The sequence below is a fragment of the Epinephelus lanceolatus genome, chromosome 11 (assembly GCF_041903045.1).
Source record: "Epinephelus lanceolatus isolate andai-2023 chromosome 11, ASM4190304v1, whole genome shotgun sequence".
NCBI lineage: Eukaryota > Metazoa > Chordata > Actinopteri > Perciformes > Serranidae > Epinephelus > Epinephelus lanceolatus.
In genome coordinates this window covers 44867080-44939168 of record NC_135744.1, presented here as the reverse complement: position 1 = coordinate 44939168, position 72089 = coordinate 44867080, and the positions used below count along the sequence as shown (strand labels likewise).

The 72089-nt window shown below is 42.6% G+C and overlaps 2 protein-coding genes across 2 annotated transcripts; both read left to right on the top strand.

The window, feature by feature from the left end:
• Window positions 1-31131: 31131 nt before the first annotated feature.
• LOC144464784 (uncharacterized) lies at window positions 31132-46138 on the top strand. The gene is made up of 4 exons (XM_078172694.1): window positions 31132-31239; window positions 43402-43469; window positions 43606-44108; window positions 44218-46138. The coding sequence occupies exons 1-4, from the start codon at window positions 31153-31155 to the stop codon at window positions 44727-44729; spliced, it is 1170 nt and encodes a 389-aa protein (XP_078028820.1). The 5' UTR covers window positions 31132-31152; the 3' UTR covers window positions 44730-46138.
• Window positions 46139-61341: 15203 nt separating this feature from the next.
• On the top strand, window positions 61342-69262 carry LOC144464783 (uncharacterized). The gene is made up of 2 exons (XM_078172693.1): window positions 61342-61424; window positions 66532-69262. Exon 2 carries the CDS (start codon window positions 66540-66542, stop codon window positions 68589-68591), a length of 2052 nt encoding a protein of 683 aa, XP_078028819.1. The 5' UTR covers window positions 61342-61424; window positions 66532-66539; the 3' UTR covers window positions 68592-69262.
• Window positions 69263-72089: the final 2827 nt, after the last annotated feature.

Below are 72089 nucleotides of genomic sequence, written 5' to 3'. Positions count from 1 at the left end.
CATCAGTTGTGTTGTGCAGAAGTCAGGTTAATACACAGCCGACAGCCCTATTGGACAACTGTTAAAATTCATATTATGGCAAGAACCAATCAGCTAACTAAAGAAAAACCAGTGGCCATCATTACTTTAAGAAATGAAGGTCAGTCAGTCCGGAAAATTGCAAAAACTTTAAATGTGTCCCCAAGTGGAGTCGCAAAAACCATCAAGCGCTACAACGAAACTGGCACACATGAGGACCGACCCAGGAAAGGAAGACCAAGAGTCACCTCTGCTTCTGAGGATAAGTTCATCCGAGTCACCAGCCTCAGAAATGGCAAGTTAACAGCAGCTCAGATCAGAGACCAGATGAATGCCACACAGAGTTCTAGCAGCAGACCCATCTCTAGAACAACTGTTAAGAGGAGACTGCGCCAATCAGGCCTTCATGGTCAAATAGCTGCTAGGAAACCACTGCTAAGGAGAGGCAACAAGCAGAAGAGATTTGTTTGGGCCAAGAAACACAAGGAATGGACATTAGACCAGTGGAAATCTGTGCTTTGGTCTGATGAGTCCAAATTTGAGATCTTTGGTTCCAACCGCCGTGTCTTTGTGAGACGCAGAAAAGGTGAACGGATGGATTCCACATGCCTGGTTCCCACTGTGAAGCATGGAGGAGGAGGTGTGATGGTGTGGGGGTGTTTTGCTGGTGACACTGTTGGGGATTTATTCAAAATTGAAGGCACACTGAACCAGCATGGCTACCACAGCATCCTGCAGCGACATGCCATCCCATCCGGTTTGCGTTTAGTTGGACGATCATTTATTTTTCAACAGGACAATGACCCCAAACACACCTCCAGGCTGTGTAAGGGCTATTTGACCAAGAAGGAGAGTGATGGAGTGCTGCGGCAGATGACCTGGCCTCCACAGTCACCGGACCTGAACCCAATCCAGATGGTTTGGGGTGAGCTGGACCGCAGAGTGAAGGCAAAGGGGCCAACAAGTGCTAAACACCTCTGGGAACTCCTTCAAGACTGTTGGAAAACCATTTCAGGTGACTACCTCTTGAAGCTCATGGAGAGAATGCCAAGAGTGTGCAAAGCAGTAATCAGAGCAAAGGGTGGCTATTTTGAAGAAACTAGAATATAAAACATGTTTTCAGTTATTTCACCTTTTTTTGTTAAGTACATAACTCCACATGTGTTCATTCATAGTTTTGATGCCTTCAGTGAGAATCTACAATGTAAATAGTCATGAAAATAAAGAAAACGCATTGAATGAGAAGGTGTGTCCAAACTTTTGGCCTGTACTGTATGTACTGACAGAGAAACTAAATGCTTTTAAATTAAAGCTCACATGCAAAATTCTGTCTCTGCCATTTTAATAAGTAATGACATACCACTGCTTGCATGTGAGGGGCACTGGCTGGATTCTGGCAGCACTGTATTAACAAATAAGTGGAATTATACATGAGAAATATGTACACAGGTGTAGCAGTTAGTGCCATAACTGACAGTGTCATCGCTGTACCTGGAAAACGAACATCAGGTGGCTTGGCAAATTTTTTCTTAACACTGCTCGTTTCTGGCTCCCCATCTGACTCCAGATACACGGGATTTGGCCTTGAAAATAAAAATTAAACATTTAACATTTCCAGCAATTGAAATAATTTTAAGGATAATTAAATTAAGTGAGCAAGCCTTGAGAGAGACAATGTTCACAGGACAGGAGCCTATTGCTTGTTTCTGTAGAATGAGTTAGCTTGATGTACAAGTACACATAGACATGACACTAGCCTATCACAGGACGAACATCCAATCCAACCCTTGAGCGCTGTTACAGTCAGTAACCATACACACAGGCGCGGTACGGACGCGTTACGAAATTTCGCGTTGTTGTGTTCCAAGTCAGCGCTGCGCGAACAGGTGCGGATGAACATGGACGAGAGTAGCAGCAGCAGCGGCGGCAGCGAGCCAGCAAACTAACGTTTAACAAGCGTCAACATCAACTTTGTTTAGCACTTACACTCTCACCGCAGCCACCAAGCTGGACAATGGACTGCCAGACCTTGTTCTTTAATTCACTGTTCATAAAATCATCCTGTCTATTATCAAAAAGGAGGAGCTGCTGTGAAATTATCAACCTTTCCCCCATACTGTCCTGCCTGACTGGATTTCGGACTCTCCCGATCTGCGTGACTATAAACAAACAATATTATTGGCCCAGCTGTGTTGTTCTGCCGGCGAATTCCGCGGGGGGTCAAAGTCTGGGCGGAAACTTTTTTTCACCACACGAAAGTTCCGCCTCGGTGTGCAAACTTCCATAAGAACCCAAGAAATCAGCTTTTATATTTTTCCAACGAGAATAATCCGCGCGGATATTCCCGTCTTAGTGAGAATGGACTTTTATAAGGTAGCTATGGGGATAATCTGAGGGGCGACGTGATGATGTGAGACGCAGTCAGTGAGGTGTGTATGTTTTTAGCCGTAGCCACAGTGAGCGAGACGTGCCTGTTCTCCACTGCAGAGTTGGACTCTTTGTAAAAGCTTGTTACTAGCCTTCTTGTGCTCAGTGCATCAGCACAGCATCTCAGCCCACCATGCATTGAAACGATGTCAATTCAATGTTGACATTTCAACATTAAAAAAACCAGCATCTATACAATGCTGATTCAACAACATTTTTTCAAACGTTGAAATGCTATCTGTAATTAAACATTGAGTCAACATAGATTTTTCAACCTCAACCAAAATTAACCAATTTGACCAAAATTCAACGTTGAATTAAGTCTTTTGCTATCTGGGGTTAGTTATAAAATGACTGTGACGTAGTTTTAGGTTTATTTTTATTTTTTATCTTTATTTTTAATTTATTGTTTTTACCATCTATTCATTCAGTCTTATTTTCCCCTCAATCTATTATAGCCTGTTATTTTATTCATTATTATTATTATTATTACTGTTAGGCTGTTCTTTTTATTTTTTCATTTTTCTTTTATTTTTAAGCACAGTGAGTGACATTCTATGTATGATAATGTGCTATATAAATAACTTGAACTTATTAATCAACATTTATTTTTTTAGATTGTTATCTTGTCCTGATGTTTGACTCAAGTATAGAGCGTTACTATAATAATAATTGTGTGGTTATGGTATCCTGCAACTTACACAGTAAAAAACACGTAAGGAAAAAATAATTACAAGTTAAAATGATATAATTTTGATGTATTTCACAGAACTTACATTGAACGTTTTTGTAAAATGTCAAGTTGGTGCAATGGAATGTCAGTTGTGTTAAATTTGAAGTATTGCACACAATTGAAAGACATTCAAAACACTTTTAATTGAATTAACATCATAGTGTAGACTGATCACAGGTGTGACATTTCCCATATGGCAGGGAATCTGCAGTCGCGGTCTCTTGTCCCGCTTCTGACATTATACCTTTGGCTAATTTTCACTCTCTGTCCTGATGAACCACACCTCACATTTTCCAATATTTACCCAGTAATTTGCATTAAATGAATCCAAATTATATAATTTACATTCATAATTATTATTTCCTTACACGTTTTTTACTGTGTAAGTATGAGGCTCTTTTCGGGTGTAATCTAAAGTGACAGCGATAATTGTTATGGTGTTTATGGTAGATAGTCTAAACAGCGACCTGCAGCAACTTTACCATATTTAGAAAAGTGAGTTACAAAATCACTAATGCAAGCTGTAATTGTATTTTCTTTGTGTTTTTAAATACTTCAAATGTTTAGATCTCTTAACCTCACACCTAGATACAAAATCCTGCAGGATATGCCAAGAGTGTGTGTGTACCACCAGTCTCTGAGTCTCTTAAAGCAGCAGGAGTAATTGTTTCCTGTGATGACTCTCCAGTGCGCATACCTTTGTTCCATTTTGCTCCCAAACTCAATTGCTGTTTGTAAATGCCTTGCTCATACTAACAACTCAGATTCTGTCTCTCTAGGAAACACAAGAGCCAATGCCGCTGCAAAAAGAGCTGCACTCCAACCCACTATCCTTGATACTTTGTTTGTTTCAACTCCAGTCTCTATTCCCAGCTCCCTTACAGCAATACAGTCCTTTGCCACACCACAAGAAAAGACGTTGTGGAGACGCTGCAGTGCCACACAGGAAGAAGCAGTGTGGCCGGGACACGATAACAAAATCTTGCCAGCCCAAACATTTCTTTCCTCACTTTGCACAATTGACACATGGATTGGACCATGTGTCAAAAGGGGGGATGTTGGATGCCATAACTCAACACTGGTTCACCAAAGGGTTTTCAGTTCATGCGCAGAAGTTTTGTCAATCATGTATGGTTTGTGCAACATATAATGCAGGTAAAACCAAAACAATCACACACGCCGCTCACCCACCACCAGACAGACCATTCCAACATTTGAATACCAACTAAACTGAGCAGCGATAATGGCTCACACTTTGTCAATTCTGCAATAACCCAAATCAGTGATTTTCTTGCCATTGACCTCAAACAACATTGTGCATACCACGCTGCCAGTGGAGGTGCTGTCGAACGAGAAAATGGCACCCTAAATCAAAATTGGCTAAGTGTTGTGAGGAAACGGGACTGCCATGGACAAAAGCTCTGCCTACTGTCCTAATGCATATGAGAATGAGAAAAAGGTCCAGAGTGAACATGAGTCCCTTTGAAATTCTTTTTGGCAGACCTCCATCCCTAGGAGTGGAGCCTGTAACCAGGCCACTCCCCTCCACTGGCCTATGTGAGGATGACATGTTACAATACTGAAAAAACTTATCTTCCACTCTCTCTCAAATCTCTCAGCAGGTGAAATCAGCCCTTCCACCACCAGCTTCCACATCACTCCATGATTTCCAACCTGGCGACTGGGTGGTGATAAAGGACCTAAGAAGGAAACACTGGCACTCCAAACGCTGGCGAGGTCCATTCCAGGTGCTCCTGACAACACATACTGCTGTGAGGATCGCTGAGAGAGCAACGTGGATTCACGCCAGCCACTGCAGGAAGGTCCCTGAGCCAACGGAGGAACTCAGCTGTCGATCCGAGGACGAACAACGCCAGGACGAACAAGCTCATCAGAGGACGGCACGAAAAATAACTGTGAATTCAACAGACACCAACTAGACGTGCAGGACTAACAACGCAAAACCTTTTCCCACCAGACTACACCATGCACCACCTGATCCTGACTCTATCACGCGATACTGATAGAGACCTACACCTACAAACCTGCCAAGACTGTCACTCTGACAGAAGGACAAAGAGCAACATTCACCAGCACTTTTTATCCCGAAATTTGAAATTCACACATATTATGAACGTTAACAATGCCGATCAAAATTCAGCCTCATTTCACATTCCTGATCCCCATCATTAGCCCAGCTCAGACTGACTCTGGTGATAACGTTTTGTAAATAATGTTTTGTTTTTTATTTCTCTTTTTTGTCTCTTTTTCTCTCCCCCCCCTTTCCTTCTTTTTTTTTTACGTACATATTTTTTGTTTATCACCATTGTTACATTATCATTATTATTATTTTCTTTTTTTTCTTTCATTCCTTCCTTTTGTTAATCCTCTCTTTTCTTCTAAACAACTGCCATGATGATACATTTTAAAATCCATGTGAATTAATGTGTCAGATAATTAAAGGGCCAGTGTGTAATATTTGGCATGGTTTATTGTCAATCTGAATCTGAATCTGAATATTCTACCCATTAATATGTTTATACAAGTGTATGATCACTATAAAATAAAATTCGCCTCATAGTTATGCTTTTATCTATATAGATATATATCGAGGGCCTTGCTTTAGAGAGGTCGCCATCTTGCGCCGCCATGTATGTACGGCAGACCGAGCGGACAATCCAGCCAGCCAGAGAATGCGTTTCACGTGTATAAATGAACCAGCGAAGACAGTGGAAGGAAGGAAGAAGGAGGAGGAAACAGCAGAGTGTTAGTAGTTCGTTGATAGAGAGTAGTGAAAAGTTTTTTTAGTTATAAAGTTTGCGAATGGACCACACTTACCACGCAACAGGAGAGAATGAATCCGAACCGTCATCTGCGAGGAAAAGAAGACACAACTTCACTCCTTGTGATGCACTCTCTGCAGCGCTTTTCCTCCTGATGATATATCTCCCCAACGATGGTAGCAGAAGCACTGAATCCCATTCTGTGCATTCAGCCTCTCTTCTCACCCGCTCAGCATCAAACACATGGAGTTCCTCATCTGTGTGCTCCGGCTCAAACAGGTATGGCTCTGGGTCTGTGTCCGCTTCAAGAAACTCTTCAAAATCGCGTTCAAAGTCGTCCATTGCAGCTACTATAGTCCGGAGATATTGCTAGGCTAAATAAACAGCTGAGCTCTGTTTACCGGCTACGCTGTTAGTCAGTGTGCGGGCTGGAGATTGGTGGAGCAGAGAGGGGAGGGGGTCCCCACTTAGCATGGTAAACGAGTATGTGTGTAAAGTTATGAAGTGTGTCTGTTACGCCAGAAGAGTCAGAGTTTGGGACGGAGTCTTTTACCCCCTGGAGTGTTACCGGAGTTTCTGGAGTGCTCAAATAAACTGGCCTTTTTCCCGAACGCTCCTCTGGTCTCCTGCTCGTGAGGGATTCATTACAATATGATAACATGGTTTAGATTTCTAAATAAACATTCACCTCGTCGCTAGATAGACCTACTCCTGAAAAACTCGTGCGCAAGGCTTTTCGTCCCTACGAGGCCACCGTCATTTACCCGACGGGAGGGGTGAGCGAGTGAGCCCTGCTATCTAGAATTTGACCACTGATGTCACTGTTTCCAATGGTTTTCAACCCATTTTACACACTGGCCCTTTAAGAGGGGGGGGTGGGGGGGTGGGGGTGTTACCTGGCGTATGCACGATACGCCAGGTGTGAAAAACACCCTGAGGGGTCGGAGCCAATACTTGCGGCAGACGAAAGAGTGTGAAAACAATGGGTTGGGGTGCCGCTCCCTGCCGCAGACAGAAGGGTGTAAAACACACTGTAAGAGGCGGTCCTCAGGTATAAATGTTTAAGCTTCCCCATGCACGGGGTCTTTCTCCATTCTGACCGCTCGTGTGCTGATTGACCTTTTCTTTGCACAGAAAATAAAAAAACCTTGTCGGCTGGCAGAAGTCTGTATTTCATTACTCACCAGCAGCAGAGAATTTCCGCATTTCATTAATTATTGAAACACAATGTGATTCATTCATAGAGATATGTAATCCATCAGTGAAGTCTGAATAACATTCATTAGGGGAAATTCAATTTTTCAATTCTGAGGGGAAATTCAATTTTTTCACTCTTTTGTCAATAACACACAGGTCACACACACACACATGCACAAAGTGGAGAGATGTCAGAGTGAGGGGGCTGCCCTTTGGTCAGGCGCCCCGAGTGGTTGGGGGGTTCGGTGCCTTGCTCAGGAGCACCTCGGCAGTGCCCAGGAGGTGAACTGGCACCTCTCCAGCCACCAGTCCACGCTCCATATTTGGTCTCGAACAGGCGACCCTCCGGTTCCCAACCCAAGTCCCTATGGACTGAGCTGCTGCCGCTCCTGAGACTGATTCAACTACTCTTCATTCATATGTCCAGGATCTGATCAACTCTGAGGTATCTCACAGACAAATGATTCATATTATAATGTACCAAGAACAATACATGGGTTTCAGTCATGTGACTTTTTTTTGTTGCGGCCTCCATATTTAGGACTGACTTGTTATGGTCCCTTTTAGGGTGGAGCAAAGTTACAGTGACGCGTTGTGGAACCCATGTATACAGTGGGTGAGATCTGTGGTAAAAATCTTTATGACAGATGTAACAACAATACTTTATGTTCGTTTCTCGTGAGATGGAATGTTTAGATTGACCTGCATTTGCATTAAAAGCACTGCAGCCCCCCCCCCCCCCCCCCGGTGGGTGATAAGAACACCAGAAAGCAGCGCCAGCTGAGCTGCCTCCAAAAAAATCCCCAAGATGAATCACATGACAAGATGCTTCTCTTCCTTAAACATCATGCCTACTGGTATTATTATGAACTACGGTACCTAGTTCCACAGCAAAGACGTGAGGTGTTGTAACATGAAGCCATCATGCTAAATTCGACACAACAATAACCTGCACAATATGCACGCAACATGTTTTTTTTTTTTTTTTTCACTTTTTTTGTTGGCTTGTTAAAACCGGTGCTGAAGTAACCCTACCGTTGGTAGAGGTTTCATTAAAGGTTTCGTCTTCCTGCTGCTTTGATTCTAGCCATGTCTTTAGTCCAATAAATAAAGCAAAGTAAGTCTGGTCGATGAAGTTTTAGCTAGGGATGCACTGAAATGAAAACTTGTGGCCGAAGCTGAAGCCAAATATAATTAAACGCGTGGCCGAATACCAAATATCGTTGTTTAGTTTTTCATTAGTTTCTGCAGATGACAGTGAACCCCCTCCAGATTAGTGTTGTCAAGGTACCAAAATTGGGACCCACTGTACGATACCAGTGAAAGTATCATGGTTCTGAGTAGTATCAGGATACCACAGCAAAAATGAGGCAGATGTGCCTTTTGTCATTTATGAAAAGATAAATCACTTTTCTATAATACATCAATGATATTTCAATGGAATAAATTACTTATTGACTTATTCATACTTCAAAAACAGCATCAATAAGTGATTAACATAGGGGGGATCAAAATAAAATAAATAAATAAAATAAAAATCAACCAGCCACCCTCCTCCCCTGACAAGTAAAGGACAGTCCCTTCATAAGTAAAGAACAGTCCCTAAAGTGCGGTGAGGTTTGTGGACCGTTACCTGACACAAAGAGAGAAATGTGAACGGCTCATTTCTCCTCTGACACGTCACATACCTGTGTTCGGCTGGCTCGGCTGTTCAGGTACTACTGGGTAGACATGACGCCAAGAAGAGGATATTATTGGAGCCAGACTTCTACGTCGCCGGTAAGCTTCATCTTGCGCCACGGAGCACTATGGCTGCCGTATTGCTGCTGCTGGTTGAAATCTGTACTCACACAGCGCAGCCACACAGTGGCTGCATTTGGGTGCATCTGCATTTTCTTTTTTCTTTTCCTTAAAAGGAATGTTTATTGATGTACACGGTCCCTTCTTAAACAAATAAACGTTATTGTATTGTATTGTATTGTATTTTGCTGGTACAAAACTATTTTTAGTCGCAAATGCAAGTGCAGTGACGGACGGAGTAAAATATTGCCACACTACCGACATTTTACTCCGTCCGTCACCGCACGCTGTTTGATTGCGTTATAACCACGCTGCTATTATTCAGCCTTGCTTTTCACTTATTCCACCGAATACCGAATGTGTGTTTTTTTGCAATATTCGGCCGAATATATTCGGTAACCGAATATATTCGATGCATCCCTAGTTTTAGCTTTAATGCATGGTGAGCTACAGTTAGTAGCGATATAACTTTAGACTATTAGTCTACCTAGAACCAGTGGTCTGTGACATTGGCGGTGTGTCAAGGGACTATATTCAACTTATCTTGCATTGTAACATGCATTATGACAACTTAATAAGGTTTATGTTTGTTTATAAATGAAGTGGAGGAGCCTACAAGTGTTTTGTTTAGTTTGTTTCAGAAGCTCCGCTCAGCTGTCTGCTGCTGCTGTTGCCAGAGATCAAATTTCACTGGGGGCGGGGAAAAGTGCGAGGGAGTCAGCAGTCATTCAGTTTGTTGCCCTAGTAACTCGTTTCCACTGAAGAAGTTCCTGGTACTATTTGGGGGGCAGGAACTACTACAGGAACGTCCTCTCACTCGGCCCTCTCAACCACCATGTCTCCACTGAGAGAGCGGAGTCGGAGGAAGGTTCCTTGGTGTCCTTCTGCGTCTTCTTCTTCTTGTGTAACCTTGTGTGTATTGGCGGTTAATACAGCATTACCACCACCTAGTGGATTGGAAGCACATTACACCTATAATGGGCTTTTATTGGGAAAAATAGCTCCAGTGGTAAAATTAGGTATATAATTCGATGTATCGGTTCGGTTAGATATTTGGCTTTAAATCAAACTGGTTGGAAAATTTTCAAACCGGCACAAGCCTAATAAAAATATACTCTCTCTTTTAAGAGAGTAAAACGCTGGTTTTACACACAGGCTAAATTGGATGGCCTCTCAAGTCCACTCGCAGGTTCATCACCTCATTCAGACCAGAGCTCATTATCTCCGGAGGAAAAACTAGGGGACAGTAGGATTTTCTCAGGAGGACTTCAGTGTTCAAATCTCCGGAATAGTTGTACAAATGATGAAAATGATCAGGAAAAATCCAGTTTATTCTGAGAATGGGTGAAGGTGAGTAAAGAGCTTTGGGTGCTTGGAGGAGTACAGAATAATGCTATATAAATGCAGCACATTTACCATTGCCCAGCCAGACACCCGGCTCATTCTTCGGCTCTCTTTTCTGCTCCCTCTCAAGCTTCCTGATTGTGTCTTTGGTATCTTGAGTTTGTCTCTTGTAGCCACACTCCAGCAAATGCTGGCCATGGCAGGGTCCAACAAAACAAGCCAAAGTTCTGGAAACCGCACCATTTGTCAAAATTCGTAACAGAACCAGTCTGTTTCATCGTAAACAAACAATAAATGAACAAACAATAAATGAGGCTTAAAGTGCAAAATGGCCGGAATATTCCTTTAAGTCCTTCATCCATGTTGTGGTCCATAACATTTCAGCCCCAGAACTTTGAAATAACAGGCAGGGGAAACAAAAGAACACATTACTTACTGGACATCCAGCTAGCCACTTCCACTTAGCAGACATGAAGAGAAGCTCTGTGTGAATGTCCTCCCATGATCAGTTGTCTGCTGCGAGATGTTTAAATCCGGACAGTCGGGTCCCAAGTCCTTCACCCTTTTCTTGTCCACATCTCACCAACTTAAACATGGTGTTTGACGTAATGAAACAACAGAGTTTTCCTTGACTGCAGTTGCCATGATTCTTTCACAAACTGATGAGTCTCCGCCAGTAGCCGTCTTCTCTTCTCTGTAACTAGTTACAGTTGTGGGGCGAATGCTTGCTGATGGACGTATTTGATTCAATGAACTGTCCAATCACGTTAAGATTAAAAATGTGGAAAACAATGCCATTGGTCTGAGCGCACAGAGGTGCGAACTACAAGCAAATTTTCATGTGCCAATGAAAAGCTGCCTGTGCTTGTAAGAGAGCAAAAAATTTTGCTAGCTCTCATAGACTCCACGTTAGAAGAGTGTACATAGTAACATAAATATTATTTAATTAAACACATCATTATTAAAAGAACATATCTTATGGTATCTCACAAAAATTACTTAAACTCTTCATTTTACTTAATTATACCCATTTAGGATTTATTAGGAAATGAATCAATCAATCAATCAATCAATCAATTTTATTTATAAAGCCCAATATCACAAATCACAATTTGCCTCACAGGGCTTTACAGCATACGACATCCCTCTGTCCTTATGACCCTCACAGCTGATCAGGAAAAACTCCCCAAAAAACCCTTTAACAGGGAAAAAAAACAGTAGAAACCTCAGGAAGAGCAACTGAGGAGGGATCCCTCTTCCAGGACGGACAGACGTGCAATAGATGTCGTACAGAACAGATCAGCATAATAAATTAACAGTAATCCATATGACACAATGAGACAGAGAGAGAGAGAGAGAGACAGAGAGAGAGAGAGACAGAGAGAGAGAGAGAGAGACAGAGAGAGAGAGAGACAGAGAGAGAGAGAGAGAGAGAGAGAGAGAGAGATGCAGGTAATGACAGTAGCTTACAACAACATTATTGAAAGTAATAATATTATAGTTATAGTTCTGGCTACTGTGGTACAATATGTTGAAAGTATGTATTAATATCTGGCAGTATACATGTGTGACAATAGTCATATGTGTATAATAACAGTAGAAGTATGACTAATGACTAATGATGGCAGCAGCAGCAGGAGGCATCTGGCAGGACCACGGCAGCAGCACAACCACACACGTCACACTGTCCAGGCACCGCTGTGATATGAGTTAATCTGAGAGACAGTGGAGCACAAAGGCTCCGGAGAAGAAGCCGAGTTAGTGACATCCAGAATGGCCGAGTTAGCAAGATGCAGTAATAGAATACGAGAGAGAGAGAGAGAGAGAGAGAGAGATTTTTGATTTTTAAAACAACTTTATTAGTCTCTTTTCTTTCACTGTACCAGCAAAAGACTAATAAATTACTTCACAAGCACACAATAAATAAAATAAGTTACACGAGCACATCTCCATACATCAATTCACCATCTGCTACAGATCAGAGAACCCTCTGAAAACCCCAGACCTGCTGGAACGAGTCCAGATCATCTGCTGCTTTGTAAAAACAGAAATCCACCATTATTCTGGCCTTGATCATTTTTTTACACAGAAAAACAACATCAAGGTTCAGGTTCTCCTCCACCTTCCTCCTCCGGCTCACATACACCGCCATCTTGGCCTGTCCTAAAACAAAGTTTAAAACATGGCTTTTGTATTTGTGTTGGCGAGTGTATTTAAAACCACAAATAAAAACCTGCTTGTTAAAAACCTCTCCACATGTGGTAAAAACAGTTTGTAAAAACAGAAACAGCGTTAAAAGACGGTGACATTCATAAAAACAATGAAGGACAGTCTTTCTTTGGTCGCAGAAAGGACATTTGTCTTCCACAGATGTATTGATGATGGACACAAAGAAGTTTACAGCAACGATCCCGTGGAGGATCCTCCACTGGAGGTCCGCGTGTTTTTTACACAGTGGAGGTTTGTAAAGAGACCTCCATGACGGTCTATTTTCTGGGTCCAGACCCAGATAACTCCTCCATGGAGTGTCAGTCCGCCCGTTCAGTCTGTTTTTATTTAATGTTTTTACCATCAGCCTGTAGAGGGTTTTCCCTGAGGCCCCCTCCAGGGAGGCAGAAGGTGCAGGTTCCAAAAGAGGTCCAGAACAGTCTTTGTAGTCCGGTGCCAGGAAAATGGTAGGATAAGAGTCCTCACAATGTGGAGAAATAGTTCCATTTTTAAAACCATTTAAAAGCAGGCACTCATGTCCTGTTAGTTTTTGCCTCCAATGGTCCAGTAGCTGTTTCGTTACCCTTGTGGACCTCAGTCCCAGCCGAGCAGCCAGTCCAGCAGGGTCCTCCAGCTGAGGTCCAGCCAGCTGCACCACTTGTCCCAGCGTGGAGACTCCTGCCGTCAGCAGCAATCTGGACAGCGTGGCCCCTCCCCAGCTGGGATTGTCCAGGACAGTTCCCCACAGGACGGGTTCCTTCAGGAGCCAGAACAGGGAGTCCGCCTGCTTCAGTCTCCATCTCCTCAGCAGGTTCCACACACTAAAAACACTCTTATAAAAACAGGGCAGAGATGATGTGCTCACAGTACTAGTGTTCATTAAAAACAGGTTAAAATCCAGCCCCAGGTTGTTAAAATGTTTCAGGATGCACTGGGCTAGAGGTCTCCACAGAGTGTCCTTTGGTCCAGTCAACAGTCTCTGTAGGAACTGGAGACAGAAGGCAGCACCTCTGCTGGCCAGATGGACCAGGCCCTGCCCCCCCTCCTCCTTAGGAAGGAAAAGGATACTCTGTGGAACCCAGTGCATCCTGTCCCAAAAGAAATCTGTTAAAACCCTCTGTACCTGAGATAGGAGAGAGACTGGAGGATCAACACAGGCCAGCCGGTGCCACAGGGCCGATGAGACCAGGTTGTTGATTATCAGGGTTCGGCCTCTGAAGGACATTTTAGGAAGGAGCCACTTCCACTTTTCGATCCGACCTTTGACCTTTTCTAGGACATTGTCCCAGTTTTTCCTGGTCCAGGTCTCATCACCCAGGAACACTCCGAGGTACTTTAGGCCACCCTTCCTCCAGATTAGACCACCCGGGAGCCTGAGCCGATCCCCCAGCCTCTCCCCCACCATCACAGCCTCACTCTTCCCCCAGTTCACCTTTGCAGAGGAGATAAAACCAAAATTTGTGACTGTATCTGTTAAAATGTCAATGTCTCTCTGTGTGTTAGTTAAAACAATGAGGTCATCAGCGTACACAGATAATTTAATAGAAACGTCACAATGAGGGAAGCGAACACCATGGAGGTTGTTCCTTAGTTTGTTCAGCAGAGGCTCGATGGCTACAGAGTAAAGCATCCCAGAGAGAGAGCAACCCTGCCTTACCCCCCTCTGAATGCTAAAAGGAGCACTCAGACCTCCGTTTATTTTCAGCACACTCGCAATGTCACTATAGAGAACCCGTATCTTGGCTATAAAGCCCGGGTTGAACCCAAAGGCAGCCAGAGTCTGCCATAAGTACTGGTGTTCAACCCGGTCAAAAGCCTTTTCCTGGTCTATGGAAATAAGACCAGTGTCTACAGCCAATGAGCTGGAGAGTTCCAAAACATCACGAATTAAAGTGACATTGTCACTTATGAGCCTGCTGGGCACACAGTAAGTCTGGTTGGGGTGGATGATGGACACCATCACCTCCCTCATTCTCAGGGCCAGAGCTTTGGACAGGATTTTATAATCCGTGCACAGCAGAGACACCGGCCTCCAGTTTTTCAGGTCTTGTAGGTCTCCCTTTTTAGGCAGCAGAGTTATCACGGCCCTCCTGCAGCTCAGAGGCAGTTTTTTGTTTTTCAAACTGTTTGTCAGTACCTCGAGCAGGTCTGGCCCTATGTCGGTCCAGAAGGACTTGTAAAAATCAACATGGAGGCCGTCTATCCCCGGAGCTCTGCCGCTCTGCAGGCTCATCAGGGCCGAGGTCAGTTCCTGAAGAGTCAGGTCTGCCTCTAGTTTGTGGTTTTTCTCGGTGCTTACCTTAGGGAGACCACTGAGGAAGCTGCTGTGCACATCTGGATTTGGTGTCCATTCACTCTTAAACAGGTCTTTGTAGAAACCGGCAGCACACTTACTGATCTCAGATGAGTCTGAGATCTCAGAGCCGCTGTCTGTACGTAAAGAGTGAGTGATTTTCTGTTGTCCATTTTTCTGCTCCAACCCAAAGAAAAACTGAGAGGGAGCATCCATCGCTGAGATGTTCAGGAACCGAGACCTGACCAGAGCTCCCTGTGCTGTAACACCCAGCAGGTTGGCTATAGACGCCTTTTTGGATTTGAGGGAGTCTAAAAGCCCTCGATCTCCTGTAGACTCTGCTAAAGATTGCAGCTCTACTACCTCGGTCTCCAGGTCTCTCATAGACCGGGTTATGTCTCTAGTGACATTACGAGTGTGCTGTTGGCAAAGCTGCTTAATTTGGGCTTTGCCAAAATCCCACCACTGCTGAATACAGCTGAAGGCAGGTTTGCTCTCCCTGTAGGATGCCCAAAAATACTTAAAAGCAGTTTTAAAACCTGGTCATTTAAAAGGCTGGTGTTAAAATGCCAATAGGCGCTTTTAAAATGTACATTTCTGATAAAAACAGAGCAGGAGAGGAGACAGTGATCAGTAAAAACAACAGGCTGAATGTGACATCTTTTAAAAATGTTCACATGGTGATTAAAACAATAAAAACGGTCCATTCTGGCCAGAGATAAAACATTTGCTCGTGAGTGACTCCAGGTGTACTGTCTATAGTCTCTGTTAAAAACCCTCCAGACATCAGACAGCTCATGTGTCTCAATGAGCTGCCTGATTCTGTGGGACGAGGCAGGATGAGGCTCAGGATGATTCCTGTCCAGGTTGTGATCAACTGTACAGTTAAAATCACCCCCCAAAAACATAAAATCATCACTATTAAGAGTTCTGAAAGTATCAGATAAAATGTTTAAAAATGCCATCCTCTCCACACCATTGGTGGGAGCATAGACATTTAAAAACACCATCTTCAACCTTTCAAACTGAGCTTTTACTTTTAATAAAACACCTGGAATGACTTCCTCCACCTCATAAGAAACGGGTTAAAACCTTCTGGAGAATAAAATCCCCACCCCCCCATTGCAGCTGGATTTGTGGCTTAAAATGACCCCCCCATTAAAAGCCCTCCTCCAGTCACTCTCATTGTCAGCAGTACTGTGGGTCTCCTGTGAAAACATCACATCTACTCTCCTCAGCTCCATTAATTTAAAAATAGCCGCTCTCTTAAAATCAGCCCTAGCTCCATTTACATTAAAGTGCTGATTTTAAAATCACACATGGATAAAAGAGAGACAACAATTAAAAGACCAATCCGTAAAAAAGAGCAGCACCAGATGCTTTTAACAGTCATCTTCATCAGTTATGATTTGTGCTTTCACTCTTAAAACCATTTTCTTTAACCTGTAAACCTCCTGTTCTGTGAGCACATCATCACCTCCTCTACCAGACTTCCTGGTCAGAGGTTTGGCTGACTGGATGAAGAGTCTGAGGTCAGAGAAGTGGTCTCTGACCTCAGGCAGCCTGGCCCCTTTAGTTCTCTCCAGGAACGTTTTAATATCAGCAGGAGAGTAAAATGACTGAGAGTCCTGAGACTGGGAGGAGTCACCCTCTGCTGACGCTTTGGTCATCCTCCTGGTTTTTATACTATTTTGCACACATTCAGGGTTCTTTCTTTTCTGCCACATTTTTAACATTTCCTCATCAGACATATCTTCATCGTCAATGATGTCATCATACGTAGATGAGTTCACATTCATTGGTTCACTGTTAAGAACAGATACACTTTCTTAAGCTGTCTCTGGCTGATTCTTATCGCTGTTTCCCAGGACACCTCTGTCCTGTCCCCCACCACTGGAAACCGCGGGGGGGTCGCTACTCGCGGACGAGGCCGCAAGGACCGAAGGTACCGGAGTACTCGGGACCGGGACAACCAGGTCCGGATCCCGCGCCCGCCCCCCCGCCACCGGAGGGACCGGAGCCGAAACCGGCGCCGGAGTCTCCGGGACTGGGACCAGGGGTGCCGCGGCGGCCGCTGCCGGAACTCCGCCATCAGCAGCGGGAGCTGCAGCAGCAGCAGCCCACTGCTCTCCACCTTTCTCCGGGCAAGAGTGGATCAAGTGTCTCTCTGCCCCACATCCAAAACATTTCATGGTCTCTGATGACGCAAACACCATATAATTAAAGCCCTCGACTTTAAAGTTAAAGGACAGGTTCAAATCACTGTTATTGTCTCTCAGGATCATGTATACCTGCCTCCTGTGACACACTACATGTTTTAACTTAGGTCATTTACACCCTAAAGAAACCATCTTTATCGCTGACACTAGTTGACCATATTGGGACAGCTCTTTAGCCAACACCTCATTCTTGATGAACGGAGGAGCATTCGATATGACCACTTTGGTAGCCGGGCTGACGAGGGGGAGAACAGGAGTAAACGTGTCTTGAATTACTACACCTTTCTCCACCACCTCGCCAACCTTAGCCGTGCTGTCAAGGAACATGACGATAGCTCCGTTCATCCGGGAGGCCGACCTTACGCTGCTGTACCCGACCACATCTCCCACCGCCAGCCCCGATTCTTCCATGGAGCACCGCACCGCCGGCACGAGCTTGATAGCATGACAGCGGGTCAGCTTCTCAAACTCGGCCGGAGGTGTCTCCACCACGGGCGAGGTGCCACAAACGCGCACGCTGCCCACACACACACAAACACCCCTCCACCAACACCTCCACCACCCCTATATTACACACCACTATGTATATGCACACCTATAATACATACACCCAGAGAGAAAAGTTAGAAAAAGTTGTTAAACACCACAAAAATACTGAACAAACAATTCACCACGTTCTCAGCTCCACACTCAGTCCGCCATTCTCACAGAGAGAGAGAGAGAGAGAGAGAGAGAGAGAGAGAGAGAGAGGGAGAGAGAGGGAGCCCGGTGTATTATAGGGGGTCCTCCGGCAGACTAGGCCTAAGTCAGCCTAACTAGGGGCTGGTACAGGGCAAGCCTGAGCCAGCCCTAACTATAAGCTTTATCAAAGAGGAAAGTCTTAAGTCTAGTCTTAAATGTGGAGACGGTGTCTGCCTCCCGGACCGTAACAGGAAGATGATTCCACAGGAGAGGAGCCTGATAGCTGAAGGCTCTGGCTCCTGATCTGCTTTTGGAGACTTTAGGGACCACGAGTAACCCTGCGTTCTCAGAGCGCAGTGTTCTGGTGGGATAATATGGCACTATGAGCTCTCTAAGATATGACGGAGCTTGACCATTTAGAGCTTTATAAGTTAACAGTAGGATTTTAAATTCAATTCTGGATTTTACAGGGAGCCAGTGCAGAGAAGCTAAAACAGGAGAAATATGATCTCGTTTCTTAGTTCCTGTTAGTACACGTGCTGCTGCATTCTGAATTAGCTGGAGAGTTTTTAAGGACTTACTAGAGCTACCTGATAATAGAGAGTTACAGTAATCCAGCCTTGAGGTAACAAAAGCGTGGACCAATTTTTCTGCATCTTTTCGGGTCAGGATAGGCCTAATTTTCGCAATATTACACAGATGAAAAAATGCAGTCCGTGAGGTTTGTTTTAAATGAGAATTAAAAGACAAATCTTGATCAAATATTACTCCGAGGTTTCTTACGGTAGTGCTAGAGGCCAGAGCAATGCCATCTAGAGAAACTATGTCATCAGATAAAGAGTCTCTGAGTTGTTTGGGGCCAAGAACAATAACTTCAGTTTTGTCTGAATTTAACATCAGGAAATTGGTGCTCATCCAAGTTTTTATGTCTTTAAGGCAGTTATGAAGTTTAGTTAATTGATTACTTTCTTCTGGCTTCATCGATAAATACAACTGAGTATCATCCGCATAACAATGGAAATTTATAGAGTGATTTCTAATGATGTTACCTAAAGGAAGCATATATAGAGTAAATAGGATTGGTCTGAGCACAGAACCTTGCAGAACTCCAAAACAAACTTTGGTACGTAAGGATGATTCATTATGAACGTCAACAAACTGAAATCGATCAGATAAATAAGATTTAAACCAGCTTAGTGCTGAACCTTTTAGGCCAATTAAGTGATCCAGTCTCTGCAGTAGAATTTGATGGTCAATTGTGTCAAACGCCGCACTAAGATCTAATAAAACAAGTACAGAGACGAGTCCTTTGTCTGAAGCAATCAGAAGGTCATTTGTAATTTTAACCAGTGCTGTCTCAGTGCTATGATGCACTCTAAATCCTGACTGAAATTCCTCAAATAAATTATTATCATGGAGAAAATCACACAGCTGGTCTGCGACTACTTTCTCAAGGATCTTTGACATAAAGGGAAGATTAGATATTGGTCTATAGTTGGCTAACACCTCTGGATCCAGGGTGGGCTTTTTTAGTAGAGGTTTAATTACAGCTACCTTAAAAGACTGTGGTACATAGCCTGTTAATAAGGATATATTGATCATATCTAATATATGAGTGTTAACTAAAGGAAAGACCTCCTTAAGTAGCCTAGTTGGGATGGGGTCTAAGAGACACGTTGATGATTTAGATGAAGAAATCACTGCTGTCAATTCTTGAAGCCTGGCTACAGTGCTGAAAAGAAACCTGGGGTTGTTCTTGTTTTCTTCTATTAATGCTGAGTAATAGTTTGCTCTGGCATTGCGGAGGCCCCTCTTATAAGTTTTGAGACTGTCTGTCCAGATTAAACGAGATTCTTCCAGTTTGGTCAATCGCCAATTCCTTTCAAATTTTCGCGATATTTGTTTTAACTTATGGGTTTGAGAGTTATACCAAGGAGCGAACTTTCTTTGCTTTGTTAACTTCTTTTTAAGAGGAGATACAGAGTCAAGTGTTGTTCGCAGCGAGCCTACGGCGCTATCGACAAAATGATCAATTTGGGAGAGGTTAAAGTCGGTACAGGAAACCTCTGTTACTGAAGGACTTGGTATTGAATTTAACGACGGAGAAATCATTTCCTTAAATTTTGCAACAGCACTATCTGATAAACATCTAGTATAGTAACTGTTGCTGAGTGGTGTGTAATCAAGTAAAAAGAAATCCAAAGTAATCAGATAATGATCCGATAGCGAGGGATTCTGTGGAAAGACTTTTAGGTTATCAATTTCAATTCCATACGTCAGAACTCGATCGAGGGTAGTTTAGGGCTGATTAACAGACTAGAGTTAAAAATGGCTGCAACTCCCCCTCCTCGGCCGCTGCCTCGAGGAATGTGGGTATTATTATGACTGGGAGGAGTGGACTCATTTAGACTAACATATTCATCTGGACACAGCCAGGTTTCAGTGAGACTGAGTAAATCAATATGATTATCTGATATTAATTCGTTTACTAACACTGCTTTAGACGATAGAGACCTGATATTTAACAGTCCGCATTTGATTCTCCTGTTTTGTCTTTCTGTCACAGAACAGGTTTTAATTTTTATGAGGTTGTTATGTACAACTCCTCTTTGTTTAATTTTAAATTTAAATAATTTAGGTGGTCGGGGGACAGACACCGTTTGTATAAAACTATGAAAACTATGGCTGGGTAACTGAACTAGAAGCTCAGAGAGGCGTATAGGACTGTGATTCTGAGTCCTGATCTCAACTCTGGGTTGTCAGGGATTTAAATTACTAATAAAGTTTGCCAGGTTTCTAGAGATGAGAGCAGCTCCATCCAAAGTGGGATGAATGCCGTCTCTCCTAATAAGACCAGGTTTTCCCCAGAAAGTTTGCCAATTATTAATGAAACCCACATTGTTTGCTGGACACCACCTGGACAGCCAGCGATTAAATGATGACATGCGGCTAAACATGTCATCACTGGTCAGATTTGGGAGGGGTCCAGAGAAAACTACGGAGTCCGCCATCGTTTTTGCATATTCACACACCGAGGCAATATTAATTTTAGTGACCTCCGATTGGCGTAACCGGGTGTCACTTCTAGAGAAGGAAATGACTTTTCAGAGTCCCACAGTCAGTGCAACTGTAACCGTCGTGTTTTCTTACAATCTCGTCACCTGCCATCCAACTGCTTTCTCCTTTCTCGTGATATTCTAGTGATATATGACTCGATGACTCGAGGTCGATCTCACAGCCTTAACAGGTTTATTGAAGATACACCTCACAACTTCACACTCTGCAACAATGAGACAGCAGCACAGAACAGTTCACCAAACCTCCTTATACTTCTCCTCAGATAGACATCATACCGAACTTTCTGTGTGTGTGTGAATTGTTTTTGAACATTCTTCTCTTGACCTCATTCTACCCATTGAAGGTTGTATAAAAGAAAACATATTTTGCCTCTAACCTGACTGTGTGTGTGTGTGTGTGTGAGCGTGTGTGTGTGTGTGTGTGTGTGTGTGTGTGTGTGTGTGTGTGTGTGTGTGACTTCCCATAAACGGCTCCAGTTCACAGGAAAACAAGATAAAGAAGTGGCACTGATGATGAATCAAGTCCGATTTCCTGTGAAACGTTTGAGTTCTTAATAACTTTGTGCAAGTTTTATGAGGTGGAGGCTTCAAATAAGCCCTCTGGGGTTTTTTGCCTCTCCCTGCACTGTATCTTATTTTTTAATTATTGTTTTGTGTTTTATTTGTGCAACAAGTTAACTAAACATGACAAAAACCCACATCATTCGCTGGACACCACCTGGACAGCCAGAGATTAAATGATGACATGCGGCCGACATCGTTTTTGCGTATTCACACACTGAGGCAATATTAATTTTAGTGACCTCCGATTGGCGTAACCGGGTGTCATTGCCGCCGACGTGAATAACAGTCTTACTGAATCTATGTTTAGCTTTAGCCAGCAGTTTTAAATTTGATTCCCTGGCCCCAGGGATACATTTGACTATGGCCGCTGGTGTTGCTTACTTCACGTTTCTCAGAATAGAGCTGCCAATAACCAGAGTTTTATCCTCAGCGGGTGTGTTGCTATGTTATGTGGCTCCGCACTGGCTACAGGGGGCAGGCTAACTACCGCAGCTACTGAATGGTTTTCCATGGTGTGGAGCCGCGCTTCTAATTCACTAAGCCTCGCCTCCAACACAGCAAATAAGCTTATTACACTTATTACAATTACCACTGTCGCTAAAGGAAGCAGAGGCATAACTGAACATTTGGCACACCGAGCAAGAAAGAGCAGAGGGAGAAGCCATCGCTAACTGTAAAGCTAATGTAGCTACCAAGGCTAGTAACGTGCAAACAACAGCTAAAGGCCAAAACACACCGGCAGCGTCATATGACGGTGGCGTCATTGACGCGAGTCAAGTGCCGCCCCCAAAACACACTAAATGCGTCGCGCTGCGGGGCGTCAACCAGATTTCTGTTGCACACTCCAGTCCGCTAGGTGGCGGTACTGGTTGCCAACCGCCGGTTAGAACAAAAGACGAGGAAGAAGATGGGGCACAAGAATAAAAACACACAACACAGGACAACCACGACAATGACGGTACGTTGCTTATTGTAGTTGTTTGTAAATAGAAAATAATGGGGGCAGCTGTTTTGACACACGTCGTACGCCGCCGGTGTGTTTTGGCCTGAAGAGATTAGCAGGGAAGTCGCAAAAAGGAGGAGAGCTATAGGTGCTTAAACAGAACTAGTGTGGGTTAGACTAGAAGTAGATGTTAAAGCAACTGAAGTGAGAAAGCAGGCTAATAGAATTCACCAGAGCAGTACAGAGACACTGTCACAGAAACACCAGAAATGACACAACTCGCTTACCGCAATATGTCAGCACGTCAGTGTTTGAGGGAGTGAAATGCAGCCCGCATTGAATTCTCCTGTTTTGTCTTTCTGTCACAGGAGAGGTTTTAATTTTTATGAGGTTGTTATGCACAACTCCTCTTTGTTTAATTTTAGATTTAAATAATTTAGGTGGTCGGGGGACAGACACCGTTTGTATGAAACTATGAAAACTATGGCTGGGTAACTGAACTAGAAGCTCAGAGAGGCGTATAGGACTGTGACTCTGAGTCCTGGTCTCAACTCTGGGTTGTCAGGGATTTAAATTACTAATAAAGTTTCCAGGTTCCTAGAGATGAGAGCAGCTCCATCCAAAGTGGGGTGAATGCCGTCTCTCCTAATAAGACCAGGTTTTCCCCAGAAAGTTTGCCAATTATTAACAAAACCCACATCGTTTGCTGGACACCACCTGGACAGCCAGCGATTAAATGATGACATGCGGCTAAACATGTCATCAGAGGTCAGATTTGGGAGGGGTCCAGAGAAAACTATGGAGTCCGACATCGTTTTAGCATATTCACACACCGAGGCAATATTAATTTTAGTGACCTCCGACTGGCGTAATTGGGTGTCACTTCTAGAGAAGGAAATGACTTTTTCACAGTCAGTGCAACTGTAACCATCGTGTTTTCTCACAGTCTATGTGTGTGTGTGTGTGTGTGTGTGTGTGACTTCCCATAAACGGCTCCAGTTCACTGGAAAACAAGATAAAGAAGTGGCACTGATGATGAATCAGGTCCAACTTCCTGTGTAATGTTTGAATTAATAACTTTGTCACTGATAAAGATCAGATTGACTTTATTAAGGCCACACCAGGGAAATTCACACGTTCCAGCAGCTCAAGATACAAAAACAAATAATACTAATGCTCCCAGCACCAAGGTGTCGGAATTCATGGAACACCGTTTCCCTGCTGTTCCTCCTTTGGAAGTTGACCTGATGATGATTTTTTCAGGTCGCCCATTAAACACATATACCTGCTGAACATCAGCATATCAGCATTGTCATTGTGAGCATGTTAGCATGTTAGCTCAAAGTGCTACTGTGCTTCAATAAGCTGCAGATTGGTGTTGTGTCGATGAAGGTGTAAGGTTGACAAAATGTTTACATGAGTACGAACATTTTGTCTGAGACTGTCTGTGGTGTTGCGTTGTCTTCTCTTTTGATGGATCTAAGCAGTGTCGGGGGAACTACGTTTAAATGGTAGTTTACCACACTGGCTTCTTCACTATGAGAAGTAGTTAAATTATCTCAACTGCCTCCAACAAGTGTTTAGCTTGTCAGAGTACAAGTATTTTAAAGAAAGTAGTTTAACTACATACAAACTACACAGGAAATGCTTTCAGTCTGAGTCTGGGATCTCATATTGTTACACAGCAGCTCCTTTTTAAACAGGAGTTGTGCAAATTTGCAGGAAAGCCCAATCAGTGTTTTTTCAGCATTGGCAGTATAAAAACAAAATCGGGGAGTGCAGCAAAATGCCGCCTACCTACTTTTGTTTATACAGAATGTGCCTTTTTCGGGGCAATGGGGGGCGTGAGCAAGTAACAAAACGTGTAGCTCAGCGTGTGACGTAAACAGTGACTGGTCAGTCCTTCGGCAATTCTCTCGTAAGTCAGCCCGTTCTTCACCGTCCCTGTCATCTGACGGTTAATGGCCTCTTCATTTGCGAGGACAAGGAGGGCGCGCAATTCAATTCAATTTTATTTATAAAGCCCAATATCACAAATCACAATTTGCCTCACAGGGCTTTACAGCATACGACATCCCTCTGTCCTTATGACCCTCACAGCAGATCAGGAAAAACTCCCCAAAAAACCCTTTAACGGGGAAAAAACGGTAGAAACCTCAGGAAGAGCAACTGAGGAGGGATCCCTCTTCCAGGACGGACAGACGTGCAATAGATGTCGTACAGAACAGATCAGCATAATAAATTAACAGTAATCCATATGACACAATGAGACAGAGAGAGAGAGAGAGAGAGAGATGCAGGTAATGACAGTAGCTTACAACAACATTAATGAAAGTAATAATATTATAGTTATAGTTCTGGCTACTGTGGTACAATATGTTGAAAGTATGTATTAATATCTGGCAGTATACATGTGTGACAATAGTCATATGTGTATAATAACAGTAGAAGTATGACTAATGACTAATGATGGCAGCAGCAGCAGGAGGCATCTGGCAGGACCACGGCAGCAGCACAACCACACACGTCACGCTGTCCAGGCACCGCTGTGATATGAGTTAATCTGAGAGACAGTGGAGCACAAAGGCTCCGGAGAAGAAGCCGAGTTAGTGACATCCAGAATGGCCGAGTTAGCAAGATGCAGTAATAGGATGAGAGAGAGAGAGAGAGAGAGAGAGAGACAGAGAGAGACAGAGAGAGAGATGCAGGTAATAACAGTAGGTTACAACAACATTATTGAAAGTAATAATATTATAGTTATAGTTCTGGCTACTGTGGTACAATATGTTGAAAGTATGTATTAATATCTGGCAGTATACATGTGTGACAATAGTCATACGTGTATAATAACAGTAGAAGTATGACTAATGACTAATGATGGCAGCAGCAGCAGGAGGCATCTGGCAGGACCACGGCAGCAGCACAACCACACACGTCACGCTGTCCAGGCACCGCTGTGATATGAGTTAATCTGAGAGACAGTGGAGCACAAAGGCTCCGGAGAAGAAGCCGAGTTAGTGACATCCAGAATGGCCGAGTTAGCAAGATGCAGTAATAGGATGAGAGTGAGAGAGAGAGAGAGAGAGAGAGAGAGAGAGAGAGAGAGAGAGAGAGAAGGAGCCCGGTGTATTATAGGGGGGTCCTCCGGCAGACTAGGCCTAAGTCAGCCTAACTAGGGGCTGGTACAGGGCAAGCCTGAGCCAGCTCTAACTATAAGCTTTATCAAAGAGGAAAGTCTTAAGTCTAATAATAATAATAATAATAGATTTTATTTATAACGCACTTTACATTTGAATACAAATCTCAAAGTGCACAGTACAAAGGCAAATAAAAGTAACAATGACAGTAAAATCGAGCAACAGAACAAAACAATAAAAACAGTCAGCAGATAAAATCAGATAAGATTAGTCAGGATAGGCTTTCTGAAAAAGGAAGGTTTTGAGTCCTTTTTTAAAAGCATCCACCAACTGTGGAGCCCTGAGGTGGTTGGGGAGGGCGTTCCACAGACGGGGAGCAGCAGCCTCGAAGGCCCTGTCGCCCATGGTCTTGAGCCGAGTCCTGGGCGGGCGCAGACGGTGCAGTTGGCCTGACCGGGTTCTGGCTGAGGTAAGTGGGTTGAGGAGTTCTGTGAGGTAGGTGGGGGTGCAGACAGTGATGGGTGTGAAGGAGGATTTTGAATTCGATGCGGAGGTGAACGGGGAGCCAGTGCAGAGTGTGAAGGATGGGGGTGAGGGGGGGAGGTCTAGTCTTAAATGTGGAGACGGTGTCTGCCTCCCGGACCGTAACAGGAAGATGATTCCACAGGAGAGGAGCCTGATAGCTGAAGGCTCTGGCTCCTGATCTACTTTTGGAGACTTTAGGGACCACGAGTAACCCTGCGTTCTCAGAGTGCAGTGTTCTGGTGGGATAATAAGGCACTATGAGCTCTCTAAGATATGACGGAGCTTGACCATTTAGAGCTTTATAAGTTAGCAGTAGGATTTTAAATTCAATTCTGGATTTTACAGGGAGCCAGTGCAGAGAAGCTAAAACAGGAGAAATATGATCTCGTTTCTTAGTTCCTGTTAGTACACGTGCTGCTGCATTCTGAATTAGCTGGAGAGTTTTTAAGGACTTACTAGAGCTACCTGATAATAGAGAGTTACAGTAATCCAGCCTTGAGGTAACAAAAGCATGGACCAATTTTTCTGCATCTTTTCGGGTCACGATAGGCCTAATTTTAAATCCGTTGCTCCGAAGGGCTAGTTTCATATCCACTACCCCTACACGCAAAAAGGAATTGGGGACCCCTCGCGGGAACGCGCAAATGTAGGGGTAGGGCTAAGGGGGGGTATTTGGACGGGTCCAAAGTTTTACATATGTGGAATTGGCCCTAATTTTTCTAACATAATAGAGTCCGTTTATAATGACACATCTAGCTCAGTAGCACTCCCTCAGGGCACCGCCCCTCATTTCACCATGAGGTGTTAAACAAGGATGCAACTTCTTCCCATTCTTCTTTATTTTGGCAGCAGAAATGCAAGCAATTCATATTAAAAAATCTGATGTTGCCAAACTGAATGTTTTTGATAAACAGATAGTTATAAGCCAGCTGGCTTCATAAAAAAAATAGAACAAATCCCCAAAGTCTTTGAATTAATTGATGTGTTTTCTAAAGCATCAGGTTGAACACTTAATCACAATAAATAAAATATCTTGGAATTCATAACCAAAGATGCAAAAACCAGTGAAACCTTAAATTTACAAGACAAAATTTGAATGTAAATCTAAGCTCAAGATGTGGTTCCAAAGGGACCTGACAGTCTTTGGTAAATGGACCTGCATTTGTATAGCACCTTTCTAGTCATCCAACCACTCAAAGTGCTTTTTACACTATGAGTCACATTCACCCATTCACACACATTCATACACTGGTGGCAAAGGCTACCATACAACGTGCCAGGTGGTTTTTAACACAGTAACACACTGATGGAATTTGGGGTTCAGTATCTTGCGCAAGGTCACTTCAGCAGGCAGACTGGAGGAGCCGGGGATTGAACTGATGATCTTTCAATTGGTGGATGAGCCGCTCCACCTCTGAGCCACAGCCGCCCCAGCCAGGACTGGCTATCTTTGGAAGAACATACTTAAGACAAAACTCTATACCAAGCATTTCTTTGAACAAACCTCTGGGGAGACAACACCAAATACAGTTTTTGTTCAGCAGGAAAGATTTTAGCCACTTTAATTTTAACACAGCATTTAAATATGATTTTCAGGTTGAAACACTTCCAACCAAACAGATGTTGTTATGTTGGAAACTCATGTACACACACGATTTTACTCCTCATCAAACCCCAATCTGGAACAACAGATATGTGCAATGGCTACTTACAGCACTGGATGGATGAAAGTATCTGGTCAGTGACCCGTCTAATCAATGACCAGGGATGTTGGCGATCTTATGAGAACTTTAGCTCGAAACACAACACAACTTGAACACGTGATCAATTTGATGAACTTATCAGAGCGATCCCTGAGTCAGTCAGAATGTTAGCCCAAAACATAGAAACACACTCAGGTGTGATAAATCCACCTGCACTCCATTTTAATGGTCTTGATTTTCCGGCTGAGGAAAATTCAAATAAAGTCATATGTAATCACCTGAAGAATAGAAACTCCATTATCCAGCTCTCTTCTTAAATCAGACATTATCAAATATATAATATGTCGTAACTTATATATTTAAGCCCCGAGACAAATGAAGTTTATTCCATAATTATGAATAATGTCTATCCATCCAGTGAGCTGCTGAGAATGAGATTAGGTATTGATCATAAGAACTGTGTCTTCTGTCAAACTGAAACTACTGATCATCTGTTGTTCCACTGCACACACTCTGCAGGACTGGCTGTCAACCTAAACCCACCTCACTAACTCTCACAAGAGAAAATGTTGTGTTAAAGGACACCATGGGCCAGATCTACTAAGATCCCAATTAGCCTGTACTAATTTGCCTGCGCAATCTAGAATTTTTCGGGTTAGGGGGCTGAACCACGGTTTGCATGTGATTTACTAAGAGTGACTGCGTAAATGACAAGAGGTGCAAACATGTTGGAGACACCCTATTTAAATGAGGGTTTTGCGTGTTTTATGGTTTGCAGCACGGCGAGTTTGGAGAGAAAGCGCAAAGTGAAATTTGACCCTATGGAATTAGAGGTGTTGGTAGATGAGGCCAATAAACACTGAAATGAGCTACAGCAAAGAAACCTGACTGTCTCACAAACGCTATATCACTAGGACCGCCAGGATCACAGTGCCCCTCCAAGCGCCACGACCGTCATATGTAACTTCATTGTTTATGCTTCCCGTGTGCTCAGAAGCACACAAAATGCATTTTTGAGTCATTTACAAGAAGCTATGATAAAATAAAATATTACAGACTATAGAATAGGACTGACAACCTCTCCAATGTCTCGTGACAATTAATTAACACTATTTGTCGGCTTTTTATAATTTTGCTGCTGCGCTGTGTCTCCAGTTGAAAGTGGTGATTTGCTAAATACATTCTACAATAATAAATTAGATTAACTTTTGGTTTATAATATTGTTGGCTATATTACGCATTTTAATAAAAGAATAAAAGAAATAAACACCGAAATAATTAGTGGAAACTATTTTTTTTTTATTGATACTCCTCCTCTCTGACATACTAACACACACACACACACACATTGAAAACGCAATTGAATGAATGAATGAATGAACACTGGAAGCAGTTCAGCCGCAGTCCTGCCGGCTGGTGCGGTCACTGTTGAGATTACATTTGTTTTTTATTATTAACAGAATGTTTTTTTATTGACTGTATGAATGGTTTCGTTTTCAAATAAATATTTGGAAATTAAAATGTATGCTTTGGTGTACTTTTACAGAGTTTTGCAATATGTATAGCCACCTGTTTGTATCAAAATGTATAATTTTCAGCAGTGGTGTGTGTAACTGCGGCCGCGGTCTGAGTTATAAATGCTCAGTTTAGTGTGTTTCATCTTTGTAACTTAAAGGCTTCAGAAAACATTCACGCACATTTTGAGGAAAAGACATCGGAAGAGAAGCTTGTAGGTTTTATCTAAACAGAATTATTTGCATTATAAAAACCCAAACAGTGTGTCAGACCGTCGTGGCGGTTCCAGTGTTAATGATTGTTTCCTCATTCATACCAAAAATGTTCACACGAGGGTGAAAAATGCATTCTCTGCGTCTTCTTTCATCGTTTTGATGTCTTCTTGCAACAATAACCGCAGTGGTGGACTAAGAGTCTCATCCTACTCTCTAATGTGCTATGTGTGAGCTCAGTCCTGCGTGTTCTTTAATGAAGCAATAGGAGAAGATATTCGGTCTCAGTTAATGTAGTTTATTAAGCAGTAAAGGAATAAAATTACAGAGCTCTGGGTCTCAACTTCACGTCCCTGACGAACAACAAAGGTGTGTCAGTTCACGAAGTCTGACCTCCTGTCCTTCCCTGACCCAGTATATTTGAGCGTAACAGAGTGTCATTGTGCACGCAAGGCGTTGTCCTCTTCTCATTGGCAGTTCCACTTCCTCCTTCACCACACCACGCCCCTGCCTCCTGTTAATCTGACTCCTTCCCGCTGGCGGTGGGGGCGTGGTTCCTGTTTTGAAAGACAAGAGAACAACACAACTCCCTACACGTGCTGTACCTTACTATCTGTATATCACTTTCTATTCTTTTTACCATATATGAAACTAATTATCTAAGCATTGCGGTATGTGCTCCTCAGACTTCATGTCTCTTCCTCTCCTGTACTTCTCCACTTCTGCAAAGCAAACACATTCATATCAGCTGAAATCATCTCAGTATTCTCATTGTTCACACATCTAAAACTTATATAGTGAAACACAACTTATAGTAAAACACATAAAATGATTCTATTCCCAACAGCAGCCATGTGTGCGCAATTACACATACAAACCGTTTGCACCTCCCTTTGACACGTGTTAAATATATACACAGTTTCTATGAACAAAACTGCTTTCAGGTTTGATAAATCACTTTCCGTGTGCTAAATTAATATATTTACATGTTTTCCTCCCAGTACACACAATTGCGTGTAAACGCCCCATATTGCTGCAAACGTACTAACTGAAAGCAGACGCGCTATTTTGCACCTTTGAAAGACGCAACCCTTAGTGCGCACTTTTAGCACATCAGTTTGTACATTTTTTTGCGCGTGCAATGAGTCTGAACACGTTTTTATACTTGCAAACCTTTAGTAGATCCGGCTCTAACTGTGATCTGACTGAACAACCTGATACTGGTGCACACACACATCCAAATGGAGGAAGACAAAGGCCCTTTTTCTGTTTTTAAAAAGACTCTTATGGACGATCAGCTCAGTGCTTTGACACTAATGGGAATAAACATGCAAAGTCTCCTCACAGCATATGAAAGATGAAAATATCCGAGGACCCCGAGAGAAAGAGTGCAGAACTATGAATTTGCTTTATTTGTTTTCACTGTCTTTATGTTAAATGTTAAATGTGCATTGTAGGTTGAGACGTGTTCGTTGTGGTTTGTGTGTTGATGTTTTGTGAATGATTCATTTTCAATAAACAATCAATCAAATAAACAGAGGAGCTCCTGCAGCTCCCTCCTCTCTGGCTCTCTGATGTCACAGTGTGGAGCCTCAACACGCCAAGAGGAGGAGCACAAGGCTGCTCAGCTTACAGTGTGCTTAAAGGTTATTATGGGATGTATGCCCAGTGGAACGAAAAAGTGTCAGGAGCTTCTTTCTGATTGGTTGAGAGACGTTATCACACACTGAGACTGATGTTCACTGTTTCACTTCCTGTTCTTTGCCTTTAAAAATGCCTCTCAGCACCTCCTCTCTCCACTGCTCCTCGTCAGACGATCAGAACACATCAGCTGAAGAGAACCCTCTCTCACTTCACACTGTAAGTGACAATAATTATCATATGCTCAGTGTTAATTTTGGCAGCTATGGTCAATTTAGTTTTAGTCATTACATGAATTACATGAGGTCTGTATTAAGTATCATCACACATGTATTTGCTCAATTTCTTACTCTTACTGAACTAATAATTTATTCTTTGTAAATCACAACTAGTTGGTCATGGTATTAAGTTATTGGGTCTAATCCCGAGGCTACGCCGAGTGCGGACACGTAATTCAATTGTTTATAGTAGAGTGTTATTCTGGCAGCAAATGCTCCGCGTCAGCAAGGCTGAAATCATGCACCCGGTGTAGCCTCTGGGTTAGTAGAGAGCTTCTACATTCCTTAGAGAAAAGACAATGTATTACGAGGCAGTTCTGATCTAGATATCAGTAACTTCAGATCAAGACCCACTAACTGATTATTAAGGATTTACCAAGAAATAGTAAATAAATTTGGTAACACTTTATATTAAGGTACTGTAATAAGCGCTAATTAGTGCTTAATAAGCAGTTAATTAACAGTTAATAAGCATTTATAAGATGCTTATTAACATTAATAAGACTAGGCTAAGTGTTTATTACAGCATAACTGGAGCATTATAAGCATTTAATAGAAACTTTGGTAACAGTTTATAAACCGATACTAAATATTAATAAGATTTCTATTGACATTATTTATAATTTTTAAGGGTTAATTATAGAATAATAACCACATTTATTACTGGTTTATAAAACACTATAAGACCCTATAACATAAAATTAATAAGGTGTTTATTAACATTAATGAGACTAAATTAATATAAATGCCATATTACGGTTAATAAATGCTTAATTATGCACTTATTAATAGTAAATAATGATCTTTTGCAGCTACCGGATCTAATATAGGAACAGTGTCGTTATAAACTTATAACGTTAATAAACTATTAATATGCACTTATTAACATCTCATAATAAAGGGGTGTGACATGCTGACGTATTGCGGTAAGCGAGTTGTGTGTAAGCGTCTCTGTGTTGTTCTAGTGAATCCTACTAGCCTGCTTTCTGCTTTCTCACTTCAGCTGCTTTAACGTCTAATTCAAGACTTAACCCACATTAGTTCTGTTTAAGCACTTATAGCTCTCCTCCTTTTTACGACTCTATTGCTAATCTCTTAGCTGTTGTTAGCTACATTAGCTTAGCGATTGCTTCTCCTTCTGCTCTTTCTTGCTTGGTATGCCAAATGTTTAGCTATGCCTCTGCCTCCTTTAGTAACAGTGGACATTTCATTGCTACTCTGTTGCTAGGGCAACAACTTTGGTCCCTGTTTACTTCCTGTCAGCTTCTGCATTAACATACATTCAAACAGGAAATACAAAGAGACCCATTTAGAATGTTTATGTTGTCCAGTTTGAAACGGTCTATACTCAGCTTACCTGTAGAAAATGTAGAAACATGACTGGCTGCTAGTTCAAGCATGACCTTCGTCTCTGTAGCTAAAGTTGCTAGCCTAATTATTACTGACTGAATGAAGCGAATACACCTCTTCTGATTAACTGTAACATTACCGTCATTATCATAAACATCAAAATTTAGAACACACAGTCACATGTTATAACTTTGTAAGTTTAGTGGAAACTCTTGAAAATCTACATTTTATTTTAAAAATGTGGTGTGGAGTGCCCTCTACAGCTTGAAACCTGGTTACTACATTTGAAGGCGAATGATGTCACTAACCGTCCACGCTAAAGCCTGCCCTCCTCCCTTTACTCCTCCCCTTACTATTAAACCATTCTGTCCGCAGTTATCAAAGTGACAGCGAGTAGGTTGGATCAGAGCAGAGAGAGTAGTAGAGCAGAGAGAACAGCTAGTAATTTGTCCAATTGTATTGTTAGCATAGTGTATTTCAGGGTAGGTTTACAGTTAGTAGTGCCTTTATAGTATTTAGGTTAATTGGTCAAGGAGAGGTGCCGAGGCTCGGGAGTATATGTGCAGGGCAGTGAGGGAGGGAGGGGTGGATGGATGCGGTGGGCTACTGCGCGGTGAGCCCAGGCTCCCAGAGAGGGAGAAATAGAACCAAGTAGGATCAAATAAGTCCCTTCCCTTCTGCCCGTGTGACACAGTTAGGGGGGTTTTTCAAGCCACCATCGGCACAATGAAAGCCCTCGTCTCCTCTCTCCGCAGCGAGGGACAATCTTCGCTCTGCCCCCTTCCTCAGCCGCTCACCTAGTAATAAATGTGGTTATTGTTCTATAATTAATCCTTATAAATCATAATTTATGTAAACAGACATCTTATTAATTAATATTTAGGATAGTTTTATAAACTGTTATCAAGTTTCTATTAAGTGCTTATAATGCTCCTATATGCAATAATAACTGTGTTAATTGTGCTATAATTAACACCAATATAATCTTATTAATGGTAATAAACATCTTATAAGTGCTCATTAACTGGTTAATTGGTGCTTATTAAGCATTAATTAACACTTATTACAGCACCTTAAGGCAGCAGCCTCAGCAAAGAAGCCCAGACAGTCCTCTCCCCAGCCACTTCTGTCAGTTCTTCCATGGGAACCCCGAGGCGTTCCCAGGCCAGCCGGGCAATGTAGTCCCTCCAGTGTGTCCTGGGGCGGCCCCGAGGTCTCCTCCCGGTTGGACATGCCCGAAACACCTCCCAAGGGAGGCGTCCGGGAGGCATCCTTACCAGATGCCCGAACCACCTCAACTGGCTCCTCTCGATGTGGAGGAGCAGCGGCTCTACTCCGAGCCCCTCCTGGATGTCCGAGCTCCTCACCCTATCACTAAGGCTGAGCCCAGCCACCCTGCGGAGGAAACTCATTTCAGCCGCTTGTACTCGCGATCTCGTTCTTTCGGTCACTACCCAGAGCTCATGACCATAGGTGAGGGTTGGAACATAGATCGACTGGTAAATCAGGAGCTTCGCTGTCTGGCTAAGCTCCCTTTTCACCTTTCCACGCAATGTTGCAGAGGCGTGTCAACCAGGACAGCCCTACAACATCCAGAGCCTTGAGATATCCAGGGCGAATCTCATCCCCCCCCGGGGCTCCGCCGCCTCGGAGTTGCCTCACTACCTCAGCGATTTCTGCCCCAGAAATTGGACGACCCGCCCCTGAGACCCCCGGCTCTGCTTCCTCACTGGAATACGTGTTGGTGGGATTGAGGAGCTCCTCAAAGTATTCCTTCCACCGCCCGACAATGTCCCCAGTTGACGTCAGCAGCTCCCAGCCCCCACTGTAAACAGTATGAGCAAGTTGCCACCTTCCCCCCCTGGGGCGCCAGACGGTTTGCCAGAACCTCTTTGGAGCCCATCGATAGTCCTTCGCCATGGCCTCACCGAACTCCCCCCACGCCCGAGTTTTTGCATCTGCAACTGCCGCTGCTGCGCTCCGCTTGGCCCGCCGGTACCTGTCAGCTGCTTCCAGAGACCCACAGACCAACCATGCCCTGTAGGCAATGTCCCCCTCTGCCCTCGGGACACGGTGGAAGCTCTCCCAGAGGTGGGAGCTGAAGATCATTTGGACAGGTTCTTCCACCAGGCGTTCCCAGCAGACCCTTACTGCCTGCCAGGTCTGTGTGGCGTCCCCCCCTGCCATCTCATCCAGCTCACCACCAGGTGGTAATCAAACATCCTTATGTTTGAACATGGTGTTAGTTATGACCAAACTGCGACCCGCACAGAAGTCCAATAACACCACTTGGGTTCAGATCGGGCAGGCCATTTCTCCCAATCACACCCCTCCAGGTCCCGCTGTGATTGCCCACGTGAGCGTTGAAGTCCCCCAGCAGATCAATGGAGTCCCCGGTCTGGAGAGTCTGGGGGTTATCAGAAAGCCCAACCCGGCCCTCCACCTCTCACCCGGAGCAACTCCAGCAAAGGAGAGAATCCAACCCCTCTCAAGGACTTGGGATCCAGAGCCGGAACTATGTGTCGAGGTGAGGCCGACTATATCTAGCCGGTAGCGCTCAACCTCTTCCACAAGCTCCGGCTCCTTCCCTGCCAGAGAGGTGACATTCCGTGTCCCAAGAGCCAACTTCTGTAGCCGAGGATCGAACCGCCAAAGCCCCCACCTTGGTCTGCTGCCCAAACCACATAGCACTGATCCCTTCTGGATCCCTCTGCGGGTGGTGGGTCTACAGGGGGATGAGCCTCCCTGATGTCTCTCTAACACTCCCTGATGTCTCTAACACTCTCTGATGTCTCTAACACTCTCTGATGTCTCTAACACTCTCTGATGTCTCTCTAACACTCTCTGATGTCTCTAACACTCTCTGATGTCTCTAACACTCCCTGATGTCTCTAACACTCCCTGATGTCTCTAACACTCTCTGATGTCTCTAACACTCTCTGATGTCTCTCTAACACTCTCTGATGTCTCTAACACTCCCTGATGTCTCTAACACTCTCTGATGTCTCTAACACTCTCTGATGTCTCTCTAACACTCTCTGATGTCTCTAACACTCTCTGATGTCTCTAACACTCTCTGATGTCTCTCTAACACTCTCTGATGTCTCTAACACTCTCTGATGTCTCTCTAACACTCTCTGATGTCTCTCTAACACTCTCTGATGTCTCTCTAACACTCCCTGATGTCTCTAACACTCTCTGATGTCTCTAACACTCTCTGATGTCTCTCTAACACTCCCTGATGTCTCTAACACTCTCTGATGTCTCTAACACTCTCTGATGTCTCTCTAACACTCTCTGATGTCTCTAACACTCTCTGATGTCTCTCTAACACTCTCTGATGTCTCTAACACTCTCTGATGTCTCTCTAACACTCTCTGATGTCTCTAACACTCTCTGATGTCTCTCTAACACTCTCTGATGTCTCTAACACTCCCTGATGTCTCTCTAACACTCTCTGATGTCTCTAACACTCCCTGATGTCTCTAACACTCTCTGATGTCTCTAACACTCCCTGATGTCTCTCTAACACTCTCTGATGTCTCTAACACTCTCTGATGTCTCTAACACTCCCTGATGTCTCTAACACTCTCTGATGTCTCTAACACTCTCTGATGTCTCTCTAACACTCTCTGATGTCTCTCTAACACTCTCTGATGTCTCTAACACTCTCTGATGTCTCTAACACTCCCTGATGTCTCTAACACTCTCTGATGTCTCTCTAACACTCTCTGATGTCTCTAACACTCCCTGATGTCTCTAACACTCTCTGATGTCTCTCTAACACTCTCTGATGTCTCTCTAACACTCTCTGATGTCTCTAACACTCCCTGATGTCTCTAACACTCTCTGATGTCTCTAACACTCTCTGATGTCTCTCTAACACTCTCTGATGTCTCTCTAACACTCCCTGATGTCTCTAACACTCCCTGATGTCTCTAACACTCTCTGATGTCTCTAACACTCTCTGATGTCTCTCTAACACTCTCTGATGTCTCTAACACTCCCTGATGTCTCTAACACTCTCTGATGTCTCTCTAACACTCTCTGATGTCTCTAACACTCTCTGATGTCTCTAACACTCTCTGATGTCTCTAACACTCCCTGATGTCTCTAACACTCTCTGATGTCTCTCTAACACTCCCTGATGTCTCTAACACTCTCTGATGTCTCTAACACTCTCTGATGTCTCTCTAACACTCTCTGATGTCTCTAACACTCTCTGATGTCTCTAACACTCTCTGATGTCTCTCTAACACTCTCTGATGTCTCTAACACTCCCTGATGTCTCTAACACTCCCTGATGTCTCTAACACTCTCTGATGTCTCTAACACTCTCTGATGTCTCTCTAACACTCTCTGATGTCTCTAACACTCCCTGATGTCTCTAACACTCCCTGATGTCTCTAACACTCTCTGATGTCTCTCTAACACTCTCTGATGTATCTAACACTCTCTGATGTCTCTAACACTCTCTGATGTCTCTCTAACACTCTCTGATGTCTCTAACACTCTCTGATGTCTCTAACACTCTCTGATGTCTCTCTAACACTCTCTGATGTCTCTAACACTCCCTGATGTCTCTAACACTCCCTGATGTCTCTAACACTCTCTGATGTCTCTCTAACACTCTCTGATGTCTCTAACACTCCCTGATGTCTCTCTAACACTCTCTGATGTCTCTAACACTCTCTGATGTCTCTAACACTCTCTGATGTCTCTAACACTCCCTGATGTCTCTAACACTCTCTGATGTCTCTCTAACACTCTCTGATGTCTCTAACACTCCCTGATGTCTCTCTAACACTCTCTGATGTCTCTAACACTCTCTGATGTCTCTAACACTCCCTGATGTCTCTAACACTCTCTGATGTCTCTCTAACACTCTCTGATGTCTCTAACACTCTCTGATGTCTCTAACACTCCCTGATGTCTCTAACACTCTCTGATGTCTCTCTAACACTCTCTGATGTCTCTAACACTCTCTGATGTCTCTCTAACACTCTCTGATGTCTCTAACACTCTCTGATGTCTCTAACACTCTCTGATGTCTCTAACACTCTCTGATGTCTCTATCACTCTCTGATGTCTCTAACACTCCCTGATGTCTCTAACACTCTCTGATGTCTCTAACACTGCCTGATGTCTCTAACACTCCCTGATGTCTCTCTAACACTCTCTGATGTCTCTCTAACACTCTCTGATGTCTCTAACACTCTCTGATGTCTCTCTAACACTCTCTGATGTCTCTGTAACACTCTCTGATGTCTCTAACACTCCCTGATGTCTCTAACACTCTCTGATGTCTCTCTAACACTCTCTGATGTCTCTCTAACACTCTCTGATGTCTCTAACACTCTCTGATGTCTCTCTAACACTCTCTGATGTCTCTAACACTCTCTGATGTCTCTAACACTCTCTGATGTCTCTAACACTCCCTGATGTCTCGAACACTCTCTGATGTCTCTAACACTCCCTGATGTCTCTCTAACACTCCCTGATGTCTCTCTAACACTCTCTGATGTCTCTAACACTCCCTGATGTCTCTCTAACACTCCCTGATGTCTCTCTAACACTCTCTGATGTCTCTAACACTCCCTGATGTCTCTAACACTCTCTGATGTCTCTAACACTCTCTGATGTCTCTCTAACACTCTCTGATGTCTCTAACACTCTCTGATGTCTCTAACACTCCCTGATGTCTCTAACACTCTCTGATGTCTCTAACACTCTCTGATGTCTCTCTAACACTCTCTGATGTCTCTAACACTCCCTGATGTCTCTCTAACACTCCCTGATGTCTCTAACACTCTCTGATGTCTCTAACACTCCCTGATGTCTCTCTAACACTCTCTGATGTCTCTAACACTCTCTGATGTCTCTCTAACACTCTCTGATGTCTCTAACACTCTCTGATGTCTCTAACACTCTCTGATGTCTCTCTAACACTCTCTGATGTCTCTCTAACACTCCCTGATGTCTCTCTAACACTCTCTGATGTCTCTAACACTCTCTGATGTCTCTAACACTCTCTGATGTCTCTATCACTCTCTGATGTCTCTAACACTCCCTGATGTCTCTAACACTCTCTGATGTCTCTAACACTCCCTGATGTCTCTAACACTCTCTGATGTCTCTAACACTCCCTGATGTCTCTAACACTCTCTGATGTCTCTAACACTCCCTGATGTCTCTAACACTCTCTGATGTCTCTAACACTCCCTGATGTCTCTCTAACACTCTCTGATGTCTCTCTAACACTCTCTGATGTCTCTAACACTCTCTGATGTCTCTCTAACACTCTCTGATGTCTCTCTAACACTCTCTGATGTCTCTAACACTCCCTGATGTCTCTAACACTCTCTGATGTCTCTCTAACACTCTCTGATGTCTCTCTAACACTCTCTGATGTCTCTAACACTCTCTGATGTCTCTCTAACACTCTCTGATGTCTCTAACACTCTCTGATGTCTCTAACACTCTCTGATGTCTCTAACACTCTCTGATGTCTCTAACACTCCCTGATGTCTCTAACACTCCCTGATGTCTCTCTAACACTCTCTGATGTCTCTAACACTCTCTGATGTCTCTCTAACACTCTCTGATGTCTCTCTAACACTCTCTGATGTCTCTCTAACACTCTCTGATGTCTCTAACACTCTCTGATGTCTCTCTAACACTCTCTGATGTCTCTAACACTCTCTGATGTCTCTAACACTCTCTGATGTCTCTAACACTCTCTGATGTCTCTAACACTCCCTGATGTCTCTAACACTCTCTGATGTCTCTCTAACACTCTCTGATGTCTCTAACACTCTCTGATGTCTCTCTAACACTCTCTGATGTCTCTCTAACACTCTCTGATGTCTCTAACACTCTCTGATGTCTCTCTAACACTCTCTGATGTCTCTAACACTCTCTGATGTCTCTAACACTCCCTGATGTCTCTCTAACACTCTCTGATGTCTCTAACACTGCCTGATGTCTCTAACACTCTCTGATGTCTCTAACACTCTCTGATGTCTCTCTAACACTCTCTGATGTCTCTAACACTCTCTGATGTCTCTAACACTCCCTGATGTCTCTAACACTCTCTGATGTCTCTAACACTCTCTGATGTCTCTCTAACACTCTCTGATGTCTCTAACACTCTCTGATGTCTCTCTAACACTCCCTGATGTCTCTAACACTCCCTGATGTCTCTAACACTCTCTGATGTCTCTAACACTCTCTGATGTCTCTCTAACACTCCCTGATGTCTCTAACACTCCCTGATGTCTCTAACACTCTCTGATGTCTCTAACACTCTCTGATGTCTCTAACACTCCCTGATGTCTCTAACACTCCCTGATGTCTCTCTAACACTCTCTGATGTCTCTAACACTCTCTGATGTCTCTAACACTCTCTGATGTCTCTCTAACACTCCCTGATGTCTCTAACACTCCCTGATGTCTCTAACACTCCCTGATGTCTCTAACACTCCCTGATGTCTCTAACACTCCCTGATGTCTCTCTAACACTCTCTGATGTCTCTAACACTCCCTGATGTCTCTAACACTCTCTGATGTCTCTCTAACACTCTCTGATGTCTCTAACACTCCCTGATGTCTCTAACACTCTCTGATGTCTCTCTAACACTCTCTGATGTCTCTAACACTCCCTGATGTCTCTAACACTCCCTGATGTCTCTAACACTCTCTGATGTCTCTAACACTCCCTGATGTCTCTAACACTCCCTGATGTCTCTAACACTCCCTGATGTCTCTAACACTCTCTGATGTCTCTAACACTCCCTGATGTCTCTAACACTCTCTGATGTCTCTAACACTCCCTGATGTCTCTAACACTCCCTGATGTCTCTAACACTCTCTGATGTCTCTCTAACACTCCCTGATGTCTCTAACACTCTCTGATGTCTCTAACACTCCCTGATGTCTCTAACACTCTCTGATGTCTGTAACACTCTCTGATGTCTCTCTAACACTCTCTGATGTCTCTCTAACACTCCCTGATGTCTCTAACACTCTCTGATGTCTGTAACACTCTCTGATGTCTCTCTAACACTCTCTGATGTCTCTCTAACACTCTCTGATGTCTGTAACACTCTCTGATGTCTCTAACACTCCCTGATGTCTCTAACACTCTCTGATGTCTCTAACACTCCCTGATGTCTCTAACACTCTCTGATGTCTGTAACACTCTCTGATGTCTCTCTAACACTCTCTGATGTCTCTCTAACACTCCCTGATGTCTCTAACACTCTCTGATGTCTCTAACACTCTCTGATGTCTCTCTAACACTCCCTGATGTCTCTAACACTCTCTGATGTCTCTAACACTCTCTGATGTCTCTCTAACACTCTCTGATGTCTCTCTAACACTCTCTGATGTCTCTAACACTCTCTGATGTCTCTAACACTCTCTGATGTCTCTAACACTCTCTGATGTCTCTCTAACACTCCCTGATGTCTCTAACACTCTCTGATGTCTCTAACACTCTCTGATGTCTCTCTAACACTCCCTGATGTCTCTAACACTCTCTGATGTCTCTAACACTCTCTGATGTCTCTCTAACACTCTCTGATGTCTCTAACACTCTCTGATGTCTCTCTAACACTCTCTGATGTCTCTAACACTCTCTGATGTCTCTAACACTCTCTGATGTCTCTAACACTCCCTGATGTCTCTAACACTCTCTGATGTCTCTAACACTCCCTGATGTCTCTAACACTCTCTGATGTCTCTAACACTCCCTGATGTCTCTAACACTCTCTGATGTCTCTCTAACACTCCCTGATGTCTCTAACACTCTCTGATGTCTCTAACACTCCCTGATGTCTCTAACACTCTCTGATGTCTCTAACACTCCCTGATGTCTCTAACACTCCCTGATGTCTCTAACACTCCCTGATGTCTCTAACACTCTCTGATGTCTCTAACACTCTCTGATGTCTCTAACACTCCCTGATGTCTCTAACACTCTCTGATGTCTCTAACACTCTCTGATGTCTCTCTAACACTCTCTGATGTCTCTAACACTCTCTGATGTCTCTCTAACACTCTCTGATGTCTCTAACACTCCCTGATGTCTCTAACACTCCCTGATGTCTCTCTAACACTCTCTGATGTCTCTAACACTCCCTGATGTCTCTAACACTCTCTGATGTCTCTCTAACACTCTCTGATGTCTCTAACACTCCCTGATGTCTCTAACACTCTCTGATGTCTCTAACACTCCCTGATGTCTCTAACACTCCCTGATGTCTCTAACACTCCCTGATGTCTCTAACACTCTCTGATGTCTCTCTAACACTCCCTGATGTCTCTAACACTCCCTGATGTCTCTAACACTCTCTGATGTCTGTAACACTCTCTGATGTCTCTAACACTCTCTGATGTCTCTCTAACACTCCCTGATGTCTCTAACACTCTCTGATGTCTCTAACACTCTCTGATGTCTCTAACACTCCCTGATGTCTCTAACACTCCCTGATGTCTCTAACACTCCCTGATGTCTCTAACACTCTCTGATGTCTCTAACACTCTCTGATGTCTCTAACACTCTCTGATGTCTCTAACACTCCCAGATGTCTCTAACACTCCCTGATGTCTCTAACACTCCCTGATGTCTCTAACACTCTCTGATGTCTCTAACACTCCCTGATGTCTCTAACACTCCCTGATGTCTCTAACACTCTCTGATGTCTCTAACACTCTCTGATGTCTCTAACACTCCCAGATGTCTCTAACACTCCCTGATGTCTCTAACACTCCCTGATGTCTCTAACACTCTCTGATGTCTCTCTAACACTCCCTGATGTCTCTAACACTCCCTGATGTCTCTAACACTCCCTGATGTCTCTAACACTCTCTGATGTCTCTAACACTCCCTGATGTCTCTAACACTCTCTGATGTCTCTAACACTCCCTGATGTCTCTAACACTCTCTGATGTCTGTAACACTCTCTGATGTCTCTAACACTCTCTGATGTCTCTAACACTCTCTGATGTCTCTCTAACACTCCCTGATGTCTCTAACACTCCCTGATGTCTCTAACACTCTCTGATGTCTCTAACACTCTCTGATGTCTCTCTAACACTCCCTGATGTCTCTAACACTCCCTGATGTCTCTAACACTCTCTGATGTCTCTAACACTCTCTGATGTCTCTAACACTCTCTGATGTCTCTCTAACACTCTCTGATGTCTCTAACACTCTCTGATGTCTCTCTAACACTCTCTGATGTCTCTCTAACACTCTCTGATGTCTCTCTAACACTCTCTGATGTCTCTAACACTCCCTGATGTCTCTCTAACACTCTCTGATGTCTCTCTAACACTCTCTGATGTCTCTCTAACACTCTCTGATGTCTCTAACACTCTCTGATGTCTCTAACACTCCCTGATGTCTCTAACACTCTCTGATGTCTCTAACACTCCCTGATGTCTCTCTAACACGTTTTTAACCCATAGCCCTGTTGATCGAGTTTACCGAGTGCTGTCAGTAGGAAAACTAACGAGAACATTTGGCACAACATTGACTGAATATCAGAAAGGCAGCTAAAGTGAACCTATGGGGGCAGCCAATCTTAAGTTTCACTCTCAGTTTAACTGCCCACATAGGTTCCCTTTAAAACATAAACTTGTCATCCATGATTGTGTCATGTTTGAGTAGACTTTTGCCATTCATGTGAGGTTTGAGTTCATGATATTGCAACATGAGTTTATTTAATATAGAGTTTCTTTCCCTAAGTCCAAGATGGCGTATTCCACTGTCTGTGGACATGGGTTCAGGCGTGGAGAGACTGCCTACAGATGCAGGTCAGAAGCTCACACTTCATGCTTATGTCCATGCATACTCTTGTAACACACAATTAAGCGAACTACTGTCACCACATCAATTAATCTGGTGTCTGCCCTAAGGTTAACTTTAATCTGTTCCTCTGTAAACCCACAGCTCTGTAGTGCTGCAGCACCCGGAGTTGAGAAAACTGGCCGAAGCTGTGATTGGTCCCTTGAAGAGTGGGCTTCAATCCTTCAACACCGTCACAGACTTACTCCTCAGCGTGAATGCAGACATCATCCTTCCTGGATGCCAGACCTTTGATGAGATCAGGAAAGAGATTGAAAGCATGAAGCAGGAGTTAGAAAGATCAGAGCAGGTGGCCAAACAGGAGCTTCTAAAGCTGGATGGGGACACTGAGCGTCTCACTGCAGAGCAGAGTTGTTTAGCCGAGGAGAAACAGAAGAGAGAGGGGGAGTTACAGAATTATAGAATAGAGCTGAAGTCACATCAGGAGTCTTTAGAGAGGAATCAGGAAAAACTGAGAGAAGCGAGATGTCGTGTGAAGAAGGCAGAAGAGGCCTATGACGACATGAGTCGGAGGAGAGATGAGGCCCAGACAAAGAGGGATGTTGGGATTGGTCTCATGGCGATCCCAATCGTTGGATGGATTGCTGGTAAGAAAATATTTGCTCTGTCTTTGAATTAATTAAAACAATCAAGTGATCATTGTATTTTTAGCACTGCTGGTATTATGAATACTTTAATTATCAATATTCTTTGCAGGGTCAGTCTTGATTGGAGTTGGCCAGGTAGACATGGATCAGGCCTCTAACTCGATGGAGTCTGCTAGGAGTGAAGTACGTGAATTTGAATCTCAGGAGGAAATGTTCTCTAGAAATGTATCTGAGTATAGATCCAAAATTAGTCAAACTCAGGCCAACATTCAAACTACAGACGATAGGATTCATCAGACAGAGGCCTCACTGCAGGACTTGTCCAAGAAGCGGGAGGTCGTTGCTGATATCCAGGCTAAAACTAGACAAGCTGTCTGTCAACTGGGGAGGCTGAGTGGGGTGGGGAGTGTGGCGGAGCTGCAGACCCGACGTCTGATCCTGCTAGAGCCAGTCATGAAGGTGATGGAAGAGATGACATCAGCACTGGGGCAGATCACCGGAGATCAGTTGCTGCATTCAGAGGGCATCCAGAGCCTGATGTTGGATATGAGAAAGAACAGGGAGAAATTATTCCAACTTGCTGACACCAGAGATACTCATTCAGATGATGACTATTGCTAATGTGTTGGTCCTTCTCAGACATTGCTAGAAAGTTCTTTTTTATGTGAATTTGCAATTCTTCTAATGCTGATTATAGGCTACGGTTACATGATGGCTTCTCATTCAGAATGAAATAAATCTGAATGAAATCATTCTAAATTAAAGTCTTTCCAGGTAGTTTACATGAGAAATATTCATTCTGAATGAGGGTTTACACAGAGATCAGTTAATCACCTTTAATCGGGTCCGCACAAGGTTTGGGGCAGGGAAGGTTTCTGATTGGATAGGGGGCGGGTGTTACGTGTTTACGTTTACCGGAAGAAAACACTGTAGTCCTCGCTCCGGATAACAAGATGCTTGACGACGCCGTTCTTAGTGCCTTTTTCAGGCTTGTTTTGCTTATATTCTTGAAGCAGCAGTACGACAACAACCTTGTTCTGCTAATGCTTCGTCTGTTGAGGAGGAGAAGGGAGGTAGAAGGTCGAAGAAGGGAGATAGAAGACCGTGCTGTGGAGAATGGAAACTGCTGAGTGCAACGAGTCCGACTGCTCTATCTCAGCCCGTTGCTATGCGCGCTATATACGTCATGGCGCCAGAAGGGCAAGGAAACGAGCATGTGCAGAAAGACCGGAATGAACTTAAAGAGGAATGAGTGTATACAAGTGCGAGAAATTCTTCCATCGGAATGATAAACGGAATAAACCACCCCCTTTAATCGGATTTAATTTTCAATCGGAATGACCACTTTTAATCGGAATGGCCTTTCATTCCGATTAAAAGTGGAATTAAACTGTCCATGTAAATGTACTGACTATGTCAGAGCGCATACAGAGCCTCATGGGATATGAAGGCAAACCAGAAGAAATTACAAATATATCTATGAATGAAGATCAATCTGAGATTAGTTAATACTGACAAAAAGGAGTGTGTCCTGTGTGCTTTAGTGATTCATATAAGGCACATTTTAATTAGTGAGTTTACTGAGAGATGCAGGAAACCTGCAGCAACCAGCTGATATACTGGTGCAAATTCCCCATGGTAAGAATGAGTCCTTCTACAATGTTGTTGATGGTGATATATTTAAATGTAGGAAGGGAAGAAGGAAAATATTTACACGTTAATTGATGGTGATGGTCAACAGCTGAGTTTTATTAGTTTGAGGTGATATTTGCATCAGGCTCAAGACTGTAAACAGATCATCACAGACACATCACATGACATGTCTAAAGATAAATGGTAGTGGGACACTTGGAATTAGCTTCCTGAAGATTCTACTTTACTTTGTAAAGATGAAGAATTTCAAATCATTTTCTGTCTACATTATTTCACTGTTTATTTCTGCTCAAATTGTTTGTCACTTTGTTTTGTGGTGAAGTTTGCATGGGTAAATAAAAGAATATGGAATCTTTATTCTATATCTATAAATCCAAGGAATGTCTGTCTCTGTGTGTCTCCGTGTGTTCCTCACATCTCTCTCAAACTGCTGACAGACTCTGACTTTGGTAGGTGTATTGCTGAGGGCACAAGTGAGAGCAGTTCAAAACACTTACAGTTTCATTGTTGTTCCAAATGATTTGCCCAACACTGGACCTAAGCCTGAACACCATCAAACAAATTACTATTCTATTTATTCTCAACTGTGAGGCTGATTTTTTTTTTCTCTCAAACTCCAAACTTTGGGATGTGTTTCAGTTTGTGGACATACAGTTAAAGCCAAGGCTTTGATCCAGTTCACGGAACGAAAACCAGAAACTTTTTATGTGTCACTTGGAACAAAAACAAAACCAGAAACTTTATACCTTTCTATGGTCCGGCGTACGCACTGCTGTATTTTGTCAGCTGGTGGCACACAGAGGCAATGCAGAGCAACAACAGGCCTGCTGGATCACGAGTCTATAACTTAGACATGCGTGCCTGCTGTTGGGCCCTCCACACAGCTATCTACTGGTCAGGCAGCCCCCCAGGCACACTGCCTCCAGCAGCCAAACACAAGCGCTGTCCTTTTTGTCCAGGGCAACACAATATAAGCACAAACAGATTGACCCACAGTTCTGGTCTTATAAGTGCTCTTGGGCTCTTTTGCCACTTTTTGTTCTCTTGTGGTGTTTGTTGATTCAAAGTAGGGGCTTTTTCTTGGTGTGACGATGACATTGTGTGCCATCATTGCAGCCATCAGACCTCACAACAACAACACTTTTGATCAAATGTGTGCAATAATGCATGTGGAATAATATTCCTCTGTTGTCAACAGTCATCAGTCTCTATCCTGTTTGGTTAAATGACGCAGGGCCATGCACACTGCCAACTTCTTGGACTTCCACATCTCTGGCACCAGTGGGCAGCATATGCACATGAATTAGACATCACGTGTTGATTGTTTGACTGTAGACTGTTATTGTGTGTGTGTGTCTTTGTCGCCCTCTCCAGGAGCTGAGGGGTATAAGGTCTGGTGAGTCGGCACCATGGAGGTATTGTACAGAAACCTCCACAGTTATTGGTAACCCTGGTAAAGCTGACTAACAATTTGCTTTCTATGAAACTATGAAAGCATTGAGGGGAAAAATATCCTTTCAGGGAAGCTCATTTGAGAGAGAACAATGCATCATAAATTAAAAAATAGTTTTCCAATACGAAAATTGCACCCCTGCTTTAATACATTATAAAGCTTCTCTTTGCCAATACAACAACCCTTAGCCTCCTCATGTGATTGAGATTTGGGGCCATTGTTCTTTACAGTATCTGTCTTGATAATCTGTGTCTGTTTTTTTATTTTATAATATCCGTCAGTTAACTTGTTGATGATAACTTGAGATTATATTTTTCATTTTCCCTTTTTAACATTAAGAAAAAATACATTTTTTGAACTTTAACATCCACTTTCCAGACACGGGTCAAAAATGACCTGCAATCATTTCCTGTGGGATTTCATACACAGATGTGTGTTTCTTTGCTATATTTGCTGAGAGGTCTTTATTTTAGCATTCAGTGTTGCTTTTATTTATCAAATATCATTTATGTTATTTTCTTATTTTCTGAACAAACAATGATTTTAAATCATTACATCAAGTTTATGCGTGTGGGTCAAAAAGACCCATGGTTACAAAGGTGATTTGTTTCCTTACAAAAACACCCTAAAATAACATTTCTTGTTAACATAATAGTGGTGAAACAATGATGTTAGGCGTCTTAAACCAAACAGTTACACATTACATGTATTTCTATCTGTCAACTGGATAAACTATACAAACATGGATAACTGCTAACACTATTATTGAACTGTAGTAGGCCCTATATCTGTAATACTGTGAAGTTAAGAATATTTCACATGAGAATTGGAAGTAATTGTGCCATTCACATGGGTGCACTGCCACACACAAATGACCACTACATATTTGTATTCCTTACAATACTGTAGTGTGGTGCAGTGATGCAGCAGCTACTTACTACTGCTGTCAATGAGCCGGTCAGATCTCTTATTTTTACTTGGACATCCAGTCTTAAGTATTGTGGTTATGGTTTCATTATCACTCATTTATGTTTATGTTTATGTCCATAAACAAGTTTTTGGCATGTAAATCACAAAATCAAAGATGTGAAAACATTTGATAAACTTTATTTTCACATAAACACAACAATAACCAGCTTCTAACTAAACTAAAAACGTAAACTTATAGCCCTACAAGTAGGCTACAAATGTATATGTAAAAAAACAAAAACTTTTAGAACGTAAAACTTAAGATCATCTTGTCAGGAGGAGGAGGAGGAGGATGACCCCAGCTCGGCAGCCAGCGCGCAGCCAGACCAGACAGGCCCGGGTGCAGCCATGGGACCAGCCCTTCCTGCACCTTCAGGCGGGGGGGAAGGTTCAGGATGCTGGAGAGGGAGCTGGGCTCTCTAACCTCCCGGGTTAAAATAAAATAAATTGAATAATTTACAATTTGTTGACAGCGTTTCTCTCGTGTGCGCGCGCTCTCTTTCTCTCTCGCAGTCTCACTCTGTTTCTTTTCTTCTTACTTTTCTAAGATGACAGATGCTGAATATATACTCCCTATCTGATGCTGTGGCTGTTTGTGGCTGGCTGAGAGGGATGTGAACTCAGCTGTGTTAATCAAATCAGGTTGGGTTTCCATTACGCCTGCCAAACGTGGCAAATGGTGCTAATCCCCTTTCAGAATCAGAATCAGAATCAGAAATACTTTATTGATCCCCGAGGGGAAATTATTTATGTTTGATCTGACATCAGATGTGACGGGACAGTCGATATAGAGATACATTTATCGTCTCCTCAGGTGTAAAACGCTCACTCTTTCCAGTTGGTAGGTCCACCATCTAACTAGCTCTCCGCCGTGCGCTCCAATCGCGCCTCATTTAAAGGGAATGAGAGGTGACACTCTGATTGGCTTATTGAATAATACGCCCAAAACACACCCATGACTAATTCACAGAGTAAATCCAACCCTTTTAGACTCTCCACCATGGTGCACAGTCTGAAAATGCGCTGTCTAACTAGCAAGTGACTGGGACACGCCCATGCGCTGCACGCCTGGCGCTTTGCGTTTTAGACCATCTAAATAGGGCCCATAGAGTAAATAGTATTGGTCTGAGCATAGAACCTTGCGGAACTCCAAAACAAACTTTGGTACGTAAGGATGATTCATTATGAACGTCAACAAACTGAAAACGATCAGATAAATAAGATTTAAACCAGCTTAGTGCAGAACCTTTTAGGCCAATTAAGTGATCCAGTCTCTGCAGTAGAATTTGATGGTCAATTGTGTCAAACGCCGCACTAAGATCTAATAAAACAAGAACAGAGACAAGTCCTTTGTCTGAAGCAATCAGAAGGTCATTTGTAATTTTAACTAGTGCTGTCTCAGTGCTATGATGCACTCTAAATCCTGACTGAAATTCCTCAAATAAATTATTATCCTGGAGAAAATCACACAGCTGGTCTGCGACTACTTTCTCAAGGATCTTTGACATAAAGGGAAGATTAGATATTGGTCTATAGTTGGCTAACACCTCTGGATCCAGGGTGGGCTTTTTTAGTAGAGGTTTAATTACAGCTACCTTAAAAGACTGTGGTACATAGCCTGTTAATAAGGATATATTGATTGATATATCTAATATATGAGTGTTAACTAAAGGAAAGACCTCCTTAAGTAGCCTAGTTGGGATGGGGTCTAAGAGACACGTTGATGATTTAGATGAAGAAATCACTGCGGTCAATTCTTGAAGAGAAATTGGGGAGAAGCAATCTAAATATATATTAGGTCTTACAGCTGTGTTTGAGGTTAGATAGGTACTATCTGAGGACAGGAGGTCATGAATTTTGCCTCTAATAGTTAGAATTTTGTCATTAAAAAAGCTCATAAAATCATTACTGCTAAGGGCTAAAGGAATACAAGGCTCAATAGAGCTTTGACTCTCAGTCAGCCTGGCTACAGTGCTGAAAAGAAACCTGGGGTTGTTCTTGTTTTCTTCTATTAATTAACTCAATTAGTTATTCTGTGTAAATACATACATGTGTATACATATATATGTATATACATATATATATATATATATATATATATGTATACTATATATACACTATATATACATATATATGTGTGTATATATAGTGAAGCTGCAACAAACATTAGAATGGTGAGTTTTCTGACTTAATGAACATTGGTAAACAAAGGCCTACCTGATCAACACTAGCCATACATGATCAAACTGTTATTTGTCTGGTATGTCAATCACGCACCAAAACTTCATGCCTTCTGCATGTATGTTTTATTTAAACATTTGCTGATCTCAGCAGGATGAAGAATCTCAGCACAGAAACTTTAAATGTATTCTGACAAAAAAGGCAAAGAACCTATGTGCAAAAATTAATAATAAAATAAAATTGAAATGATTCACACACGTGCCTTCATGTAAATGATTATAAACATAACAATGTGTATGAAAACGGAAGTATAAACACTTAAACAACAGATTCACATAAAATGAAGTAAAGCCTACATAGCATGAAATGTGAAATGAAATTTCAGTTAACTGTTGCTGCTCACTGAACTGGGACATGGAACATGTAATTAAAAAAAAATAGACAGTTAATGAAATGAAACAAAAACCCCAACATTTATGCTTGTAGATGCTAGATTTCAATGCTTTTCCGACTTCAAAATTCTGACTTACGAGTACAACTGAACGCACCGTTAGTCGTAGCACAAACAAGGAGCTATCAATGGATCAGCTGTGCAGTGTTATTAACCAAGAATTATGTGGTAAATTGAACACCTTGCTTTCCCAACTCAGCAAGGATCTGCTCCAGCCTTTCGCCTTCTTGAATCGGTGTAATGTGGATTGATCACTGACAAGGCTACTGATGCTGCCATTTCAACATTGTGCTGCAATGTAAGTTAGCCTAACTAACGGAACACCGATCTTCTTTTTTACCTATGTGTGGGAGGGACAGTGGGGGTGATGGATCGGGGTCACTATAAATCTGAGGGGGTCATGTCCCCCCCGTCCCCAGAGCCATCTGCATGCATGACTGTATGACAACAACACCCCAGCATTTTTAATATTTCCTCTAGGGATGTTACCACACAGAGTAAAAGGGGGAAATGATGGTGTGAAACAGCAGAGGCACTTTGTCAACCTGCTGAGTTAACGTTACTGTCATTAGCATCAAGCTAGCAAACAATGGTACATCCTCACGGTCGGACATAAAGTAATAACATTAACAAATAGCGGCGGGACTTTTACTCACCACAACTGCAGAGGCTCCCAGCTTCATTTGAAACAAACTACATTATAGACGGTCCGTTATTTATTAATCCCTCTGTGTGTTTATATATTTACTTTTTATCCGCTCCGTTGTCTTTGTAAAGTTAACATATCGCACCGTCATTTCAAGCCCCTTATAACCTCGGCTGAGAGAATCTGTTCATTTTCTAAACAGGCTTTTATTGTGAAACATTTGTAGGAACTTGTTGTGAAAGACACAGTAGCTTGAATGTTTACATACAGTGCTCCAAATGTAGCTCCTGCCATCTGCTGACGCTTTTAGGTGACTACAACAACATGTCGGCTGGCACATGAACACACACAGTGACTCAAATAATAGTGAAAGTAATAAAAACAGGACAAGAATAACCCGATGACATCACACACGCCATGAAAGACGACCAGCGGGATAATTGGTGAGTACCATCTTGTAGTGTGTCATGTCTGTCGGCCAAGTCACGGCACGATTTTATGACTCCACAATCTTGTAATGTGACATAGTGACTTTCAGAACGGGCAGAAAAGTCGTGTAGTGTGTACCAGGCATTATGCAAGTCCACCTGAGTCTGACCTGTCTGTCAGCGAGTCCTCCTCCACCTTTTTTTAGACTCCACCGTAGACAACGGCAGCATTTCTCCAACCACGTAGCGAGCCACAAGCTCCGTGGCTTCTTTCAGACTGTTAGGTTTAACGTTATCTCCGTTATTAGAACCAAACGACAGCCGTTGCTGTTTCGGAGCTGAAGGACCAGCGTTCTAAAAGTAACGGAAGTAACTGAAGTCTTGTTTGAAAATGTACTCAAGTATTTGATTACTCAAACAGCAAACTAACATGTTAGGTTACTTGTTACTGCAAAAAGTAATCAAAGTACTCTAACATTACTTTGTAACACGTTATACCAAACTCTGGCTGCCACTCACTTGTTTTTCTTTTACTAGTGATGCCACCACTGTGACCACCAAATAATATAATTTTCCTGGCCTCCACCTCCCCCACAAGCACCTCTTTTTCGTTCTCCGTGAAATTCCTTTCCTTGTCTTCTCTACCATGATTGAGCATCAAATGCATTGATCAGCAGGCTTATTTATATGCAAAACTATTCATGAGATACTTTGCACTGACCATTCATGGTAGAATGTGGGTGTGTAGAGGGCAGGATATGAGGTGAATCCACCTGCACACAGAAGAGGTTTTAATTTTTATGAGGTTGTTATGCACAACTCCTCTTTGTTTAATTTTAGGTTTAGATAATTTAGGTGGTCGGGGGACAGACACCGTTTGCATAAAACTATGGGTGGGTAACTGCACTAGAAGCGCTGAGAAGCGTGTAGGACTGTGACTCTGAGTCCTGATCTCAACTCTGGGTTGTCAGGGTTTTGAATTACTAATAAACTTTGCCAGGTTCCTAGAGATGAGAGCAGCTCCATCCAAAGTGGGGTGAATGCCGTCTCTCCTAATAAGACCAGGTTTTCCCCAGAAAGTTTGCCAATGATTAACAAAACCCACATCGTTTGCTGGACACCACCTGGACAGCCAGCGATTAAATGATGACATGCAGCTAAACATGTCATCACTGGTCAGATTTGGGAGGGGTCCAGAGAAAACTACGGAGTCCGACATAGTTTTAGCATACTCACACACCGAGGCAACAATAATTTTAGTGACCTCCGATTGGCGTAACCGGGTGTCACTTCTAGAGAAGGAAATGACTTTTCGGAGTCCCACAGTGCAACTGTAACCGTCTTTTTTCTTACAGTCTGTGTGTGTGTGAGTGTGTGTGTGTGTGTGTGTGTGTGTGTGTGTGTGTGTGTGTGTGTGACTTCCCATAAACGGCTCCAGTTCACAGGAAAACAAGAGTGGCACTGATGATGTATCAGGTCCGACTTCCTGTGTAACGTTTGAGTTTTTAATAACTTTGTGAAGGAGGAGGCTTTGGAGGCTTCAAATAAGCCCTCTGGGGTTTGTTGCCTCTCCCTGCACTGTATCTTATTTTTTAATTATTGTTTTGTGTTTTAATTCTGCAAAAAGATAAACTAAACATGACAAAAATGAACAAAGTAATAGCACTTCAGTTTTTATGTTTCTGTCAGCTTTAACTTTTACTCCACTACGTTTCCCACAAGCATCTTTGTTCCTAACCACAGAACAGATACAAGATACAACATGCAGTGTTTCCCACTGCGTATGGAAGCGACACGTAGAGAAGCCAGCGGGGTTGTTTACCGTTTGCCGAGCTGAGAGGCTGCATGTAGGCTGCATGAAATGTTAAAGCATTTTCCAGTTAAGTTATTACATATATTTGAGTTATCTACAAGTTTACTGTACTGTTTGTCATCTTCTCGCTTTCAAATGTCCGCCACGGACATTTACACAATGTCACAGATAAACATGGGTAAATGCATGAAAAAAAATTATCACATATCACCTGTGATAATGGTTATTCATTTAAAAACACATTGTGCTCGTTTAGCACACTATTTCATGTAGTTTTTATCTGCTGGAGGGTCGCGTAGGGGAGCGTAGCACGACAAAAATAGAAGAGCCGCGTAAAATAGAGTTGTCGCGCGACAGACGGTGGTTGTCGTGCCGCTCCCGTTGCCGGTGGAGCTGCTGTAACTGATTAACGGGGGCGAGCTGCTATGGGACTCGCGCTGTAGTTAACACTACTAATGGCGTGAGTTAATGTCTCCGCACATGTTGAGCTTCAAGCTATGTTAATACAGACACAGGCTAATATAACATGATGAGTTAGAGTTGTTCGGACCACTTTTGGACTTGTTTGCCCACATATTTGTACCGAGAGGTCTTTGTATCCATTCTACTATGTCTGCTTCTTCTTCTTCTTCTTCTGGCGGACCAGGTGCTTCAAGTGCATCTTTATGATGCATACCGCCACCTATTGCACCGGAATTGTAACGACAAGCTACATTCACAGACAGTGAGTCCCATTAGAATGTGTTTATGAGCGAGGTCGAACAGGTAGCGCCAAAAGCAGAAAAATCTATATATGGCGGAGATAATTTATTCGTGGCGCACCGCCACAGATAAATGAATGCATGGGAAACACTGACATGCCAGACTGGGACTTTCTCATGCTGAGTTTAATCAGCACACACATACACACACACCTGTTCTTTGTCACTGATAAAGATCAGATTGACTTTATTAAGGCCACACCAGGGAAATTCACACGTTCCAGCAGCTCAAGATACAAAACCAAATAATACTAATGCTCCCAACACCAAGGTGTCGGAATTCACGGAACACCGTTTCCCTGCTGTTCCTCCTTTGGAAGTTGACCTGATGATGATTTTTTCAGGTCGCCCATTAAACACATATACCTGCTGAACATCAGCATATCAGCATTGTCATTGTGAGCATGTTAGCATGTTAGCTCAAAGTGCTACTGTGCTTCAATAAGCTGCAGATTGGTGTTGTGTCGATGAAGGTGTAAGGTTGACAAAATGCTTACATGAGTACGAGCATTTTGTCTGAGACTTTCTGTGGTGTTGCGTTGTCTTCTCTTTTGATGGATCTAAGCAGTGTCGGGGAAACTACGTTTAAATGGTAGTTTACCACACTGGCTTCTTCACTATGAGAAGTAGTTAAATTATCTCAACTGCCTCCAACAAGTGTTTAGCTTGTCAGAGTACAAGTATTTTAAAGAAAGTAGTTTAACTACATACAAACTACACAGGAAATGCTTTCAGTCTGAGTCTGGGATCTCATATTGTTACACAGAAGTCCTTTTTAAACAGGAGTTGTGCAAATTTGCAGGAAAGCCCAATCAGTCTTTTTTCAGCATTGGCAGTATAAAAACAAAATCGGGGAGTGCAGCAAAATGCCGCCTACCTACTTTTGTTTATACAGAATGTGCCTTTTTCGGGGCAATGGGGGGCGTGAGCAAGTAACAAAACGTGTAGCTCAGCGTGTGACGTAAACAGTGACTGGTCAGTCCTTCGGCAATTCTCTCGTAAGTCAGCCCGTTCTTCACCGTCCCTGTCATCTGACGGTTAATGGCCTCTTCATTTGCGAGGACAAGGAGGGCGCGCAATTCAATTCAATTTTATTTATAAAGCCCAATATCACAAATCACAATTTGCCTCACAGGGCTTTACAGCATACGACATCCCTCTGTCCTTATGACCCTCACAGCTGATCAGGAAAAACTCCCCAAAAAACCCTTTAACGGGGAAAAAACGGTAGAAACCTCAGGAAGAGCAACTGAGGAGGGATCCCTCTTCCAGGACGGACAGACGTGCAATAGATGTCGTACAGAACAGATCAGCATAATAAATTAACAGTAATCCGTATGACACAATGAGACAGAGAGAGAGAGAGAGAGAGAGATGCAGGTAATGACAGTAGCTTACAACAACATTAATGAAAGTAATAATATTATAGTTATAGTTCTGGCTACTGTGGTACAATATGTTGAAAGTATGTATTAATATCTGGCAGTATACATGTGTGACAATAGTCATATGTGTATAATAACAGTAGAAGTATGACTAATGACTAATGATGGCAGCAGCAGCAGGAGGCATCTGGCAGGACCACGGCAGCAGCACAACCACACACGTCACGCTGTCCAGGCACCGCTGTGATATGAGTTAATCTGAGAGACAGTGGAGCACAAAGGCTCCGGAGAAGAAGCCGAGTTAGTGACATCCAGAATGGCCGAGTTAGCAAGATGCAGTAATAGGATGAGAGTGAGAGAGAGAGAGAGAGAGAGAGAGAGAGAGAGAGAGAGAGAGAGAGAGAGAAGGTGCCCGGTGTATTATAGGGGGATCCTCCGGCAGACTAGGCCTAAGTCAGCCTAACTAGGGGCTGGTACAGGGCAAGCCTGAGCCAGCCCTAACTATAAGCTTTATCAAAGAGGAAAGTCTTAAGTCTAATAATAATAATAATAATAGATTTTATTTATAACGCACTTTACATTTGAATACAAATCTCAAAGTGCACAGTACAAAGGCAAATAAAAGTAACAATGACAGTAAAATCGAGCAACAGAACAAAACAATAAAAACAGTCAGCAGATAAAATCAGATAAGATTAGTCAGGATAGGCTTTCTGAAAAAGGAAGGTTTTGAGTCCTTTTTTAAAAGCATCCACCAACTGTGGAGCCCTGAGGTGGTTGGGGAGGGTGTTCCACAGACGGGGAGCAGCAGCCTCGAAGGCCCTGTCGCCCATGGTCTTGAGCCGAGTCCTGGGCGGGCGCAGACGGTGCAGTTGGCCTGACCGGGTTCTGGCTGAGGTAAGTGGGTTGAGGAGTTCTGTGAGGTAGGTGGGGGTGCAGACAGTGATGGGTGTGAAGGAGGATTTTGAATTCGATGCGGAGGTGAACGGGGAGCCAGTGCAGAGTGTGAAGGATGGGGGTGAGGGGGGGAGGTCTAGTCTTAAATGTGGAGACGGTGTCTGCCTCCCGGACCGTAACAGGAAGATGATTCCACAGGAGAGGAGCCTGATAGCTGAAGGCTCTGGCTCCTGATCTACTTTTGGAGACTTTAGGGACCACGAGTAACCCTGCGTTCTCAGAGCGCAGTGTTCTGGTGGGATAATATGGCACTATGAGCTCTCTAAGATATGACGGAGCTTGACCATTTAGAGCTTTATAAGTTAACAGTAGGATTTTAAATTCAATTCTGGATTTTACAGGGAGCCAGTGCAGAGAAGCTAAAACAGGAGAAATATGATCTCGTTTCTTAGTTCCTGTTAGTACACGTGCTGCTGCATTCTGAATTAGCTGGAGAGTTTTTAAGGACTTACTAGAGCTACCTGATAATAGAGAGTTACAGTAATCCAGCCTTGAGGTAACAAAAGCATGGACCAATTTTTCTGCATCTTTTCGGGTCACGATAGGCCTAATTTTAAATCCGTTGCTCCGAAGGGCTAGTTTCATATCCACTACCCCTACACGCAAAAAGGAATTGGGGACCCCTCGCGGGAACGCGCAAATGTAGGGGTAGGGCTAAGGGGGGGTATTTGGACGGGTCCAAAGTTTTACATATGTGGAATTGGCCCTAATTTTTCTAACATAATAGAGTCCGTTTATAATGACACATCTAGCTCAGTAGCACTCCCTCAGGGCACCGCCCCTCATTTCACCATGAGGTGTTAAACAAGGATGCAACTTCTTCCCATTCTTCTTTATTTTGGCAGCAGAAATGCAAGCAATTCATATTAAAAAATCTGATGTTGCCAAACTGAATGTTTTTGATAAACAGATAGTTATAAGCCAGCTGGCTTCATAAAAAAAATAGAACAAATCCCCAAAGTCTTTGAATTAATTGATGTGTTTTCTAAAGCATCAGGTTGAACACTTAATCACAATAAATAAAATATCTTGGAATTCATAACCAAAGATGCAAAAACCAGTGAAACCTTAAATTTACAAGACAAAATTTGAATGTAAATCTAAGCTCAAGATGTGGTTCCAAAGGGACCTGACAGTCTTTGGTAAATGGACCTGCATTTGTATAGCACCTTTCTAGTCATCCAACCACTCAAAGTGCTTTTTACACTATGAGTCACATTCACCCATTCACACACATTCATACACTGGTGGCAAAGGCTACCATACAACGTGCCAGGTGGTTTTTAACACAGTAACACACTGATGGAATTTGGGGTTCAGTATCTTGCGCAAGGTCACTTCAGCAGGCAGACTGGAGGAGCCGGGGATCGAACTGATGATCTTTCAATTGGTGGATGAGCCGCTCCACCTCTGAGCCACAGCCGCCCCAGCCAGGACTGGCTATCTTTGGAAGAACATACTTAAGACAAAACTCTATACCAAGCATTTCTTTGAACAAACCTCTGGGGAGACAACACCAAATACAGTTTTTGTTCAGCAGGAAAGATTTTAGCCACTTTAATTTTAACACAGCATTTAAATATGATTTTCAGGTTGAAACACTTCCAACCAAACAGATGTTGTTATGTTGGAAACTCATGTACACACACGATTTTACTCCTCATCAAACCCCAATCTGGAACAACAGATATGTGCAATGGCTACTTACAGCACTGGATGGATGAAAGTATCTGGTCAGTGACCCGTCTAATCAATGACCAGGGATGTTGGCGATCTTATGAGAACTTTAGCTCGAAACACAACACAACTTGAACACGTGATCAATTTGATGAACTTATCAGAGCGATCCCTGAGTCAGTCAGAATGTTAGCCCAAAACATAGAAACACACTCAGGTGTGATAAATCCACCTGCACTCCATTTTAATGGTCTTGATTTTCCGGCTGAGGAAAATTCAAATAAAGTCATATGTAATCACCTGAAGAATAGAAACTCCATTATCCAGCTCTCTTCTTAAATCAGACATTATCAAATATATAATATGTCGTAACTTATATATTTAAGCCCCGAGACAAATGAAGTTTATTCCATAATTATGAATAATGTCTATCCATCCAGTGAGCTGCTGAGAATGAGATTAGGTATTGATCATAAGAACTGTGTCTTCTGTCAAACTGAAACTACTGATCATCTGTTGTTCCACTGCACACACTCTGCAGGACTGGCTGTCAACCTAAACCCACCTCACTAACTCTCACAAGAGAAAATGTTGTGTTAAAGGACACCATGGGCCAGATCTACTAAGATCCCAATTAGCCTGTACTAATTTGCCTGCGCAATCTAGAATTTTTCGGGTTAGGGGGCTGAACCACGGTTTGCAGGTGATTTACTAAGAGTGACTGCGTAAATGACAAGAGGTGCAAACATGTTGGAGACACCCTATTTAAATGAGGGTTTTGCGTGTTTTATGGTTTGCAGCACGGCGAGTTTGGAGAGAAAGCGCAAAGTGAAATTTGACCCTATGGAATTAGAGGTGTTGGTAGATGAGGCCAATAAACACTGAAATGAGCTACAGCAAAGAAACCTGACTGTCTCACAAACGCTATATCACTAGGACCGCCAGGATCACAGTGCCCCTCCAAGCGCCACGACCGTCATATGTAACTTCATTGTTTATGCTTCCCGTGTGCTCAGAAGCACACAAAATGCATTTTTGAGTCATTTACAAGAAGCTATGATAAAATAAAATATTACAGACTATAGAATAGGACTGACAACCTCTCCAATGTCTCGTGACAATTAATTAACACTATTTGTCGGCTTTTTATAATTTTGCTGCTGCGCTGTGTCTCCAGTTGAAAGTGGTGATTTGCTAAATACATTCTACAATAATAGATTAGATTAACTTTTGGTCTATAATATTGTTGGCTATATTACGCATTTTAATAAAAGAGTAAAAGAAATAAACACCGAAATAATTAGTGGAAACTTTTTTTTATTGATACTCCTCCTCTCTGACATACTAACACACACACACACACACATTGAAAACGCGATTGAATGAATGAATGAATGAAGATTGGAAGCAGTTCAGCCGCAGTCCTGCCGGCTGGTGCGGTCACTGTTGAGATTACATTTGTTTTTTATTATTAACAAAATGTTTTTTTATTGACTGTATGAATGGTTTTGTTTTCAAATAAATATTTGGAAATGAAAATGTATGCTTTGGTGTACTTTTACAGAGTTTTGCAATATGTATAGCCACCTGTTTGTATCAAAATGTATAATTTTCAGCAGTGGTGTGTGTAACTGCGGCCGCGGTCTGAGTTATAAATGCTCAGTTTAGTGTGTTTCATCTTTGTAACTTAAAGGCTTCAGAAAACATTCACGCACATTTTGAGGAAAAGACATCGGAAGAGAAGCTTGTAGGTTTTATCTAAACAGAATTATTTGCATTATAAAAACCCAAACAGTGTGTCAGACCGTCGTGGCGGTTCCAGTGTTAATGATTGTTTCCTCATTCATACCAAAAATGTTCACACGAGGGTGAAAAATGCATTCTCTGCGTCTTCTTTCATCGTTTTGATGTCTCCTTGCAACAATAACCGCAGCCATGTGTGCGCAATTACACATACAAACCGTTTGCACCTCCCTTTGACACGTGTTAAATATAGACGCAGTTTCTATGAACAAAACTGCTTTCAGGTTTGATAAATCACTTTCCGTGTGCTAAATTAATATATTTACATGTTTTCCTCCAGTACACACAATTGCGTGTAAACGCCCCATATTGCTGCAAACGTACTAACTGAAAGCAGACGCGCTATTTTGCACCTTTGAAAGACGCAACCCTTAGTGCGCACTTTTAGCACATCAGTTTGTACATTTTTTTGCGCGTGCAATGAGTCTGAACACGTTTTTATACTTGCAAACCTTTAGTAGATCCGGCTCTAACTGTGATCTGACTGAACAACCTGATACTGGTGCACACACACATCCAAATGGAGGAAGACAAAGGCCCTTTTTCTGTTTTTAAAAAGACTCTTATGGACGATCAGCTCAGTGCTTTGACACTAATGGGAATAAACATGCAAAGTCTCCTCACAGCATATGAAAGATGAAAATATTCGAGGACCCTGAGAGAAAGAGTGCAGAACTATGAATTTGCTTTATTTGTTTTCACTGTCTTTATGTTAAATGTTAAATGTGCATTGTAGGTTGAGACGTGTTCGTTGTGGTTTGTGTGTTGATGTTTTGTGAATGATTCATTTTCAATAAACAATCAATCAAATAAACAGAGGAGCTCCTGCAGCTCCCTCCTCTCTGGCTCTCTGATGTCACAGTGTGGAGCCTCAACACGCCAAGAGGAGGAGCACAAGGCTGCTCAGCTTACAGTGTGCTTAAAGGTTATTATGGGATGTATGCCCAGTGGAACGAAAAAGTGTCAGGAGCTTCTTTCTGATTGGTTGAGAGACGTTATCACACACTGAGACTGATGTTCACTGTTTCACTTCCTGTTCTTTGCCTTTAAAAATGCCTCTCAGCACCTCCTCTCTCCACTGCTCCTCGTCAGACGATCAGAACACATCAGCTGAAGAGAACCCTCTCTCACTTCACACTGTAAGTGACAATAATTATCATATGCTCAGTGTTAATTTTGGCAGCTATTGTCAACTTAGTTTCAGTCATTACATGAATTACATGAAAAGTCATATTTTAGTCATTTCTGTCTTCTTTAGTTTTACTTTTTGGTGAAACATAGTAGTTACTAATACATAACATTCAGTCCTTCCAGAAAAATGCGGTGTTTTTTTGTGATTGTTGCGGGCAAAAATCCTTGATTTTGCGGCACATTTTCTTAAAAAATGCAATGGAATATATGGGATATTTATGCAATTTTATGTGATGAAATTGCAGGAACTTGCAAAAACTGCGGTTTGATGAAAAAGAGAAAAAAAAGTGATTCCCCCAACACCCTGTTGTCACTAGGCTACTACTTTAATGTAAAGAGTCATTTCTAATTACTTCCTATGATAAGCACGCATATTACATCACAGAAAGTGCAGGGAATATTTAAGTTGTTTGCAAGTTCCCGTAATTTCATTGCATAAATTTGCATAAATATGCCGCATATTCCATTGCATTTTTTAAGAAAATGTGCCGCAAAATCAAGGATTTTTGCCCGCAACAATCACAAAAAACACCACATTTTTCTGGAAGGACTGCTTAATAAACACATGGCTCAAACCTACAAAACACTGCGCTCTCAGTCTCCCCGTCTTGTCTCGTTATCAGAGGTGACGGGAGCGCAGCTACTCGGAGACCGAATCCCTCATTCATGCCTAAAATCATAACCAGCTCTTTTAGATTGAGAGTTATTTCACTGGAAGGTTTCTTCCCTCCTCCCCACAGGAGTGAGAGAGAAGAAACATCACACCAACTCTGCCCAGTGCGCGCTCTGTCTCATCACAGCGAGCCTCTGACAGACACAACAGCTGTTTGTAAATTACAGAGAGCATTCACAGGGAAAACCACTCTTGCAACGAAAATGTGGGGATTATGAAATCATGCAAGCCCCTCTGTTTTGCACATTTTGTGCGGAAATCGGCGATTTATGCGGCAAAAGTGCAGCGTTTTTTAAAAAATGCGGCCCCCGCATGAATATGCGGACTTTGGCTGATTTTGTGTTGAATTATGCGATCGCATAATTGCATTTTTCTGGAGGGACTGTGTATTAGTGGTTAATAAGGTCTGTATTAAGTATCATCACACATGTATTTGCTCAATTTCTTACTCTTACTGAACTAATGATTTATTCTTTGTAAATCACAACTAGTTGGTCATGGTATTTAATTACTGGGTCTAATCCCGAGGCTACACCGAGTGCGGACACGTAATTCAATTGTTTATAGTAGAGTGTTATTCTGGCAGCAAATGCTCCGCGTCAGCAAGGCTGAAATCATGCACCCGGTGTAGCCTCTGGGTTAGTAGAGAGCTTCTACATTCCTTAGAGAAAAGACAATGTATTACGAGGCAGTTCTGATCTAGATATCAGTAACTTCAGATCAAGACCCACTAACTGATTATTAAGGATTTACCAAGAAATAATAAATAAATTCAATTTTCAGTAAGATAAGAAATTGTTGAATACATATACACATTTGTAATGATGCTAAATAAACACATTAATGATCAGTAATACATGCACATATTATTTGTGTATTATTGGCGAACATGTCTCACCCCAACTAGTGTTACAAGAACTTTTAGTTGTTATATATGTCCTTTATATATGTTCCTTCATTTCATTTAGGCTAATACTGGCATAAGGAATTGATATTAAAGTCACATGTTTTAATTATCAAGTGTTGAAGCCATTTGGATGATGTAAATATTCTATCAGATGCAGCTCGATACACCAAACTTGCTTGAGAAAAGCCACATACATGTCTAATACAATAAAGTGTGTTTTTTTTGTCCAGTAATTTATCACGAGCAATTTAGTCCAAAAAATGGATCAATGAAAACAAAACATAACGTCCAGTTTAGTTTTTAGTCACTAAGATCTATATCAAACTTATTTTCACACACGGAAGTAAATAGTGATCAACTTCCGTTTTTTTGTGCGTGACTTCCGGTCAGCCACTTTCCTTCATGCTTTCCCTTACCGGAGCTAACGGTGCAAGCTAATTTTTTTTTCAGTTTTCAATTGTTTATGTTAGTCAATCAGTTAGTTAGTTAGTTAGTTAGTTAGTTAGTCTGTGTATTTTGTATAACGTTAGATAACTGTGCCCACGTTTCCGTTATAACGGAAATTTATTCCCTCTAAACGCGAATAAATCGCACGTCAGTCATAAACTATGAACCAAAAAAGCACAATCTATCCCGAGTGAGACAAACTGCTTGATCCCCGTCTCCAGTGTACCAGCAGAGAACCTGCAGAACCGAATCAGTGAAAAAACACAGCGGGCTACACAGCCTCTCTACCTGAGCAGCTGAAGCTGCGGCTCACACCCTCGACACACAGACACACAGACGGTGCTTCTGCATGCCAGCCACACGTGTGCGCAACTGTGAGAAATAAATATGTGAGGTGTACGCTGCTTTTCTATCTTTTTTCCCTTTTCTTTCTTTCTGTCAGCGACATACACTCCTAACACAGGACGGGTTGTTTTAATTGACTGAGTTGATCATTAAGCCATAGTGATGCACGGATCGGCTCTGATAGCACCTGAATCAGCATGTACGCATCAACCATCCAGCCGTTACAACATGATTGAGCTAGCAAAGCAGTTTTGTGTTGCTATGTGTGGTATTTATTCAGTTTTGGGAAATCACAATGTCTAGAAAGCATCAGTGGCTGCAGCTGACAGGGACAGCTAACGTTAACACTAGCAGCAAAGCTAACATCAGGACGTCATCTGTTAAAAGCCTCCCGTTGTCGGATACGACATGAAACTACTCCAGTTAGCTCAATCATGTTGTAACTAAGACATCCACTGGAGAAAATATTTTTTTCATGGACCGTTTATTGAGTTATTACAGACACCGCTAACGGCTGACGGCTAACAGCTAACGGTTAGCCTAGCTAATCTACGATAACCATGTTATTAATTACACACAGAGAAAATACTAATGTTTGTTCAATCATTGTGTTTATAGACTTTACAAACATCAGATTAGTCTAAACGGTGATATAGTGACGTGAAAAATGTGCTATATGTATATATATATATATATACAGCTAAACTCAGCAAGGTAAACAACAAGGCGATTCCCATTTACACAGTGGAAAGAGTGCTGGACCAGAAGTGTCGCACAAAAAAACGGAAGCTGGCTGCGTTCTGTTTTGCCTCCGTGTTTCCGTGAAAAATAAGGTGGATATCAAACTTATTTTCAGCTCATTATCATCATGGGAAAAAGTGTAGACGAATACTTTTCGTTAAAATTTTAGACGACGGCCCTGGCCGTGGCACAACTGGCTGGGGCACCTGCACCATACACCGGCGACCTGGGTTCGGGTTCGAGTCCCGCCCTGTGGTCCTTTCTGGATCCCACCCCATCTCTCCATCTCACTCGCTTCCTGTCATTTTATACTGTCCTATCTGATTAAAGGCATAAAAAGCCCCAAAAAATATACTAAAAAAAAATTAGACAACAAAATGAATACTGGCTGCTACTAATACCAGATCATATTTATTTTCCTGTGAAAAAACTGCTGTCGTATCTTATGTAGCTTTGACTGCATTCATCCAGTGCATGGTAGGTGGATAGAACCAAATGAGCAGAAACAGTCTCTCCGAGATAATTCCATGGCAAATTACTTAGCGCTTTTCTCTTAGATATGAGCAGACATGATACAACAGTTCAGTAATGGCAAAAAACCCTTTGGGTCATTTGTAGTAATATAAAGTAAAAGCAAAGTGACAATCAGGCTGTTGGGTCAACAGATCATAGTGCAGGCAAAGGACATTTAGGCTACATCACAAGCTTCAGGAAATGAAGGTGTATCATGAAAGACTCCACCATGGCACCATTTCTGCCTTCACAGCCCAGGGCTCGATTCAGAGACACACATAGTCACACAAGAGCAGTCATCTCCTCAAGACTGCAGGAAACATGACTATCTTGAGTCTATCTTTGTTCATCTTCTTGTTATTTCTAACTATGGACAGATCTAAAGGCAACCTTAGAAAAGACAGAGAAGGATGTCGTTTTTGCATTTTTTAGTCGTGAAGAAAACATTTAGCCTGTAAAACCACACATTCCAAGGATTTATTAATTTATTTATTTTTATTAATTTAAATAATGGCGTCAAGCCAAACTTTGCTATCCTCTTCCCCTGAGTCTAATGGAGAAAGGACAGCACTGGAGCTAGCACTATAGCTGTCCTACTTCCATATCCAGCAGCATCTTAAGGTCTAGGTACAGTCGGGCGGTGGTGAGCAGCTAGCGGCGAGTGCTTGCCGCCTGTTGACAAAAATTGTGTTGTGTGGCCACGAACCTCCCAAAAATTGAGACCGCGCAGCAAGGCGCACATTGAGCTCCACAGGGATCTTGTTGCGGTACCTTGCGGTAATATGCCAGGGAACACGTCGTGCACTAGCAACTTTTTTTTCACCTTTACCGCGTTACTATTGACTACACCTGAGCCTTTAGTGTTTGGTTTTCTTTTCTTTTCTCTAAACTGCTGTTACCACTTCACTTGAAGTTTCTTGTCAGCTCCGACTAGTGAAGAAAATGAGCAAACTTCCACACATCATCAGAACAGTATGTACTTGCATGCTGATAATTATCATGTGGTGAGGCAGGCAGCTACCAGTGTTAACTTTGGCAGCTATTTTCAATTTAGTTTTAGTCATTACATGAATTTAGTTGTAAGTCTAAGTCATATTTTAGAAATTTCTGTCTTCCCAAAGCCAGTTGGCTTGGAATCTATTGGATTAGAACACCAACTTCGTTCAGGAGGTTCTCATTGGCTGTGATCCAAGACATTTCCCACCAAATTAAATTCATTTGTTGCCTGCAACTTCATGTCATGATATCGGTACCTCATTGATGGGCTAACCACAAGTATAATATCGACGAGTTCTGGTGTGTCCATCCTCCTGATCTTGATGGACAGATCCCCCCTGGCTTGTATTAGTAATATAAATTGTATTTTGCATTTGTTTGTATTTTGTCAAAGCACTTGCATGACATCTTCTTTATCTGCTTCGTTGAACAGCACACACCATGGAAATTGCTAAGGCCACTCAGGGTCTCACCACTGCAGCAGATATGCGAGAGACCACCAAGATGCTGATGCAGCCTAATGCAAACTGGGAAGAGTACCTGACTCCTGCCCCCCTCTCCATCGCCATCATGGGGGAGCTCGTCTTCATCTCCTCATCTGATGACTTCTCCATCAACAAGAACCCCCCAGAGAAGGGCTACAAGTACATACAATACCCAGACTCGTTCAGGGCCTGCCTCATGCAAATCTGTAACTCAGGCTGGCATGCATTCAATGAGGCCCACAAGAATATGGATCAGATCCGCCTTCACACAGCCACAGTTCCTGATTACATGAAGGCAGCAGTCAAGCTCCTTTTCAATGCACCTGATGAAGTTATTGACAAGCTCCTGCCAAATCAGCTGGAAAACATTCGCACCATTGCAGATGAATGTGTGACACTGTCAGGCAGTGTTGAAAAGAAGTACACAGATGTCATCAACTTAATCCAGGAACTGTTGGCGGCCTGTGTCAATGCTGAACGCTTTCATGGAGAAGAGCTGGAGAAGGTGAAGATGAAGATTAAGGAAAATGAAATACGGGAGAAGACCGCCACTGAGCTTAAAGAATGGTCCAAGAAAGCAATGGAGGCCATGGAAAAGGAAATAAATGAAGCACAAGATAGCTACAAGAAAGCAATGGACTCTCTTCCCTCCGGATGGGAAATGATTGGAATGGATGTGGTTGAAGGACTTTCAAAGGCAGTGACAGGATTGGTTAATGGAGTCGTTAACCTGGTAAGTTCTCCAATAAAAACAATCAGCGATTCAGCAGAAACACTCATAGACAAATTCCAAGGAAAGGAATCGCAAAATGAAAACGTAGATGTGCTCTCAGTCGGCTGTAAGTCTGCAGAGATTCTTTCCATTGTAGGAACTCTTACACAGTATTTGAAGGAAGGGAAAATAGCCTGGCAGGACCTGTATGATCAGAAAGCACAATCCACAAAGACAAACTGGTCTCAAGCTCAATTCAAAAGAATCTCTGGGGCCTTAAAGAAGATGAAAGGGAGCAAACTTCAGAATGATGCTCTGAACCTTTGTGAGCTGGGTATTAACATCTGTGAAGAACTGGCCACATATAAACCTGGTGAAAATTGGGGTGACAAGAAAGAAACAGAGCTCATCAAGAAACTGAAGAAACTGGATGAAGAATCCCGCATCTTTGACACCAAAAGCAAAAAAGTACTGGGCTCTCCAGCTCTTTCTCCTACATCACCAATGATGAGCAAAGCACAGAGCAGCACAGGAGATCAGTCTGCCAGTCAGAGAGCAGCAGATAACGCTCGTTTCAAAATTGAGCAGAGCCGAGAACAACTCAAGGTAACACGGGAGGCCTATGAGAAGTCTGTGGAGAGAATGGAGCGGAATCAGAAGGAGCTGACTGAGATCTTGGTTGAAATGCAGAGCTGTAAGCTCAAGGAGATTGACTTTGAAACCACCATCAAGATGCTGGTCAAGGGTCTCGATGCCATGGGCAGAGTCAAAGAGCAGTGGGAGAAGATGGTGCGCTTCTTCCAGATGATCTCTAACATCATCAAATGCAGCCTCAGCAAGACACTGAAAGATTTCGTCTCAACAGCTGATGATACAAAGAAACTCAGTTACAACAATAAACTATTTGTCAAAGACATGCTGTACAACCAGGCCTTCCAAGCCTCCAATGTTGCCAGTCTGGTCCACATGATCTCAGGGACCTACACTGAAGTGTCCAACAAGTACCTGATGGACAGAGTGAGCAGCCTGGGCAAGCTCATGGCCATGGATAAGGAGAAGCCAGAATTCCTTCAAGAGCGTTTGAAGCTGCAACAGTCCTGCACAGCAGCTCAGGAGGGCATCCTTATGCTGGTCCTCAAGAACAAGAAGGAGTTTGAGAGGAAGACAGATGACAGGATGGCAGAAATAGAGAATGGTCTGAAAGCAATTCTGCCAGCTGCCCCACCCCAGGAGACTGAGAGGATCAAAGAAATAGTTCAAGCTGGGTTTGGTGGAGGAGAAGAGGATTACTACTAGAACAAAGTTTCTACCAGTTATGAAACTGTCACCTAATTCTGATCGTCACCATTTTTTTCATTACTTTTATTGATCAATCAAACAAATCTTCAATGATTTTTTATTTTTTTTTAGTTATCTTGTCCTGATATTTGACTCAAGTTTAGAGGGGAAACTAGTGATTACTGTGTGCTTGTGGTATTCTGCAACTCTGTGCTTCACTGGAAATCTGATTGGTCTGTCTTTTTCCATTATTGATCATTGATCAATCATCCTTACAGATTTTGATTCTTTTATCATAACTGGTGAGTTTAATGTGTACTCAGTGTTAATGTGTACTCAGTGTTTTTAAAAAATAGCGTGAGACCTGGCTCAAACACAATGGTGGGAAAGTTTGGGGCATTCCAGCCCAGGCTGATATGGGCTTGGCCTTGGACACCAGTATGACTCATACCCAGGTGACTCTAAAAGAATACACCATTAAGATCGGACTCAACCAAAGGCAAAAACATGCCACCATTGTGTTCAGGCTCAAGTGGGCAGGATTAAGGGAAAAAGGTGGAGATTCAGCAGAATCTTCACCAGCATAAAAGGGAGCGCAAAGAGAGTGAAACTTAAGTCTTGTTCCAGAGCTTGACTCATGAGTTGTGTGTGTTGTTGCTTGTGAACACATTAAACACGGTTGCACCTGATTCCACGTGTCTCCAGTGATTTCCTCAGCACCAGCCATCTGATTCTAAGATACTTATTTGAGTAGAAGGCGAGTCCAACCTAAAGAGTTGAAGGCAAGGTCGGGAGCCCCCAGGCCCAGCTGCAGACACCGATTTCTGCTTCATCAAGAGCTCACTGCTTTGTTTGACATGTTTGATATGGTACAACATGTTAGCAACTCCACTCATATCAAAGGTCACACTCTGGATCTAGTTATCAGTGAGGGTCTCTGTATTTCTTCAGTTAATGTTAGATGTGAATGTTATAGACTTAGCACTATCTGATCATTTTTGTGTATTCTTTGATGGCCTGGTCTCTCCAATTAGCCAAACTCAATCTAAAACTGTCCCTAAGAGGTATATTAATGAGAATACCTGCAGTCTTTTTACGGAAGCCATGTCTATTACACCATGCATAACAACTCAGGGCGTGGAGGACCATCTAAGTCTGTTTAACTCCAATATTCTCAGGGTATTTGACTCTGTAGCACCTACCAAGCTTAAAAAAAGCCCCAGTAAATGTAAAGCACCATGGAGGTATACCACAGCTGTAGCGACTCAGAAGAGAGAATGTAGGAAAGCTGAGCGTAAATGGGGAAAAAACAAGCTTCAGGTTGACAATGATATTTTCAAAGACAAACTCCAAGCTTATAACTATGAGTTAAGAAAAGCTAGACAATCTAATTTCTCTAACATCATTAACAAGAACATTAAAAACTCCTGTGCACTGTTTGCCACTGTTGATAAGTTAACAAATCCCCCAGTACATCTACCTCAAGACTTTATGTCACCTGATAAATGCAATGAGTTTGCTTCCTTCTTCCATAGCAAGACTGAAAATATTAGAAAAAGCATTAGCTCCACCCTGTTATGTAATGTCTTGGTTAAATCATCAAATACAAATAGCCTCTTTATCTGAATTTACTGCCACTGATAGCAAAACTCTTGAAAAAAACTGTGATGCAGCTCAGCTCATCTACTTGCTGTCCTGACACCTTCCCCACAAGCATCTTTAAAAGCATCTTTGGTTGTGTGGCATTTGAGCTTCTAAAGATTGTGAGTGGCTCTCTTCTTTCAGGCATTTTCCAGCCTCTCTTAAGACTGCAGTTATCAAACCCCTCCTAAAGAAAGAAACCTTGATCCCTCTGTGCTCAACAACTACAGGCCAATCTCAAACCTCCCCTTTATAGGCAAAGTTATTGAGAAAGTTGTATTCAACCAAGTCAGTAACTATTTAAATACAAATAGCATCTATGACCAACTCCAACTCAACTGAGACTGCACTTGTAAAGGTGTTAAATGACATCTGCCTGAATACAGACTCAGGTAAAACAACTGTCCTGGGGCCTGTTTCACAAAACCAGGATAAGGGATTAAGCCAGGATATCTTGGTTATCCTGGATCAACTTATCCTTGATCCAGTTTCACAAAAGCAGGATAGGGGGAAGTGGGATATGTTTTGACATAAGTTACCATGGAGATTTATTCTGTGGAGCTAGCCTGCTCCAGACCAGGCTAAGTTCCAGGATTTATTTAATCTCATCCCTTATCTCAGTCAGCAGCTACCACAAATGGAAACTAATATTTATTCCACTTCACACTACACATTCTTATCACATTCAACGAGACCCACTGTCATTATTTAAACATTTGTGATCATTAATTGCAGTCATTTTAGATAAATGATTTTAGTAGAAAATTTAGTTAGACTATCTCTCTCATATATATATATATATATATATATATATATATATACACTGTAAATAAATGATTAAAAAAATACACACCATACAGTAACATGATGACATGATGTTCCTTTATTGAATAGGATAAATCAAAGCAAGTAATCCATCAGTTCCTTTCAAAAGTGACGTCACACAGTGCTCTACAAGATAGAAAGCACTGAATCAAAGCATATTATTCATCACAAGAATAAATACACATTCTCAAAGGTCTGTATATAAAACACCCTGCATGTCTGCACACTGGAATAAATGCAGGACAAATCCATACTTAACAAATGAACAAATGTCAGGCCTGTATACGCACAGTACACAGCACAATAAGCCAAATTAATATAAAATAACACAAATTCCTCTGCTATTGCAGGCCATATTCAACTTAAATGTGCAGAATGCATTTTAACTGAAATAATTCAAAACGTATTGGTCCCTGATCAGCCGACCACTGTCGTCACCCGGGAAGATGGCCGGATTGTCCCGGTCCACATCTGATGGCACTCTGGGGGCCCTCTCCTTCCTCAGGCAGGCCACATTGTGGAGGACAGCACAGGCCACAGTAATATCGCATGCTCTGTCTCAGATGGTGCAGACACTGGAAGCGTGCCTTCAGGAGGCCAAAGGTCATCTCGATCCGAGCCCTTGTCCTGGCATTGGCATCGTTATATGCCCGCTGTGCTTCCTGAGGGTCTGCGTAGGGTGTGAGGCAAAAAGGCTCGCAGGCATAGCCTCTGTCCCCCAGCAGCACACCAGAGAATTCACCTGTGAATACAAAATGTCATCATCACAGCCTTATCAATAGAGGGACATTCTTGACATAGCCTTGATTTTAAAAGTGGTTATTAATTGAGGTCATGTGGCTCACCTTGTGACAGGCGCCAATAGACTGCAGAGGACCGAAAGATTCGTGAGTCATGGACTGAGCCAGGCCACTTTGCCACAACATTGCTGATCAGGTAGTCAGCATTGCAGACCATCTGAAATTATAAGATGTAGACTATTAAACCATTCAATGCACATCACAAGCAATGTACAATGTTCATTAATGTCATAAAGTCATGTTCACCTGA

Bases quoted from the DNA above. Each gene is read 5' to 3' on its own strand.
- LOC144464784 (XM_078172694.1), top strand. From the start codon at position 31,153: ATGCCTCTCAGCACCTCCTCTCTCCACTGCTCCTCGTCAGACGATCAG. The intron at 43,470-43,605 runs GTCAGAAGCTCA...GTAAACCCACAG, and splicing joins GAGACTGCCTACAGATGCAG to CTCTGTAGTGCTGCAGCACC. The intron at 44,109-44,217 runs GTAAGAAAATAT...TATTCTTTGCAG, and splicing joins AATCGTTGGATGGATTGCTG to GGTCAGTCTTGATTGGAGTT.
- LOC144464783 (XM_078172693.1), top strand. From the start codon at position 66,540: ATGGAAATTGCTAAGGCCACTCAGGGTCTCACCACTGCAGCAGATATG.